The 60,827-nt window shown below is 37.5% G+C and overlaps 1 protein-coding gene across 2 annotated transcripts; it reads right to left on the bottom strand.

The window, feature by feature from the left end:
• Window positions 1–3,973: 3,973 nt before the first annotated feature.
• Window positions 3,974–31,825, bottom strand: LOC139134949 (uncharacterized). 2 transcript variants are annotated; one of them, XM_070702057.1, is made up of 5 exons: window positions 31,613–31,825; window positions 10,812–11,083; window positions 10,133–10,233; window positions 9,584–9,914; window positions 3,974–9,297 (listed from the first exon to the last, which is right to left on the bottom strand). In XM_070702057.1, exons 2-5 carry the CDS (start codon window positions 11,047–11,049, stop codon window positions 8,801–8,803), a joined length of 1,167 nt encoding a protein of 388 aa, XP_070558158.1. In that variant the 5' UTR covers window positions 11,050–11,083; window positions 31,613–31,825; the 3' UTR covers window positions 3,974–8,800. The 2 variants fall into 2 exon arrangements, with proteins under 2 accessions (XP_070558158.1, XP_070558157.1); XM_070702056.1 differs by having other exon boundaries at window positions 10,812–11,086; window positions 31,613–31,824.
• Between the last annotated feature and the right edge of the window lie 29,002 nt (window positions 31,826–60,827).

Raw genomic sequence — 60,827 nt, 5'->3', positions numbered from 1 at the left:
AGTGTTGATTTGCCATGGCGGGAAGTAGCCCTAATCTACGTGTTCTGCGCTATGGGGTAGCAAGACTAATGAGAGTACTGAGTTGTCTTCATCAGTCCTTCATTTTTTTTGGTGAAACATGTGCACTGATTGAATGATTGTAGGTGTTACCAATCGAGTTGTTCCACTGAAAGTTCAGTTTGTTCAAGTTCGGAAGCTAGGATGTCTACTGTTCGTTCAGGCTGTATTTGTGTACGCTCATTTGAATCGGAGATCGGACTGTTGTAGGTTTTGTGAAGTTTGGCATCATCGTAACGCTTATATTTCCGTTTCTTATGTATGTGATTAGGCTACGCTCACAAATAACGGTGAGAGGCAGAGGAATTCGGGTTGGATTCGAAAATTTTGGGAGATTTTAGAGGGGTACTTGGAGATTTTGATCAGCATATAGGGTACCTGAAAATGTTTTGGTTCCCTTTTACTATTTACGATTCCAAGGAAATTTGAAATTAATTTAATGAAAATTTAATAACATTTAAATGTCATCCGATTGTCCAAAGTTAGTAATAATTTAACAAGATTTAGAATCGTTTGGTCGCATTTCATTACTTTTATCTCAAAAATATCTTGTATTCTCCATTGCCTTGTTGTTGCATGATTGTTCTAATGTATCGTAATGTTTCGCGTTTAACAAGGCCCTTGAATGTTGCCGTTTGGTTTCGTGAACCGCAATCTATCTGTTGGTTTGTGTGTGTTTTGCAGTCGAGAATGTCCTCTTTGTTCCACCGATGACCTTTATAGATAATGAGGTCTAACGATATGATTTCTTGAGAAGAGCTTTCGAAAATTTGAAAGTATGATGCATTTTTTCATGTTTGATATGAATTCATTAAGCTCGTGTTGAGTTCCAATGAGAATCATACATCGTTTCTGAATCTCAGTCAGAGCGATATTTGTTCAGTGTGTTGCTGAATTATTCTCATTTTGTCTTGTGAAATGTAATGTCGGGAATTTCTGGTAAAACTGGAGATCTCGTACCGCACCCAAATACATGACGGTAAAATTCACTGTTGACTTGAAAGTGTTGTTTTTCAAGATTATTTTCAGCATAGCTATCATGTATTTTGTTGTTGGTTGTTTGATTATGCAATCATTTGATGATCTTTCCTGATTTAATGCTCTGTCGACTGATTCCATTGGTTCATTGTGCGTTGTATTAGTGTACATTGAAACAATGTCTAGTGTTACCAATGTCGCATTGGCCGGAACTTTTATTGTCTCAATTTTCCGTGTAAAATCAGTCGTATCTTTGATGTATGTTGTTTATTTCTTCACGATTTATTTGAGAAAATAGTCAATGAATTTTGATCTGTGAAAGGTTGGACTGCATCATCCACTTATAATTGGGCGGCCAACGAACTTTCCTCTTTGGCGTCATTTTGTTCACTTGTATTTCTAGCATAAGGTACCAACTTGTAAGTGGTGCTAGTGTTTTACTCTTAACTAGAATAATCGCCATGGCTAATTAACACTTTATATAAAATAGCCAAACATAATATACACTGACAATATACACAATATCATACACAAAATGTAAACAACGAAGATATGAACGGTGTGTTGAGTTGCTTTTCCTTCATCATATGACAATAAATACGATAAATGAAATATGGTGCCTTCCGTCTACATATTCCACATAACTGAACTGAAAATACAGATGTAACACAGATGTAGTAACCAATGATGTTTCCATCAAACAAGATTTCTAGAGAAATTGAAACAAAAATGACATCAATATCACAAAGGGTCATTCAACACACAGCTATTTATAACAAGATTGGAACTAATTTGGGATAATTGGATGGTGAAGTAATGTCGGTTTAATTTGCAAATTTAAGCTCATCTGCTTTTCTTTTTAGTTGTTTTTAGGAGTAACTTGTTATATTTCAACACTCAACTATAGAGCACAAAACACGCTTTAGAAAATTTGCAAAATATGAAGACCCAATTATCCTAAATTAGTTCCAATTGGTTTTTTGTATTCTTGTTGTTCAGCTATATGGGAATTAGACAGGAAAATGTTCCAGTTTTCGTATCCTTAATAAACAAAAAATCAATTGCAAAACAAATTCAGATATTTATCCCCAAAACTTTAGCATTGTTCGTTATTAGTACACAATATTTTGAATATTATAAATTAGTCAAAACGTTTACGATTTAATTGAAAATATTCAATAAGAATATTTTGAATACACGTTTGGAGTTCATGATTCTATTCTACATGCAAATACCTATCATTTGATATATCACTTGATAGTTGAAAAGTAAGTTTAGAGTACTTTACAATTGATTTTTGTAATTTTATATTGTATTCATGAAAATTAGGTACCCGTTTGCATTATGCAAATTAAATCATTACAGCCCTATTTGTCAGCTGCAATCGTCATTTTTCATGAGGCAGAGATAATAGGCTTTCAAATAACGTTTGATGTGGTTGTGTGATGCGGTTCTATGTGTTAAAATTATTATAATATCGTTATTAAAAAGGGGAAAGTATATTGTTCTCCATTAGTACGAAAATGTTTTAGTAAAATCATTTTAATATCTCTTTGGACATCCATTTTGTATTCTCCGTGCAAATACCTTTCATTTGATATATCACTCGATAGTTTAAAGTATGTTTATAGTAGTTAATAAATTTCTAATTTTATATCGCATTTATGCAAATAGGGTACCCATGTAAATTATGCAAATTAAGGGCCACATCCGTACCTGACAGCTCCACATTGTCAATTTTCTTGAAGTAGAGATAGTAAGCTTTTAAATAACGTATGATGATGCTGTAAGATTTGGCTTTTTGTATTAAATTTTTTTAAATATTGTTATTGAAAAGGGGAAAATATTTTTCAATATAAATATGACAATATTTCAGTAAAATGAATTTAAATATATTTTTGGATGCCTTTTTAGTATTCTACATGCAAATACCTTTCATTTGATATATCACTCGATAGTTTAAAAGTATTTTTCGAGTAGTGAATAATAAATATCTAATATTAATCGCATTTATGCAAATTGGGTACCCGTGGGACTTATGCAAATTAGGGGCTACGGCCGTACTTGACAACTAAATGTTGTCTATTTTCTTCAAGTAGAGAGAGTAAGCTTTCAAATGATGTATAATGTGGCTGTATGTGTTCAAATTTTTAAGATATTGTTATTCAAAAGGGTTAAATATTTTTTTCAGTTTTAATATGAAAATATTTCAGTAAAACCATTTTAAATATCTTTTTGGATATCAATTTTGTATTCTACATGCAAATACCTTTCATTTGATATATCACTAGATAGTTTAAAAGTATGTTTAGAGTAGTTAATAATGAATTTCCTAATTTTATATCACATTTATGCAAATTGGGTACCCATGTGAATTATGCAAATTAGGGGGTTATGGCCCTACTTGGCAGCTCCACATCGTCAATTTTCTTGAAGTAGAGATAATAAGCTTTCAAATGATGTATGATGTGGCCGTATGTAAGGTGGGTACATTAAGTGTGAAAAATGGTGTGGTCTGCCGCTCGCCTATTTGAATCGTCTGCATACAGTCTGAAATCAAAATTGTCAGACGACTTGGGGATATCATTTATGTAAATGAGAAAAAGAGTTGGCCCTAAAATCGAACCTTGGGGAACACCGCAATTTATATTCATATTATGAGACTGTACACCGTTGATGCTAACAAACTGACTCCTGGAAGACAAATAACTTTGAATCCATTGACGAGGTAAACCTCTGACACCGTAATACTCTAATTTGGAGAGCAAATATTGTGATTTATAGTGTCAAAGGCTTTTGAGAAGTCTATAAATAAACCTAAGGTGGGATTTCCTTTGTCAATTTCATCAAGGAGATACTGGGATAGGCTGATTAGTGAAAGTTTAGTACTATAACGTGTACGGAAACCATACTGGTGATCATATATTATGTTATGTTTATCAAGAAAATACAGAATCTGTTTATTAACGATTTTTTCTAAAACTTTACTAAAAACTGGAAGAATTGAAATAGGTCTGTAATTTCCCAAATCTTCCACATGACCCTTTTTGTAAATAGGCAAAACCTTAGCTATTTTTAACTCGTCAGCAAACTGTCCCCGCGAGAAAGACAAATTTATGATATGACATAACGGCAATGAAATTTCGTTCATGGCATCTTTGACAAATCTAACATTAAATGTTGAATACATGTGAATAACAATACAAAATATATTTCGAACGCTTTCACCGACCATAATCTCCAAGTTTTTCTTGTCTATATATTTCCTATCGAGTGTCATTTATATGATTATCAAACTACTTTTTCATTGTGAGAATATATATGTTCCTGTTCCCTAACAATCTATCTTTTTGACAACGAAAGGGAAAAACAAAAAATCGAAAAATATATAAAATTGTACCACAGGTTACTCTTATCAGCTATCAGGATTGACTCTGATCTTTTTCTAGTTTAAAAAATATTTATAGTGATATATATACAGGTATTGTAGAGTCTTCTTCAGTAAAGAGATGTACAGTGGGAATAAACATAATCAGAACATGTATAAAAAACATGAGCAGTGGATAAAATGAAATTCTCATCTAAAATCCTTCTTATGCTATCATAAATATGGGTTATGTCAACACACAATATTCCTAAATTATAAAGTTTTGAATATTTATGTTACAGTAGTTGAATAAATGATGTTACGTCCTTCCCGTGAACTGAAAGTTTTAAGTCAAATATAAAGGCTGCTAAAATGCATTATTTTCTACTCTGTCAAATTGTATTTTTCACTTCTCAGCAACTATACATAAATTCATCTTTTATCTATCAAACTTTCTGGGTTATTCGTCACAAGAACGTAAATTTGGAAATTATGCGATAAAATATTCGAAAACGTCAATATCAGATATTCATCCTAGGGTTGTTTTATCTGAACACTTAAGGCGGTAAACGCAACTATCCATATTAAGGAAGTATGCACCTCGAAAGTGAAAGACTGAAAGTTTTGCTTAAACTTTCCTCAAGGAACTTTTCGACAATTCTCTTTCAAATCGAGAATAAAAATCAGGAATCACCGTACACATTTTGGTACTTGAGAAACACATTACTCAAGATTTACCAATATTTGAAATTATAAATGGCCGCCATCATCGGTGTTAACTCTATGGAAAAAAATAAATTTTCGATTTTCGAAAAACTAAGACGGTCAAAATTTGTTTGAGAGTCCAAAAATCTATTAGATTCTACCTTAAGGTAAATTAAGGACAATGAAGGACTGTATAAGAGATATATTCATACCAGCTGGGACGTCACCCGGGTTAACAAGGTCCCGACCAGCTACACAGGACACAGTAGCTCAAAAACCGTGTGTCCCTCGTATTATCCTTCAGGATGTTACTAAGACTCATACGTGCAATCAGAGGGCAATTTTTATCACAGAAATGGAGAAAGCTACCAGACAATTAAACCATGCAAATTGCTACTGACGGACTGTTTAAAGTCATCTCCAGCTTGTGATTATACAGGTTCTATCACAAAGTGTGGTATTAAAAACTGCAAAACTTGTAGTATGCTCATCACTACAGAACAGTTCAGTAGTAGTTTGACAGGGAAGACCTATTCTACCAAATGTCTGGAACCTCTGAATTGCACAACCAAAAACGTAATCTATGGAATTGAGTGTTCATTGTGTGGGCTCATTTATGTTGGTGAAACAGGAAACAGCTTACGATCTAGAATGAACGGACATCGCAGTGGAGTGAATCGATCTTTGGATGTGCAACTTTATAAGCATTTTAACCAGGACGATCACTCCACTTTGTCTATGCGTGTCCGTATTCTTGAAAAAATATACCATCCAACCAACAGCCCCACACTTAGTTCACCATTCCGTAGACAGAGAGAATACCACTGGATTAGACAGTTAGGTACCGCAATGCCTTATGGTTGTAATGACAACATCAAAGATATAGGGCATCCTTAAGTCCTGGTTGTTCAGAAGTGAATGTGATGGTCCTATTGAGTCTTCTGTCCGTAGAAGACGTAGTCATGGACATAGGCGTTACCATCGGCCTAAATTGGATACATCTACCTCCAACTGCCATGACAAATTTTATGAACTGCTTCTTTCATTACAGAAGCCTTTAGGTCTCCATCACATTCGTACTTCATTATTTGCTCTTTCCATCAAGGACTTGAGAAGGTTGCATGCCTATGCATTGGGATTGTCTTTGACAGATCCGAACAAACAACCGTACAGACTGGTCAGTATTATTGCTGATATTGCACTATACAGACTATACAAGCCTGTTCGTGCTGAACCTATGACTGATGATCATCGTCATTTCATACATCTTCCATTTACTAACAAAGGAATTGATGCAATTAATATCAGCAATATACTTCACAACAAAAAGGTTACATCAACTATACCTGTATACTTTAAGAACCAGTCTGTACCTATTCTGTCATATCAATACACCAAGACAATCTCCAATAAAATATTCAATTACAATAAGGCATTGCAGCACTTAAAAATTGATGAATTCCTTCAAACACCAGCATCCTGTGACTGCTCTACATCTCCCTTCAAATATACTCCAGTTGGCCATGTCATCACTGGTGATCTGAACTTGGTTGAACATCATCACCTTCGTAAGATATTATCTTGTGGACCCAAGTTCAGAGAACCTCGCAGGATCAACTGGAACCATAATTTTAAGATCATTATGGACTCTGTTGAAGAATATGCCAGGAAATGGGCTAAAAGGGAGGATGTAGAGTTGGACACACTGTCAGAATGGGTCAAATCTGTGAGGAAAATAGTGCGTGGCCGTATTGGTCGACTAAGATCACATGTTTGCAGAAGACCCTATTCTGTATTTAAAGATCCTGATGCTGTTAAGTGTTTGAATGATATCCATGACAAATATGTTGTCGTTCCTGCTGATAAAGCTGCTTATAACATTGTATTTGTCTGTAAGAAGTATCATTTTGAATGTCTTATAGACGAACTTGGTGTAACTAAGACCTCCATCAGCTCCACTACAGACAATCGATGTTCAGCAAATCTGAAATTTTGGCAAACCATAAGTCATTCATGGATAATTTTAATATCACAACAAAGGATGACCATAATAAGTTGCCTAGCTTATACTGGATACCAAAGCTCCACAAAACACCTTACAAAGCTAGGTTTATCGCAGGATCTTCAAAATGTTCAACAACAGAGTTATCGAAGATACTGACTTCTGTTCTTTGTACCGTTAAACGGGGACTTCAAGCATACTGTGATGTTGTCTTTTCTCGGAGTGGTATAAATCAAATGTGGATATTAAAAAATTCGAAGGAACTCTTGGAAAATTTGAAATCAAGATCTGTTTCAAAAATAACATCTATTAAAACTTTCGATTTTTTCACATTGTATACCACAATACCACATAATAAATTGAAAGAACGCTTAAAAAACATCATCAACCAAACATTTTTCTACAAAAACGGTTCACGCCGTTACAAATATGTATTATTAGGGTATAATTCTACATATTTTGTTAAAAATGTTACTAACGCTAAATTGTTTAATACCGAGAAAGACATTATCAATATGCTTGATTTCCTCATCGACAACATATTTGTAGAATTTGGAGGACACATTTTCCAACAGTGTATAGGAATTCCTATAGGCACTAACTGTGCTCCCTTGCTTGCAGACTTATTTCTGTTCTCATACGAGGCAGAATTTATCCAGAACTTAATCAAACAGAAAAAGGTCTCTGTAGCTCGAACTTTCAATCTAACATATAGATACATAGACGATGTTATTTCAATGAATAACTCTGAATTCAGTAAATATCTCGCTATGATTTATCCTCCAGAATTGGAGATTAAAGAAACTACAGAAACGGCCTTTCTGCTTCATATCTGGACATTTTACTTGAATTTGACTCTAATGGTCACCTTTCTACTAGGCTATATGACAAGAGAGATGATTTCAACTTTAGTATCATCAATTTTCCACACCTCATAAGTAATATTCCACTCTCACCAGCTTATGGGGTATACATTTCCCAGCTTATTCGATATGCTAGAGCATGCAGTTCATATGGTGATTTTGTAGAGAGACATGGCCATCTCTCTTACAAACTGTTAAATCAAGGTTACACCAGAGCAAGACTTGTCTCCACATTCAAACGCTTTTTTTGGCAGGTACCGCAAGCTGGTTAGATAAATACAATATCTCTCTTCGACAAATGATCACTGATGGCATCGGTGACATTGGGCCTTATTGACCACTACCTATCTGACTTATAGATTGATATATGGCGGGTGCCACATGTGGGGCAGGATGCGCTTACTATTTTCGAAACACCTGACATCACTTCTTGGTCTTTGGCCAGAGGTCCATATATCTTTCTTTCATGAATATGACTTTGTTTGTGAACCGTCCATTTACTGTCTGTTCTGTGCTGTTTTGGGTCTATGTTTACAACTACTGTCTCACGAATTCTGACCTACTGTCATTGGATTATGGATTGGTATGATTGCGATTATTTTAAGACCTAGATGATACTCATTTATCGACCCACTTGAATTTAATTTCAAAGTTTTGGCAATTATAAAATATTCCTTTGATCATCTCTGTCGCAAACTTTGCTCACATGTTGTGATATTACACTAACAGGTACAGATAAGTGTTAATACTAACATAACTTCTAATTTGAAAGCAAGAAGCTATTCAAGGTGCTTTGAAGGCATGACAAAAGTTCACATGACGACATATTCAAATGACAGTACATCGCGATAGCCATCCGCTCCTCGATTCTTTGGTTTCTTTCTTTGTTGATTTTGAAATGGGTTTCTGTACATTGATAGTTTCCTCCTGTACTTGTGGTGTGTGTGTTGTAGCGTGTGAGCTCTTCACTGGGTGAGGACGTTCCGTGTCTCTCTTCACTGGGTGAGGACGTTCCGTGTCTCTTTGCACTTGTTTAGAACGTTCTGTGTCTTTTGACTTCCGATCTGATCTAGGAACTACTAAATTATCCTTGTAAGACTTCGATGCACCCAACACTTTCAGGAGAAATTTACGTACATGGAAATCACGTTGAGGATCTTCACCGTCTTTGGAAGTAAAACCTTCATGGTCGTAGTTTGCAATTGGAAGGACATTGCTACGATCAATACCAAGTGCCGTGGAAATCTCTTCTTGCTTACGCTCTATGTTCTTTGGGTCCATTTTGTCGATGTGAGTCATAACCGCATAAAATGGTATCGCACGACCTGCCAAGAGATTACCACTTTGATGTAAAGGTAGGAACAATAAAGAATGCAAGGTTTTCTCTTCGTCACACACATTGTATGTTATAATAAACACTATTCATGTCTTTTATGCACAAATCTACCTACACATAGAAAGACCATGAGTAATATTATCAATTAAGATGCAGAAAAACAAACTCACCGCATGAAAAGGAGATCATACGGAAAGTACACTCATACTCTCTCTCTCTCACTTTTACAAAATCACTGACAAATATTGCCAGTTATCAAAGGTAATCAAACGTACCGGATTCACTTGCAACTTGCATGGCGACGACGTGTAGTTTTTCAGTTTTAACCTGCCCATCTTGAATTGCAAGAACAGCGTGTATATTTTGGCCAGTTTGGAAAAACCGTTTGAGTTTCGTTCCTATTGTCTTATTTGGTTCTTGTTTGCCTTCGAGAATGTCTTTTATGGTTTGTTTCAGCTTGTCATCTTCAAGGCTCTTGACAGCAGTACCCGGCACATCCCACAGGCTGAACGCAGCATTTTCTATTTCAATTCGATAGGGAGAATACACTTTTGTACCTGTAACTGCACCACTACATGTCGACGCACTTGGCTGTTTTCCAAAAGCCTAAATAAATAGAAAATGTCCCTAACATTAGTTTTCCAGCAAAGAATAGTATGACGTCTAGGGCAATGCTCTACAAGAAGATTTTCAATAGCTCTTTCAGGTTGTTAGCCTAACAATGATAATTTTACAGCACAGACACGGATGAAGCAATAATCTGCCTTCATACTGTTTCTTCGATACATTCATTCTGCAAGTAAAAAACAACAAATATCACTTACTTTCAATACAGTGTTAATAAAGGATGACTTGCCATGACATGGAGCACCAAGACATGCGATGTTTTGCCCACAAATTTCAGATTTTAGGGCAGCAGTCGTTTCTGAGAAGCATAAGAAAGGTGTATTCCTTGATTATTATTTTAGTGTTTCTGAAAACCTATCCACAAAATTCTACTTTTGAATTATAGGGTACAAACATTTGTTAAAAGTCAACCTTTAAAATGTTCTATATTTAGGTTTCGCTGTCACAAGAGTCGATAAAACATTAAAAGGGTTATATTTACAAATACAATGAAAGCAGCTACCAGTGGTGTTAATAGAACTTCTGTCTATACATGTACAGCTTCTTACCATGACATGGAGAATGGGCGTTGTTCAAGGTATCTTTTTGTAAATTATTGTCAAAGTCTTCTCCTCAAAACGTTGCTTTCGATATTGTTAAAAATTAGTAATGGTAAAATAAAAAATAGCAGAACCCATGAAGTAATGCTACTTCTTGTTATCGAACCTAACATGTCATAAAGGCAGTAGGGAATATAAACAGATCCTTACAACAATATTGCTGAGGAATCCTGAGGGTTTAAATCACACAGTAATCTCTGACTCAGCTTTAGTTAAATTGTTATCCTGAAAGACTCCCTAGAGGTTGGATTTGGAGGAGAAAATATTATATTATTACCGTCAGACAGGGGTTTGCCCTTGACATAAAATACGAGCTCCTTATTGTCGTATTTTGAAAGCTCTGTTGATTGTATTGGCATAGAAATGTTTCCGTCTGTTCGAGGTTCGTACACTAAAATATCGTCGTCTTGATGCTGATGAAATTCACGTCGTATTTTCTTTATCAAGTCGTGGATACTTGACTTCTCACTCAACTCAAAGGATTCCCTGTTTGTGGTATTGACTCGACCAACCATTACTTGATTGGAACAGAAACAGTCCCATGCAAATCTGCTATAATAATGAGAGAACGATAAAGATATAATTTATTGCTTTGAGAAGTTTTGAAAAGTAATATTTGCTTAACAAATATCGTTGCTTAACAAATATGTTGTGCTTGTTATTTCGCATTGACAGACAAAACAATAATACTCCCATAAAGTTATAAGTTGCGGCCATTATTCTTCGTTGGGGTAAGTTGGTAATTACCCATCAATTTAGCTAGCCATGCATATACAATATACTAAGGGAACTTCCTAAGCTAAACTCTGTTTTCCTCTGGAGCAGCAAGATTCTGATCCAAACAAACACAGCGGGTAACAAATTTTACAGCCATAAATGGTGATATGATAACCAGGATGAACCATAATGTACTCCATGTCTGCTTCATGTTTCTGTAATTAGCTGGTCGGGGGAACTTTGGTATTGATATTGTATGTTTGGCTCGATTCATTGTGTAGTATGTTGATTATCATTCTGATTGCCGGCTGGTTTTTCAAGTACAAGTATTCCAAAAAAGTTTTGATGTCAATATTTCACTGGCAGCTATCAAAGTTTCTTCACCCACAAAAAAATTAAGCAACAGTTGTGCAGTTCATGTCAAACTTTTTGATTGTGGCCTTCCAGGATGTTTTGGGCAAAGGTACTGAGAGTGAGATGGGCGATGACATGCTGAAGTGCTGTCGTCTGTGGTGCATTTATTCTCTGAGCTATATTTACCATAGTTTCAACTTCATGTAGCTTTGTACGATTATTTTCCTTGTTAAAATATCAACAGATTTTGTCATCTTGTCTCGAATTTTGATGGAGCTTTCAAGACAGACTGTAAAGTTGACTTTTTATGAGTCGCTGAGTGTTTTGAATTAGACTCCTGTGAACCACACAGTAAAGACCGACTTTTGAAAGATCAATGTACATGGGGTGATCTCAAACTTTTGTACAAAATACCATGTTCTGTAATGATGTTACTTCATACAGATTTTTCAAACCTTGTTATGTGTAATATTTATCAAAAAGAAGACAAAGCATGACATGCTCTCTTAAAATCGTGTTTTAGTCCTTGTAGTTTTCATTCCCTAATCCAGTCCCCTTTGAACGAACCTAAATGAAAATGATTCATCCCGGTTATTAGATCACCATTGCTGGCTGTAAAATTCATTACCCGCTGTGTTAGTTTCGACCTCATCTTGCCGCTCCAGATAGGAAAACAGAGTTTGGCTCAGGAGGTTCTCTTGGTATACATTGCTATATATAGCTAGCTAAATTGGTGGGTAAATACCAACTTGCCCCAACGAAGAATGATGGCCTCAACAATATTTCATATTTGCATATTTTGATCATAGTAGTTTCTTCTCTCACTGTCAATATCATGCCCCCTTCACAACATCAGGGATGGTAATGGGCCCCCGATCAGTATGGTGCTACTGTTTGTATATTTGGCAATGTACACAAAGCCCATCCCTTTCGTTCAATAACATAAGTGCCTAAGCTTGAGGACCATATTTCATTTTTGCATCATAATATCCAAGTGTTCTCCACTAACACAGTGAATATCATATCTCCCTTCATGGCATTAGTTATAGTTATATGCCCTGCCTTCAGTATGGCACAAGTGCTTATATATTATGCATTATTACATATGTACCACAGTTTACTTGCATCTAAGCGCGCGCGTACTACTGGTATTTGCACTGCAGTGCAATACGAAAAACATTATGCTATTCCTTTATGTTAATGAGTATTTACCAATTTTGACCCGGCACTATTTTTGTTTGTAAACACAAAAAATGTCGTCTACAAGATTTCATTTCACTTTGGTCCGATGCTAGTTATTGTAAAATGCATGACATTACCGATTAAAAACTACGACAAAGAAAATTGCACGCACTTATTATAGTGTGAGGATGATTTTTAGTATCCGGAAGAGCAGTTGTTTGTCAGCGAAGCAAAAACATTGAAAACAGGACAATGCAGCCAACCAACAATGCACTTTTTAAAAAGGTCCTTACTATGATGAGACATATTGTGCATGACAAATAATGTGAACTGGCTAATTTTAAGTCAAGAGGGTAATTAATTAGCTGTTCATAATTTGCCCTCCCACAGAAAATTTTTCGACTTACCCTCCCACACTCAAACTTCATTTTTACCCACTCCCCACTTATTTTGCCTGTTTCCCCTCCCCACTGTGAATTTTGAAGCTCCCTCGCCCTGTGGCGAAAAAAAACTTGCCAATTTCCCCTGCCCTGGAAACAATTCCCCTCAAAAAGTTTTTCGCCAAGCCCTGTCCCCAGGACAATCAACCGATATCCGCCCTGCCCTACAAAAAAAAGCTAAAATTTGCTCCCCTACCACCTAAAAACATGTCCCCTGCCTAGCAAAATTAAATTTCCCTGCCCTCAAAAATTGCTCCTGGAATAGCTTTTTCGATGAATAGCTCCGTTGGCTGCACCTGAACAGGTGACGTCCGTTTCTAGCTCCATGAATGCACGGTGGCCGCCGTACCACGGCGGCCATCATAGTCCAACATCGGGAGCAGCGGAGCCAATTAAAGAGTTAACATTTTCAGAGGCGTTTTTGCCAGTAGTTTCCTCACCGGACATTCCCTGTTTACAATAGAATGTCATTTTTGCATGCAGTTTATTCTGTGCTTGTGTGTCCTTCATGCTATTGATAACAGTGAGCGCTTGTGTGACACGGTAGGGCCTAAACACTGAAATTTGATCGTTTGACAAGTTACGTTTGCCGTATCTTACTCTTAAATTTCGGCTGTCCTTTCACGAGCGAACTGCCGCCGAATACACCGCAGCACTCGTGCAAATACCGCTAGTACGGCGCGCATGCACTCACCGGCCATGGAGTTCTGTCATATTATAGACAAAGTCCCCCTTCGTCTACGCACATAAGTCCCTTAAAGGTATACTGTCACCTGTTCCAAGTTTGCCACAGTTACCATGAAAAGATAAAATCTAACCAATCACAGATTCTAAGCGAGTGGCCGCTTTTAAAAAACAGCGCCCTCACATGGGCATTTTGGATACCAAGGAATGCCCCTTTGATCATATATGGGCATATTTAGATTGCAGGTGACTGTATAACTTTAAGCCAGAGGACAACATTTCATTTTCGAGTCTTGTGAGAAGAGTTCTCTACTGACACTGTTAATATCCTATCCCCCTTCATGGCATCAGTGATAGTTATAGGCCAGCCTTCAGTATGGTACTAGTTCTTGTATATATTGCATCGTACACAAAGCCCACCCTACATCCAATAGCATATTCAGCGTGAGGACAATTTTTCATTTTTGCATATTGTTATCAAGTGTTCTCATCTAACACATTAAATATCATGTCCCCCTTCATGGCATGAGTGATAGCTATAGGCTCTGCTTTCAGTATGGCGCAAGTGCTTGTATATTATGCTTTATACACAAAGCCCTCCCCTTTCTTCCGTGCACATAAGTGCCTTAAGCCTGACGACAAAAATTCATTTTTTGATTCTTGTTATTATATTGTTATCTACTGACAATGTGAACATCCTATCCCCTTCAAGACATCAGTGATTGTTATATGCCCCACCTTCAATATGATACTAGTGCTTTTATTATGCATTGTTCACAAAGTCCCCCCCCCTGTTCAATAACATAAGTCCCTTAAGCCTTGGGGCAATAGTCATTTTTGCATCTTATTATCAAAGTGTTCTCTACTAAGACATTGAATATAATGTCCCCCTTCATGGTATCAGTAATAGCCATAGGTGTGCCTTCAGTATGGAGCAAGTGCTTGTATATTATGCATTATACACAAATCCCTCCCCCTCGGTGCAACAACACAAGTCCCTTAAGCCTGTGGACAATATTTCATTAAAGAATCTTGTAATCAAAGTGTTTTCTACTGACACTGTGAATTTCCTATCTACCTTCATGGCATCATTATAGTTATAGACACCCTGCAGAGTGGTGCTGTTGCTGGTGAATATTATATTGTTTATAAAGCCCCTGCCCTTCCTCGTTCAAGAATATAAGTTCCTTAAGCGTTAGGAATATATTTCAAGTTTGCATATTTTTCTCAAAGTGTTTTCTTCTATCACCGCGTATATCATGTGCCCCTTCATGGCATCAGTGATAGTGATAGGCCCCCGATAAGTGTGATGCTTGTGCTTGTATATTGCTCTGTACACAAAGCCTAATGCCTAGCGTACCTTAAGCGTGAGGACAATTGTTCATTTTTGCATATTGTTATCGATGCGTTGTCTATACTAACAAGGTGAATATCATATTCCCCTTCATGGTATCAGTGATAGTTATAGCTCCCCCATCAGCATGGTGGCGGTGCCTGTATGTGTTGAATTCTAAATAAAGTCCCCCTTCGTCCAAAAACATAAATCCCTTAAGTGTGATAAGAATATTTCATTTTTTTATATTTTTATCAAAGTGGTTTTTTCCTATCACTGGCAATGTCATGCCCCATACCGCCAGTAATAGTTATGGATCGCCGATCAGTATGATGCATGTATGTACAAGCTGTACACAAAGCCCTCCCCTTCGTCCAATAACATAAGTCCCTTAAGCGTGAGAACGATATTTCATTTTTTCATATTTTATTACAGTGTTTTCTTCTATCACTGTCAATATCATATCCCGCTTCACGGCATCAGGGACAGTAATCCCCCCCCCAATCAGTATGATGCTGGTGTTTGTATATATTGCCCGTACACAAAGCCCTCCCCTTCGTCAAATCACATAAGTACCTTAAGCGTGAGGACAAGTTTTCATTTTGCATATTGTTATCAAAGTGTTCTCCACTAACACAGTGAATATCATATCCCCGCATGGCATCAGCGATAGTTATAGCCCCCCCCCCCCCTAATAAGGATGGTACCATGTCATGAAGTGGTAGCGTCCGCCCCTACTTCTACATGTACAAACACTGACACACTTAGTCTGGTTCCCTGCCCTCTTTCTACGAAAAGGGTCAGGTATGCGCAATTCTATTCACGGCACTGATTGGACGACACTATGGAACATGTCGATTGGCTAAGGGGAGCACCTGCGTCTGCTGCAGTGTTATATGTTATTTCAAATTTCAAAAACAAACAAAAAACTAACTCGATTCTGTCATTCGGATGAAGTACGCTCTTTCACAAATATATCAGCTCGTACGACGTTTTGCATATTGATTTTTGAAAACTTGTGTAATGTTCATGTAACTGCTCCTCCTACTTTGTTGCTGAGTTACTGTCAAGGGCGCAGTCATTTCGAACATTCCAGCCTGAAATCACGCGCCACGCGCATCCGCCATTTTGCCCAAAATCTGGGCAAAATGGCTGCCGCATACCTGACCCTTTTCGTGAGTGTAGCGCAGCCAGCGGTAGAAAGGGGGCAGGGAACCAGAGTATGAGACAGGTGTAGTTTTTCGGCAAAACTTCTTTATTACAGTCTGTGGCTCAGCTCATTCTAACTTTCGAAAGCCTCATTGGGTCATTTATATCCTTCACTAATGCTTACCCATGCTAATGTTCGTCTGATTGGTTAATTACTGTCACATGATTTGTCACATGATTTCTAAACGCACTGTTATTGGCTAGTGTATGAAAACTGATGGTATCGTCACAGCTTGGGTATGGATTATAACAGCTTGGGTATGAATATAGCAGCTTGATTCTCTAGCAAACACATTTTGTAGCATGGTAAACATTGAATAAACTATCAGAAAGATTACATTGAAAGAAAGATTGTATTCAATTAAGGTTTATAAAAAGACGAAAGAATGTTCTTGATAAAAATACTAGTTGTCAGCTTCATTACATACTAATGCTTGTATATATTGCATTGTGCATAAAGCCCCTCTTCTTCGTCTACTAACATACATGCCTAATATAATATTTCATGTTTGCATAGTGTTATCAAAGTTTTATCAACTTACAATAAGAATGTCGTAACCCTTCGTGTTCCCCTATTCCCCCTTCACTTTAGTTTTTCCCATTGTTTGTCTGTGTAAGTCAAGTAATAGCTTCTAGAATTCTATACAGATCCCTGGTTTGATGTTTTTAAATTTGGTTAGAAGGGCTTTTATAAACAGATATACATATCTGATGCCACAAGTTTGTGTTTTGAAGTTCCCCCATTTGTCTATGGTACTTCAATGCGGCAGTGTGGGACTACCATTATCATATAGATGTGGCAGCATCATTAACTGTGGAAGCTCTGGAGAATGCCCATTATTACATTTTACCTTAGCCTTCGATTGTGCTACCATAGACCATATAGAGACCAAATATTGTCTACATTAATGCTATGCAATACAATATTATAAAAGGACACGTTTATTTGTTTTGCAGATTGTATCGCTAATTACAATGTACTTGGTTACATGGTATTGTGTAATAGTGCGTGATCAACGGTTGCAATAGACATCAAATCAGGTCCAATAATCGTTATCATTCAAGGTAACTATGTAATTTACCAGGTCCAAGGAACATATAGATGATGACAAAGGCAATGGGGTCATCTTGAACCACGAAATAGTGGTGGTACCAGGTGTCCGGAATGGGTAAGCGTACCCTGCCAGCTAGCCGCACCCGTCAAGATTGACCCAAAGCGACAAATCCATTGTTATTTGGTGAATTCACCAAATTACTTTTGTGAGTCAAAATTTGGTATGCTGCCACTCATCATTTGAGAAACAGACAGGTCATATTTGATACAACATCTCCGTATCTACCAGCTGCCAACCATTACATACTTCAATGAACGTTGCATCAAAGTTTGTTCAAATGCACTCGACTGTGAATATCACAAGCTGAGGTTCGAACACTCATTCTGGCTTACCATATGTAACTAAATGTGAGGAAAGTGCCATTAGCGCTATTTCAGGGGCCCAAGCTTATGGGCTGGGTCTTTATTAGGCTGCGTTCACAAAAAAAATGGTTAGGGGGGCTTGAACAATTCAGGAGAGGGGAATTCGAAAATTTTTGGGGTAGTAGAGGGGAGGACTTGAAAATTTTGCTCTACCTGTAGGGGGGACTTGAAAAGTTTTTGGTTCCCTTTTATGTTTCACAAGTTTTTGAGGTAATTCGATGAAAAATGAACACCATTTTCATATCATCCAATTGTTTCAATGTTAGTGACAATTTAAAAAATCTAGAACCATTTTGCTATATTTCATTACTTTTATCTCGAAATCTCAACGTGTGATTTGTTGTAAAAAAACAACTTGAGCCTAGTAACAGGGCAGAAGCTGCAACTGTTGATGATTTTTGCAATATTTCTATGCAATATATCAACTACAGTTTCTTGCTGTCTCCCTACAGCATGCTCAAACACAAGTTTTGTGTCTATGTTTAAAACTATTGTCTTACGAATTCTGACCTAGCGTTATTGGATTATGGATTGGTATGATTGCGATTACACAATATTCAGTTTGTCGACAAAGCCTGTATAAATATGTATTAGGTGATAATTTAATTAGAGTCCGGACTGACAGTCAGTTGTCAGTGATACAAATGCATGGTACACATACACAGGCTGTGATAGCAAGCTGAATACTGGACAGTTCAACATGCTGTAGGGAGTAGAACAAGAACACAGTTGTATAAACTGAAAAAAATATTGCCAAAATTATCAAAGTTAATACAGCTACTCCTTACGGGCAGTGTCACTATCAGGTACAGCCCTGCTACTGCAGTATCACTGTCACTGCATACCTGAGCAGTGACAGAGATAGCTCTGACCCTGATGTACATGGTAGTTGAAGAAGAGTTTGGGTCAAATGACGCTCATGACAGTGAAACATACTTGTACACAAGATCAGGCCAGAGAGTAACACATGGAAGGCATTGGGAGACTTGAAATATTATCTGGCATATGACTATAATCAAACATCAAAGAAAAAAGATGGGGTCAACATACTTAATTTTCTAAATTTTTACATTTTTGTCATAAAATAATACAAAAGTAACTTTGAATAGTAAAGAGTAAATGAAAAAATGCGTGACAAAATTTACCATTATTACACCCAAATTTCAGAGATTAAAACATTTATCTGATGGAATATTTTGACCTTCCAGTATTGTCAATTTTAGTATCATCTAATTCATTTTGTCTTGTACTTTTGAAACAAAATTTTGGTAGGTCACTGTGCTCAGTTTTTTTACAATATGGCAATTAGCCAGGATTCACAATTTGCCTACTCTCTCATGATCGTCATTTTGTGTGTGCTCTTCGGCAGGAGCAATTAACCTGGCCAGAGATGGATTAACTCAAGTTGAAGCGATGTATTCGTTGCTTCGCTTCGATAAAGTTTGTATGATGTGCGATGTGTGGTGGTGGACATGTGTGCGTGAGTGCTTCACGAACTCTACAACGTGTGGAGCGGTCTCAGTCAGTAACAACTTAGCCGGCTATTGAACCACTCTTTTTTGGGAGTGGAGATTTAGCCGAGCGGTTCTCTCTGTGGCCTCTCCGCTTGGCGACTGATGCCGTATGGTGTGGGTTCGAACCCGATTGAAAACTGGCCGTATTGGCTTAGACCGATAAATCAAAAAAGTTCACAAATGCGTTTAAACATGAATCAATTTAAGAACTTGCCTTAGGAATATTACTTTACAAACTGCTAATAACAGGTAGTGTTGAACACTTGCAAGTGTAACGGCGCAATACGTGTTTATTTTTCTGCAGGTACATCCTTTACAAATATGCGGGCTTGTGATAGTTTCGGGGGACTTGACAAATTTTGATCAAAAAGAGGGGGTATTTGAAAACTTTAAAGAGGGGTTTTTGAAAACTTTTTAGGGTATTGAGGGGGATCTGAAAAAAGTAGATTTCAATCGCGATTCCTCCAGCCCCCCCAATCGTTATTTGTGAACGCAGCCTTATGGGCCAAAGCCTTGAGGCTTGGCCCCTACTGGTTTTACTGGAGTTCAATATTTTTCTTCTTCCTCATCATCTTCTTGGGATCGGTTATGTGGTTCGGCCGCCATCTTGGATTTTTAGAAAATCAGAATTTAATATTTAAAATTCTTCTTCTCCAGAACGAACACACCAATTGAACTGAAATTTAATATGCATCATCTTAAGTATGATCTCTTTCAAGTTTGCGAAAGGCATATGGATCTGTCACGTGGTTTGACCGCCATCATTGATTTTGCAAAAATCGCAATATAATCTTTAAAAACCTTCTACTCCAGAACCAAAACACCGATTGAACTGAAATTTTACTTGTTGTTTCATCATAAATGTGATCTCTTCCAGGTTTTCAAGGGGCATTTGGATCGGTCACGTGGTTTAGCCGCCATATTGTATTTTTAAAAAGTCAGAATTTAATCTTTAAAATTCTCTTCTCCAGAACAAAATCACCGATTGAACTGAAATGCAATATGCATCATCTTAAGTATGATCTCTTTCAAGCTTGAAAAAGGCATTTGGATCGGTAACGTGGTTTGGCCGCAATATTGGATTTTGCTAAAATCTCAATTTAATCTTTAAAAATCTTCTTCTCAAGAACCAAAACATCGATTGAACTGAAATTTTACTTGTATTATCCTTAGTGTGAGCACTTTCAACCTTGCAAAAGGCATGCGGATCGGTTATGTGGTTCGGCCCCCATCTTGGATTATGCGAAAATCAGGATTTAATATCTAAAATTCTTCTTCTCCAGAACGAACACACCAATTGAACTGAAATTTAATATGTGTTATCCTGAGTATGATCTCTTTCAAGTTTGCTAAAGGCATTGGGATCGGTCTCGTGGTACATTTCCAGAGTGAGTTATGGTATACATCAATTTTAATTGAAATGTTAGTTCGCCTCTCTCTATCAAGCACACTTTTCAAAATCATTTTAAATGAGAATTGATATACGCGAGCTTTATCAATAAAAGGTAATTTTCACATGTGTTAACAACTAGTCCGAAGAAATCTCTACACATGAGACCAAACTGTTAAAATCAGATGTAGAGTACGGCGACGTCTTTACATACGCGGTATTCTCTTACTGGCGCCGTCGTGAGAGGCGACAGCAAGATGTAAGTAAAGACGTCGCTGTACTCTATAGCTGTTTTAGTCAGATCGATGAGACATATGGAAGCTCAAAATTGCACATAGTATCATCAGTGCAAGTACTTTCAACCATGGCAACCGCTCAAGCCCCGTCAACGCTGCTTGCAGCTTTATTTATTATTATTATTATTATTATTATTATTATTATTATTATTATTATTATTATTGTACTTGGGCCTCTGCCCAAGTACATTTGTTTTCATTCCGTGGGAAAAAACTCTGTAAGGTATAACCATTTCTGGCTGAGACCAGGGAGGGCAAAATGTCTTGGCTTCATCTTTCTTGGCATAATAAATGGCGTAATCATGTTAACTGAATGGAAGTGCTGCTCTCAGCCAGTCTTGAATAAGTGAGATGTGAATATTAATGCTTCTCTATCTGAGTTTTTGCCACAAAATCTTCTGAATATAATCAAAATGTGCATCGAAATGCAACAATTAATGCACCCTCCGTTTCCTAGGCGATGGCACGACCCTTGCTACACCCACCGGACGAGCCAAAGTGGGAGGGGTAATTTCAGTTTGGTCGAACAAGAGGGCTCGAGACCAGAATTTAACATTTAAACTTGAAACATGTTTAATCGCTGACAAGATGTGGACTAGTGTTAATCAAAGTAAAATTGTGAAAAGGAAAGGTTTTATATCCCGGACACAATGAAAAACATTACGACTGGAAACTGTACCCCCAGTTGAGAATAGTAATGCCCACAGCGATGGAGAACACTTATCCTTGAGCTGAGAAAACCAGACCATCATTTCGAAATAGAGCTGCAGATTCGAGAAGCTCGTTCAAAATAGCTAGGTACACCCCATAAAGGGGTGGTTTCGAGTTTTGAGGGCAAATTTCGCCTCCTTCATATAGAAATCGTACGTTTGTTTTTCCAGGAGAACACACCATTTGACACAAAATTTGCATGTAAAGGGGTCGCCAGCAAGCACGTGGTCAAATGTGGCATAAGAAACAATATGAAATGTTGTGTAAAGCCAGTCCAAAATAAACTGATTTGAACTTATGTGTTTTGTAATTTATACCACTGCAGTAACATTACCTTATTTTGACAACATCACACAATGTAATACGTTTTCAAACTGAATACTCCGACGTATTCTGTGTCTCCTTTGCTAAAAAATACGGTATGCCGATTACCATGTAAGGAGATGATGACGTCAAGACAGATTTGTAGTGCGTTTGGTCCTGGATGGTGCACGTAGTTTTGTCAAGGTAGCTTGTGTATTTATTTCCTAAATGGGAGAGATTAGGGTCGATCTAAACGAAGGCCGAAGAATGTTATGATACTCTAAGCGAGCTGAACTCTAACGCGAATGGTTGGATAATTTGGAGGATGTCTAGAATGATCTCGTCTCATTAAGATTATTTGGCGGTCAGCATTGAATTTCAACTGCGTCACAAGTTTGCGAAATGAGTATTCCGTCGAACGGTCAACGAACGATATTTTAGAAATCTGGAGACATGGCACATCGTATTTTTATTTTAGTATTTTATATTTTACAAAAGATTTAAGAAGCAATGATTTTGTCGAAAATTCTGAAAAAAATATAGGAAGATTTGATCGCGAACACATTTTCACTTGGGGTCAACTAGCCCTGCTTACGATGCTGTGTGTTCCGCTACAGCTAATCGCCCCGCTCACCACAGCCCTGTACGTAGGGTCGGTGACTTCAAATCCATTTTGGGACTTGACGTAAAAAGCCAAATTACTGCCGAAATTCAGCGTTCTTGGGCCCAAGTCGTATCCCAGCCTACCTCAGCTACTCGATCGCTTCCAAAAATGACAGTCTTTTATTCACTTCTCGTAAATAACCGTCGATGTCGGCACTTGGGGTCAACTAGCCCTGCGTACGATGCTGTGTGTAGGGGAACACCATTTGATTTCTGGGGGGGGGTATGGAGGATTTTGAGAAAAAAAAATTTGTCGCCAGGTGAGATAGAAGAAAAAAAAAATTGATCCTGCCATGACCTGAGAAAAAAAATTGTCATAACAGACAGAAGTGAAAAAAAAATTGTCACAATGCACCAGAAATTAGCAAAATTTGGAAACCCTATTCTCATGTATTCTTTGCGCGGCGCGCCGCCATAGGCGGCGCAAATGTTTTTACCACAAGCAATTCTTATGTTTTTCCCAGCACTTATGATATAAGCATGCACTACATAGGTCTACTTACACCTCAGTGCACTCAATGTTTTCCTTCCCTTTTCTGACCCAAGAAATCATATTTCATGATTTCTGTTGCAATATCTCAATGACATAGGCACTATCTAAAGGGGACTTTTGACTTCTGTAAATTGTGAAAATTTTAAAACACAAGACAGGAGTCAATAAACTAGTGTTAAAATCAATATATTATTCTCTCAATATAAATATATTAGGAAGATGTACAAGTTGACAATGAAAAATTGAGGAACAACAAATGTAATGAAATACAAGGGAGAGGGTCACTAAAAAAATTGAAAACTTCAGGGGGCGTTACTCAAAATGTGGAGAGGAAGAAGGGGGACGGGGTTACTCAATTTTTTTTGGCGAAATAAATTGAAACACATCTCAGATTGCACCATTGCACACATCCATTTCTCAAAATTTTCAATGCGAGAGGGGGGCACCCCCTCTGGTGCTCTCCCCCCTTGGGTCTTCTAACAGTGTTACTGGTAAAAGACAAATTTAAAATACCTATCGGATTGCACTACACTGCACCGTAGCGCACATCAATTTCTCAAAATTTTCACAGGATCTAGGACAAAACTGAACTGTTGTGAATTCATCCTTTATTATCACAGAAACATGTTTTCATTTACCTCAGTTCAATGACCATTTTGACAGTTAAACATACCATATTCATGCTTTTCATTAGAAGCTGGCAGCTGGAGAAATGACACAAGAAGGTCACAGATTTTCCGTTCCTGTATATTTATTTATCTTCAGTCTCTGGCAAACAGAACTGTTTTTCACAAATTGTATTGTCATTGTTTGGTTGTTGAATATTGTGACACAAACACTGATCATGCATAAAATGTAAAAAAATATTGCAGTGTTTTCAATGTCATTTTCAAACAGTTTTACCAAATGCAAAATAACCTGAAATTCCTCTCAGATTGCACCATTAAACACATCAATTTCCCAAAATTTCCAATACGAGAGGGGGAAACCCCACCCCCTCTCGTGCTCTCCCCCTTGGGGTGTTCTAACAGTTTCACTTAGTAAAAAAAAAATTAAAAAACACCTCTCAGATCGCACCAGACTGCACCATTGCATACACCAATATCTTAAACTTTCCATGCAAGATAGGGGAAAGCCCCTGTGACACTTTCCCCCTAAGCCTCTCACGTGTTCTCCCCCTGTACTTTCAAATTCTGCCCGGTCAGATATCCTAGTGAAAACCCTGTCATAATACCCATCCAAATTAAACAATATACTGTATGGTTAGATACTGCGTGAGCTTTTATATCTTTATTTTATTGTGACTTGCAATTTCATTTTGATGGCTTCACCTTGTTTGAACCATCATGAGATAACTGATGATAGTCTACCAGAGTACATCCGGATTTCAAAGGTCTTTACTGTTGCTGTATTTTGTAAATTTTACAAAATCATGTATTTGTATTTAACTTTTCTAAGTGGGGAATCAGTCAAAATTTCAGAGTTAGAGAGGGGAGTTACTCAAATTCATCATGGTTGACGGGGGGGGGGTGGGGGGGGGGTGGGGGGTGTCACTTGAAATTTCTGAGTTTCAGGCCGTAAATAATGACGGCTCCCTTATATACAACGTATCACAAACTTGATGACAAAGAAAAAAAATTTGCATTGCTACTCCATTTGAGAAAAAAAATTGATGCAGCTCTGACAGTAGAAAAAAAAAATTGCTGTCACTGTGACAGGAAAAAAAAATTTGCTCCCATACCCATTTCCTCCATACCCCCCCAAAAAAATCAAATGGTTCTCCCCTTAGCTGTAGCACATATCATCGTACGCAGGGCTAGGGGTCAACATGGCGTCGCAGCCATGTTGCCTCAAAACTTATTTCTGTCTGCACTCAAAACTCAAAAATGTCGGATATGAACCTGAAAAATCGATGTAATTTTGTCAAACTTCGGCGAAATTTCAGCCTATAGACAAAATTTCATCTAGGTAAGGTAAATTTACTGAAATTTGATCGACAAATAATCCTGAGCTTGAACGTGACAGCTCGCCTTCTCCGGGAAGTCAAGCATCCAGCTGCCCATACACAGTTGCCCATATAGCCAGGTTTATGAGATTGTTTTCAAGCGACGGCGGCAGACCGTACGGGGCTCTGGATATGAACCTACCGCCGGTGTAGCTGTAACAACTGTTGCGTTGTTTTTAGTGCCCACGGACGAAGTCCTGGGGGAGTTATAGGTTTGGTCATGTCAGTCCGTCCGTCCGTCCGTCCGTTCACGCAGATATCTCAGACATGCCCTGGTCAATTTCTTTCAAACTGTGCACAAGAATAGTACCCAACCCCATACAGATGCACGTCGATTTGTTTCACAAGGCGATGAATTTGGCCGTGTTAGAGGACTTTTTAGTTTACACCTCCATAGACTCCCATGTATAAGGCAGTTTTCCATAGACTCCCATGTATAAGGCCAAGAAAAATAAAAATTTAGTTTCTCATCGTATTCATATTGCCTAAAGGATGCAGTGACACAGTTTTTTGTCCCCACGGATAAAGTCCAGGGGGCTTATAGATTGGGTCATATCCGTCCGTGAGTCCATCAGTGAGTCCATTGGTTCACGCAGATATCTCAGACATTTTGACAAAATGTCATGTTCCTTGGTGACCTTTGACCTCAAATTACATTATTGTCCATAACTCAGTAACCACAAGTGCTAAACCTTTCATATTTGGTATGATGGGACACCTTATGACGCCACATATTGTACCACATTAATTATGCGCATATCTAATTTTGAGCGAGCCAATAGAGCTAGAGGTCTGATTTTTGGTATATAGGGATAAGTTAACAATATAATTTGTTTGACAAAACGTCACGTGACCTCAATGACCTTTGACCTCCAATATACATATTTGTCCATAACTCAGTAACCACAAGTGCTAAACCTTTCATATTTGGTATGATGGGACACCTTATGACGCCACATATTGTACCACATTAATTATGCGCATATCTAATTTTGAGCGAGCCAATAGAGCTAGAGGTCTGATTTTTGGTATATAGGGATAAGTTAACAATATAATTTGTTTGACAAAACGTCACGTGACCTCAATGACCTTTGACCTCCAATATACATATTTGTCCACACCTCAGTAACCACAAGTGCTACACCCTTCATATTTGGTATGATAGGACACCTTATGACACCACATATTGTACCTCATTAATTATGCGCATATCTTATTTTGAGCGAGCCAATAGAGCTAGAGGTCTGATTTTTGGTATATAGGAATAACTTAGCAATACAATTATTATGACAAAATGTGACGTGACCTCAATGACCTTTGACCTCAAATATATATATATTTGTCCACAACTCAGTAACCACAAGTGCTACATCCTTCATATTTGGTACGATAAGACACCTTATGACACCACATATTGTACCTCATTAATTATGCGCATATCTAATTTTGAGCGAGCCAATAGAGCTAGAGGTCTGATTTTTGGTATATAGGAATAACTTAGCAATACAATTATTTTGACAAAATGTCACGTGACCTCAATGACCTTTGACCTCAAATATATATATCACAACTCAGTAACCACAAGTGCTACATCCTTCATATTTGGTATGATAAGACACCTTATGACACCACATATTGTACCTCATTAATTATGCGCATATCTAATTTTGAGCGAGCCAATAGAGCTAGAGGTCTGATTTTTGGTATATAGGAATAACTTAGCAATACAATTATTTTGACAAAATGTCACGTGACCTCAATGACCTTTGACCTCAAATATATATATTTGTCCACAACTCAGTAACCACAAGTGCTACACCCTTCATATTTGGTATGATGGGACACCTTATGACACCACATATTGTACCTCATTAATTATGCGCATATCTAATTCTGAGCAAGCCAATAGAGCTAGATGTCCGATTTTTGGTATATTGGGATAACTATAGGGTAGAAATCTAAATATGCCCATCTAAATATTAGACATCTGCCATCAAGAACAAAAGAAATTTGCTGTAATTTGAATATTTGAGGAGTTTAAGCAATTTCCACTATAAATAGAGAACCCCTGCCTCAACTCCACAAAAGTTGCTAGACATATTTTGCCGTTGTCATGCCATTGCTTCGTTTAATAACCAGTTAATCAAATGCCTAATTGACAGGAGGAAATTAAAGACCATATTTGAATAGTAGTATATATTGTCCTCAAAATTACTCTATCACGGCCCAAGTACTCATTGCCTTCAGCAATACTGCCTTGTTATTATTATTATAACAAGTTTAGGGGCTATAAGTATTATATAGAAATCTAATAACAGTTCATTGAAGCTGTGGGAATTCTGAAAAAGAGATGTTCGAATGCAGGCCCATCATGGCAGTCGTGGGCGCGCACAAAACAAGGCACAGCGACTGTGGAGAGTCTATGCCAGTGTATTTGCTGCAAATATACCTTCACGCATGCGCACTCGTTTGCCAGTGTAGTCTGCCAATATGAGCATGCGCAATTGAGTTTACCTGCGCGTGAATGTGTAGTCTGTACACTACGTCTCGTGCTATAATCTTGTCGTTGAGCTTTGCATGTTGACAGAAACTGGAATTACTGCAGAGAATACTTTTCAGGACATCACAAGTGAGTCCCTTAGGTAACAAGTAGGACGTTTAGGAAATCCTTTCAGAAAGTTCACGCCGCCTGTGGCTATTTTGTGGAGTATAAGCTTATACGTACCTGGAGCGACGGTATACAGTATTTCTACTGTACATATTGCCAGATAATATGCGATGGAATTTTGCGTTTCACGTCGTTCAATCATTCAGATGGAAATGCCGGCCTTCTCCAAACTTTGAAAAAAATCAGGGTGACAGACTTTGGAATGCTAACTCTTGTATAACAATGACGTTGAAGACATTTGTATTCGAGCTCGGCAACATTTTTTGATTTGAGAACTTTCATCATGGCGGATTCACTGAAACAGTGAGTATTCAACAACTTTTTCCTATGTCCACGTAGCACTTGTGCAAAAATAAGCGAGTCCACAGGCCTTTGGCGAATCAATAAATGCGTTTTTCACCAAGCTGAAAGGTTGAAAGATGCGTCCGTCACTTTGGGACGAGCTAGATAAATGCAGTCAAACCCAGCTGGGCATAGAAATTTGCCATACTTTGTTCTGGAGACGACCGGCCGTGCGGTGGAACTTTGCAACAAAGTTTCCATATCTGAACTGACGTACTTGAATGACAGGCACAGGAAACGATGGCCAATAAAAACGCATTCTCGTTGCATTTTGATAATAATGTATCAATCTAAATGACACGGAAATTATGCCTCCTCCCAACAGAAGGGCCATGGTCTATTTTTAGCCCTGCTACAGTATGTCTCAGTGCTGAAAAGGCCATATTGTTGTCATGTTGTCATTGCGACTTTTAAAATTTGCATACAACTGTGAGAGTGAAACGGGTTGTTTATAGGTCACAAAACTTTTGAGTCCCACTGTCGTCCATTACACCTGTTTCCTTGGGCATTAAAGGTGTGCAAGTATACACATCAAAAGACTAGAAAATTCACTTCATGGGCAGAACCTTGTATAATAGCCCTTTCTTGTCTGGTTAACGAAAAAAGATACCCCTTATCTAAAATATGCATGGGCTACCAGCCAGTGTCACCGGGCTACCAACTTCAGAATATGGTTGCCCAAGTGGACTACCAGGGAAAAAGTGAAACATTTAACTTGTAATATTCCCCCTTGTCTTGGCCTGCTGGGTTTTAAAAAAATGTTTAAAGGTATACAGGGATCATGTTCAAATTTAGCCATTTCTACCATGGAAAGGGGAGATCTAGCTAATCATCAGAATCATAGAGTTTATGGGGTCACGCCAGGTCACACAAAAAATAATGCACCACTACATGGCCATAATTTTACTTTAGTTAAACAATCAGAAATATATAATTTGTCTTCATTATTCTTCCTGGAATGAGGCAAAGAAATAAATAATTAAATAAATTATTATAAAATGAACATTATTATACGTCGTTAATTATAAATCCATAAAATAAATAAGTACCAGTGAATTATGTTTTAAATAAAACAAAAAAAACTGTGCGCTACTGTTACTGCTTGTGATAAATATAATGGTACATTGGGTGATAAGGAGGATTGGGTTTGGATACTAGTAGAATTAATTTCAGGACGTAAAATTAATTTGAAGGCATAAACTTAATTCGATAAATGCATAATAAGTTAGTAATATACTATATAACACTTATTTGGGATGATTGCATGAAACACAATTAAAAATGCTTGAAAAATTATTTCTGGTCTATGTAAAATTAATTCTAACACACTAAAATTAACGGAAAACATAATTTTGACCAAAATGGCCCCAATATACATTATCTTTATTATTCTTTCTAGAATGAAGGCAAAGAAATTACAATTATTATTGTTATTATTATAGAAGAAATGTTAAAAGTTGTAACTTAGAAATTCATAAAATAAATACAAAACAGTGAATTCTGTTTTCACATAGACCCTCTCGATGGTCTATGGTTTTAAATAAAAAAACTGGTTACCGAAATGGTTAATATGGCAACATAAAACATAAATGAACATGGAGTTCATGCTGTTATAAATACACTTAGGAGAGCATTTGCATAGTAACTGGGATTACTTTTAATGGACTTAGGAAAAAAAATTGAAATTTTAATACGGAAATAGTTACTATGGAAACACAGGGCAATAAAAATGGATATCATATTTTGTCTTTCTAACCCGAAATAACCCTTTTGTATAATATTTCTGTTGATTACTGGATTTTTACACTGGATATTTGGTCTTTCTAACCCAAAATATCCCTTTGATATAACACATTCTGTTGATTCCTGGATTTTAGATGGAATCTTTGAAAAACTGGTAATTTTTACTCCTGAATGGTTGCCATGGAAACATCTCACATTAAAATGAGTGTGATTTTTTTTGGTGTGCTAACCAGAAAAACCCTTATTATCAATTTTTACATCAATCAATAGTTCTTTAATAGGAATTAGGGAAAAAGTAACATTTTCAATCCCAGAATAGTTACCATGGCAGCTCAAAACATTAAAATAAGTCTGGTTTTTGTGTTCTCTGACCCGAACTCCCCCCCGCTAGATAATTTTAATATCAATCAAAGTAACTTTTCATTGGATATTAGAAAAACTGAAATTTTCAACCCCTAAAATGGTTACCATGGAAACATGGGGCAGTGAAATCGATATCATATTTGGTCTTTTCGACCCAAAATACCCTTATGGTGAAATTTTCACGGAAATTGAACATATTATTATTCGCGTTATTATTTCTATATAATACTTATATTAATTATTATTATTATTATTATTATTATTATTAACGAAGTTCTGTCTTCTTCCTCACAATTGGAGCGCTGTGTTGTGCATAATCATTCAAAGCAGAGAAGAGCAATGCTGACGAAGAGAACATAAAACAGGTACATTTGATGTTTTATTTTGTTTTCAAAATCTATTGAAGTGTTCAACCCTGACTTTTAACTCTTATCTGTTAAATCCAATGTATTCAAAAATGCAGTAATGCAGTTTACATTAGCTAAAACCTCAATTCATTGGCATAAAACGGTGAACGCAATTTTCACCTCCCCCCGAACAAAACTAGCCTACCCAACATACAGTATTCTACAACACGTTGCTGACAGCCTGCATTACGCTGAACAAAACTCGTTGGTTTCACTACGTGACACTATGAAAGAACCATTATACCTCCATGGTGACACAAGTATTTTAACTGGCACAACAATAATAGTTCATGACAAACGCAGATTGTAAAGCACCGAGAACCTATCGACAACGAGGGCAACGGATCAAAAGTACCGCAGCAATTATCAGACAACAGCAATACTATTCTAGAATACGATATCTTTCGGTTTCGCATGTCTGACCAAAACGTCAATGGCGCAACTTTTGGAGATAATGTTCATTTCACGACAAAAATTTTCAATACTGCGGGAAATTAACATAATGTAAGAAACTGGTGATGCACAACCAGCTGCAATCATTAGAGCCCACGGGCTACAATGCCGAACCCGTGTGAAAGCGCAGAAATTTGCCTAACAGATCTCCTTGGCACAGAAACAGTCGCACATGCAACGAATTTTCCGTTATCTCGTAGAAATTCCACAATGGTCTTCCTTCCTGGTCAAAAATCGATGCCACCTAACTATCCTGTATGGAGACAAATCTACACCGCCCTTTTCTCGAAAGATAAGAAAGGTTTTTCAGATAAAACCGTTCATAGCTTACCGGGTTCAAGCTGTGATTTATCTACCAACGAATGTTCTGTCTGCTTATGAGCTGATATATTATTCGTCTGTTCTGAGCACTCGATAGGTAGCCACGCATCTGTATCCTCGCAATCTTCTCTAGGGCCCGAGGACGGCAGAGCCTCGTCACCAGCACTGAAAACAGATGACGCCATTGTGCAGTTGTTTACGTGTCGACAACCACAGCGAAGTGAAAGCTGTAATGTCGCCAATAGCATTTATATGCATAACCTGAAGGAGACCTTTTTTGTACATTACTAGCTTAAGGTAGAACGCGCGTCGGGCACAGATAGTCGGACTCTCAAATTTCTACATTTCTTTTCTGATTTACCACTTGCAGGAGCTCACTTTAAAGCTCTTTGAGAAAGAAACTTTTTACGGGCTTAGTTTTTCGAAAATCTTAAATTTCATTCCTCCCATAGAGTTTACACAGGAATGGGGCCATTTTGAATGTCAAACATTGCAAAATGTTGGGTAATTTGTTTCGCTATTCCAAACTTTGCACGGTGACCCCCAATTTTTCTTGTTGATTTAGTACGAGCATGGTCGAAAGTTTCGTTCAGGAAAGTTTGGGCAAAAGTTTAAGTCTTTCACTTTCGAGGCGCATACTACCTTAAAGGTGAATACATGTACTTCATTCAGGTCAATAGTTTGTTTCGGGTGAGGTATTTATTACTCTTTCCCTTTTAACCTAGTTTGCCAGCCTTTCTATGAAAAAACTATGCGCCAGTGATTGGTGGTTCTTGTAACGCCTTACTACACATTAAGGATGCGTTCACAAATAACGATTTGGGTGGAGGAATCGCGATTGAAATCTTTTTTTGTTTTTCCGATCCTCCCTCAATAACCCCCAAAAAATCAAATCCTCCCTCTATGATCAAAATTTTTAAAGTCCCCTACTATTACAAGCCCGTATATCAGTCAAGGATGTGCACACAGACAGAAATGAACCCGTATCGTCCCGTTCTGCTCGCACATGTTCAACACTACCTGTTATTAGCAGTTTGTAAAGTCATATTCCTAAGGCAAGTTCTTAAATTGATTCGTTTTTAAACGCATCAGTGAACTTTTTGGATTTATCAGTCTAAGCCAACTTGAGTTAATCCAACTCTGGCCAGGTCAATTGCTCCTGCCGAAGAGCACACAAAATGACGATCATGAGAGAGTGTAGGCAAATCGTGAATTCTGGCTAATTGTCATATTGTAAAAAAACTGAGCACAGTGACCTACCAAAATTTTGTTTCAAAAGTACAAGACATATATGAATTATATGCTACTCAAAATTGACAATACTGGAAGGTTAAAATATTCCATCAAATAAATGTTTTAATCTCTTAAATTTTGGGTGTAATAATGGCAAATTTGGTTAAAAAATAAATAATTTAATTTAGTCACATATTTTTTTATTTAGTCTTTACTGTTCAAAGTTTTACTTTTGTATTATTTTATGATGAGAATGTGAAAATTTAGAAAATCAAGCATGGTGACCCTATCTTTTTCTTTGATATTTGATTATTCTCATATGCCATAATTCAAAATCCCCATAACTTTTAAAGTCTCCTGGTCTCCCTGGCCTGATCTTGTGTACAAGTATGTTTCACTGTCATGAGCGTCATTTGACCAAACTCTTCTTCAACTACCATGTACATCAGAGTCAGAGCTATCTCTATCACTGCTCAGGTATGTAGTGTCAGTGACACAGCAGTAGCAGGGCAGTACCTGATAGTGACACTGCCTGTAGGGAATGCTGTAGTAACTTTGGTAAATGTTCTTGTTCTACTCCCTGCAGCATGTTGAACTGTCGAGTATTCAGTTTGCTAACAGCCTGTATATGTCAGTATGTGTACCATGCATTTGTATCACTGACAACTGACTGTCAAGTCTGGACTCTAATTAAATTATCACCTCATACATATTTATATATACAGGCTTTGTCGACAAACTGAATATTGTGTGTTTGAGCATGCTGTAGGGAAACAGCAAGAAACTGTAGTTGATATATTGCACAGAAATATTGCAAAAATCATCAACATTTGCAGCTTCAGGCTTGTTACCAGGCTCAAGGTTGTTTTTACGACGAATCATACATGTTTAGATTTTTTCAAGATAAAAGACATGAATTGTGACAAATTTTACTAGATTTTGTTAACCTATTACAAACATTACAACAATTGGATGACATAAAAATGGTATTCATTTTTCATTGAATTACCTGCAAAAACTTGGAATTGGAAAATGTAAAACGTAAAAGGGAACAAAATATTTTCATGTCCCCCTTACAGGCATAGCAAAATTTTCAAGTCTCCCCTCTACTCCCCCCAAAATTTTCGAATCCCCCCTGATTCCTCCACCCCCTAACCATTTTTGTGAACGTAGCCTAAACAGATAGTATGACTTCTGTATACTATTTTGTTGTCAGAACAATTTTTAGAACCGGTCACTGGCATATGACGTAACTTATTTGACGAAATTGATCTTCATATTTCCAGAAAGCAATGTCAAAAGTTCCAGGAACGTGTCACGTTAAAAGATACTTCAATATAATATCGAATTTATACGATTTGGTTATTCATAAAGTACAGGGATTTATGTCCGAGTGAAGCGGAGGTATAATTGTTTGAGACGCGTAAAGTACGATGTACATGTATTTTTTGAATAACCTTATTGTTAAACACTTTTTACTCCAATGTCACCAGAAAACGTCGAAATTTTAGCGTTTTAGGGGATGCCGGTCGCAGACTCTGCCGCGATCAGAGTGGACGGACGGACAGCACAGAGGGACAGACAGACGGACACGGACAGACATCGCTGCGACATTAGCTTATGTGTAATTTTAGAGGAAGTCAGCTAGGTTTATTTTCTCGTAAATCGCACTCTGCAGTCTTGATTCACAGACCCTGTAAAGGGTCATCTATTGATGTATGTGCAAATTATATCGCCAGGCCGTTGCCGGAAGTGCACTGATGGCCGCTATCGATATGAACGAAAGTGCACACTTTCCTGTAACGTTTCAGGGCGCCAATTAATAATATGTAAGTTTTGGAGAATATAGTGCCTTTTTGGACAGCTTTCAGACGCTCTAATGGGCGAAGGAAGTGTCTTGAATGTTATTGCACAACATATTCAACATAGGCCCATAAACATGCAGATGGAATATGAAATTACAAATATTGTTTAAGCCCACTACTTTAATGACATTTACTATTTACAACCAATTTCAGTAATAGAGCGCGAAGGGGACTCGTGCTTGTTGTTTATTTGTGTCTGTTTGTTTGTATGTGTTTGTTTATTTGTTATGTTTAATAAAATAACAGCGAAAAGCTGTTTTGTTAATATTTGTCAATAAAGAGCAGTTTATTTATTTATTTGTTTTTTTTTGTTTATTTATTTATTTATTTATTTGTTTGTTGATACGTATTTCCGATAGTTAGGGTTAGGATTAGGCTTGGGTTAGGGTTAGGGTTAGGCTTAGGCTTAGGCTTAGGCTTAAGTTAGGGTTAGGGTTATGTAGGGTTAGACTTATTCACTCCCTCTATATATAGAGGGAGTGAGTAAGTCTAACCCTAACCCTAACTTAAGCCTAACCCTAACCCTAACCCTAACTTAAGCCTAACCCTAACCCTAACTATCAGAAATACGTAACAACAAACAAATAAATAAATAAATAAATAAATAAATAAATAAATAAATAAATAAATAAATAAACAAAGAAATAAATAAACTGCTCTTTATTGACAAATATTAACAAAACAGCTTTTCGCTGTTATTTTATTAAAAATAACAAATAAACAAACACAAACACATACACACAAACAAACAGACACAAATAAACGACAAGCACGAGTCCCCTGTGATAAAACTGATCACACTAATTACAACCATTGTCAGTAATAGAGCGCGAAGCCACTGCAGTGAACTGCAATAAAACTGCTCACACTAATTAGTTTCAGCTGTAGCCACCTGGCAAAGTCGACAACATTGTATGTCCCATGCAGACAGTTTGTCTGGGGAAGTTGAAATAAAAAAGATTTGTACATGGACCAGTATGGTAATGTTACATTGTATCTTAATCTTGACACAGGGTGCCAATCGTAAACTCTCATTTACAACCCGAGCCTCAGACAGAGCTAGTATTACCTTTGTACAAGCAGACTTTTTGTCTGTATCAAGTAGCCTTGTTCAACACCAAAGTGGCCACGGCTACAGCTGAAACTAATTAGTGTAATAGTCCGTGGGCTAGAGGGGGTCTACGTGCACCCCCCCCCCCCCCCCCACAGGATAACAAACCTGTATTTTTCAGAACCTTGGGATCCCCAGAATACGAAATGGAATTTTAACAGAAAAAATATAGGGATGGAATAGCTGTTATGGTCATGTTTTGAAGGGTACCGCAAAATCACCATTTTGCAACCCAATTGCATTTTCGTCAAATCTGTCTTCTTGTAAGTCATCTGCTGAGCTTATTTTTTAACATCACCTCATTTATTTGGTATCATTAGAAAGGCAATTTATTCCTGTTAAGATAACATATTGCAACATGCAATATATTCTTCAGTTTTTGTGAAATATGACCAAAACTTACCCCATACCCCAAAGTTTAACATTGCAAATTACAGTAAATCTCAAATTCTACCAATTTTTTAGCTAGGCAGAATAAAAATGCGATTCTTTGTATGAAATTGGTTTTTATTTGGTACAGGGACATGTCAGAAATATGAAATAGACTTTTAACAGGAAAATATTGGGTCTCTACAGCTGTAACAGTCATATTTTGAAGGGTACCGCAATATTACAGTGTTGCAGATTTGCATGCATTTTTGTTAAAGCTGTCTTTATATCAGTCACCTGTTGAGCTTGTCTTTGAATATTATCTAACTTGTTAGGTATCAGAAGAAAGATAATTTACTAGTCTTTACAATGACATATTGTAACATGCACTATCTTGTATAGTATTCATGAAATATGACCAAAACTTACCCCATACCCCAAAATTTACATTGACAATTGCAGTCATAGCTAAAATCAAATTCTACCAATTTTTTAGCTAGACACAAAAAATCTGCCCATTTTTGCTATTAAATCTGTTTTATTTGGTACAGGGATATGTCAGAAATATGAAATAGACTTTTAACAGAAAAAATATTGGGACTCTACAGCTGTAACAGTCATATTTTGAAGGGTACCGCAATATCACAGTGTTGCAGATTTGCATGCATTTTTGTTAAACCTGTCTTCCTATAAGTCATCTGCTGAGCTTGTTTTTGAACATAACTACACTTGTTAGGTATCATTAGAAAGATAATTTACTAGTCTTTAAAATGACATATTGTACATGCACTATCTTGTATAGTATTCATAAAATATGACCAAAACTTACCCCATACCCCAAAGTTTACATTGAAAATTGCAGTCATAGCTAAAATCAAATTCTACCAATTTTTTAGCTAGACACAAAAAATCTGGCCATTTTTGCTATTAAATCTGTTTTATTTGGTACAGGGACATGTCAGAAATATGAAATAGACTTTTAACAGAAAAAATATTGGAATTCTGTAGTTGTAACAGTCAGATTTTGAAAGCTACGGCAAAATCTCCGTATTCCTGAATTGCATGCGCTGCATTTTTGTTGAAACTCTCTTCTTATAAGTCATCTGCTGAGGTTTTTATTGAATATAATGTAAGTTGTTAGGTACCATTGAAAAGATAATTTACTAGTCTTTAAAATGACGTATTGTAACATGCAATATCTTGTATAGTTTGTATGAAGAATGACCAAAACTTACCCCATACCCCAAAGTTTACATCTAAAATTGCAGTCATAGCTAAAATCAAATTCTACCAATTTTTTACGCAGACATAAAAAAATTGGGCAATGTTTTGTATTAAATCTGTTTTATTTGGTACGGGGACATGTTAAGAATATGAAATAGACTTTTAACAGAAAAAATATTGGGATTCTATAGCTGTAACAGTCATATTTTTAAGGGTACAGCAAAATCTCAGTATTACTGACCCGCATGCGTTTTTGTTAAATCTGTCTTCCTATAAGTCGTCTGCTGAGCTTGTTGTTGATTATAACCTGGTTTGATTGGTATCATTAGAAAGGTAATTAAGTAGTGCTTTAAATGACATATTGTAATATGCAATATCTTGTATAGTTTTCATGAAATATGACAAAAACTTTCCCCATACCCCAAAGTGTATATCCAAAGATACTGTCATAGCTAACGTCAAATTCTACTGAGTTTTTACATATATACAATAAAAACAGCAATGTTTTGTATTACATATGTTTTACTTGATAATGAAACATGTTAGAAATATAAAATAATATTTTAACAGAAAGAAATATCGGGATGTTATAGCTCTAACGGTCATTTTTTGAAGTATACTACAAAATCACAATATAGTTGACTCGCATGAGTTTTTGTTAAACCTGTCTTCTTGTAAGTTGTCTTCTGAGCTTGTTTTAGAATACAACATGGTATGTTAGGTATAATTAAAAAGGTAATTTACTCGCCTTTAAAATGAAATATAGTAACATGCAATATCCTGTATAATTTTCATGACATATGACCAAAACTTACCCCATACCCCATGGTTTATATAGAAAGTACTGTCATAGCTAACGTGATCAAATTCCGCAAATTTTTAGCTAGACATGATAAAAAGGGCACTGTTTTGGTATTAAATCTGTTGTATTTGGTACTTGGTTATGTCAAAAATGTGAAATAGACTTTTAACAAAAAAAATATTTGGATTGTATAGTTGTAACAGCCATATTTTGAAGGGTAACGCAAAATTGCAGTACCGCAGACTGGCACCTTTTTTGTTAAATTATTCTTCTTGTAAGTCATCTGCCGAGCTTATTTTGTAACATAACCTGGCTTGTGGGGTATCATTAGTAGGGCAATTTATTCGTCTTCAAGATGACATATTGTAATATGCAATGGCCTTCACAGTTTTCCTGAAATATGGTCAAACTTTACCCCATACCCCAAAAGTTCAAATCGCAAATTATCTTAAATTCTACCATTTTTTGCTACACATAATACAAAAGGTAATTCTTGTATGAAATCTGATTTGTTTGTTACAAAAGTATGTCACAAGTATGAAATAAACTTTTAACGGGAAGATGATACTATTTAGTAGCCATTTGGATCATTTTTGGAGGGGGAAACCCATATATAGGAAATGTATGTGTTTCGGCAAATTTGCCATGATACCTGGGTACCCTTCCAAATATGACCCAAAGGGCTACAAATCATATTATATTCCTGTTTAAAGTTAATTTCATATTTGTGACATACTTTTTTTAACAAAATCACAGATTTCATAGGTTGCATACAGGCATTTCCCTTTGTATACAAAGTTAATAAATTGTAAAAAAATGATAGAGTTTCAGATTCGCTGTAATTTGCTTTGTAATTTTCAACGTAAACTTTGGGGTGTGGGGTAAGTTTTGATCATATTTCATGAATACTGTACAAGATATTGCATGTTACAATATGTTATCTTAAAGAAGAATAAATTACCTTTTCAATAGTACCTAACAAGTTAGATTATATTCAAAAACAAGCTCAGCAGATGACTTATAGGAAGACAGGTTTAACAAAAATGCATGCAAATCTGCAACACTGTGATATTGCGGTACCCTTCAAAATATGACTGTTACAGTTGTAGAGACCCAATATTTTTTCTATTAAAAGTCTATTTCATATTTCTGACATGTCCCTGTATCAAATAAAACAGATTTAATGGCAAAAATGGGCAGATTTTTTGTGTCTAGCTAAAAAATTGGTAGAATTTGATTTTAGCTATGACTGCAATTTTAGATGTAAACTTTGGGGTATGGGGTAAGTTTTGGTCATATTTCATGAATACTATACAAGATATTGCATGTTGCAATATGTTATCATAAAGAAGAATAAATCTACTTTTCAATGGTACCTAACAAGTTAGATTATTGTCAAAAATCAAGCTCAGCAGATGTCTTAAAAGAAGACAGGTTTAACAAAAATGCATGCAAATCTGCAACACTGTGATATTGCGGTACCCTTCAAAATATGACTGTTACAGCTGTAGAGTCAAAATATTTTTTCTGTTAAAAGTTTATTTCATATTTCTGACATGTCGTTGTACTAAATAAAACACAATTAATAGCAAAAATGGGCAGATTTTTGTGTCTAGGTAAAAAATTGGTAGAATTTGATTTTAGCTATGACTGCAATTGTCAATGTAAACTTTGGGGTATGGGGTAAGTTTTGGTCATATTTCATGAATACTATACAAGATAGTGCATGTTACAATATGTCATTTTAAAGACTAGTAAATTATCTTTCTAATGATACCTAACAAATTAGATTATATTCAAAAACAAGCTCAGCAGATGACTGATATGAAGACAGGTTTAACAAAAATGCATGCAAATCTGCAACACTATGATATTGCGGTACCCTTCATAATATGACTGTTACAGCTGTAGAGACCCAATATTTTTCCTGTTAAAAGTCTATTTCATATTTCTGACATGTCCCTGTACCAAATAAAATCAATTTTATATTAAGAATTGCATTTTTTATTCTGCCTAGCTAAAAAATTGGTAGAAATTGAGATTTACTGTAATTTGCAACATTATGTTAAACTTTGGGGTATGGGGTAAGTTTTGGTCATATTTCACAAAAACTGTAGAATATATTGCATATTGCAATATGTCATCTTAAAGAAGAATAAATTGCCTTTCTAATGATACCAAATAAATGAGGTTATGTTAAAAAATAAGCTCAGCAGATGACTTACAAGAAGACAGATTTGACGAAAATGCAATTGGGTTGCAAAATGGTGATTTTGCGGTACCCTTCAAAACATGACCATAACAGCTATTCCATCCCTATATTTTTTCTGTTAAAATTCCATTTCGTATTCTAGGGATCCCAAGGCTTCTGAAAAATACAGGTTTGTTATCCTGGGGGGGGGGTGCACGTAGACCCCCTCTAGCCCACGGACTATAAGCAGTTTTATTGCAGTTCACTGCAGTGGCTTCGCGCTCTATTACTGAGAATGGTTGTAGTTCCAGCTGTAGCCAGCTTGCAAAGTCGACAACATTGTATGTCCCATGCAGACAGTTTGTCTGGGGAAGTTGAAATGAAGAAAGATTTGTACATGGACCAGTGCATGGTAATGTTACATTGTATCTCAATCTTGAACACAGGGTGCCAATCGTAAACTCTCATTTACAACTCGAGCCTCAGACAGAGCTAGTTTGCCTTTGTACAAGCAGACTTTTGGTCTTTATCAAGTAGCCTTGTTCAACACCAAAGTGGCCACGGCTACAGCTGAAACTAATTAGTGTAAGCAGTTTTATTGCAGTTCACTGCAGTGGCTTCGCGCTCTATTACTGACAATGGTTGTATTAACTCCTCTGTGGAAAGGGCAAGTGTAAGAATATAGGGCACTGCCAATAAAGTTACGTGTAGAAGATGGAAGCACACCACTTTTCGAGATAGGGACACTGATGCTTTATTTAAGGAAGTGCGCTTGAGAAATTGAACCTGGATGATCCTGTCTCTCCATAGCACTAGTTTTGCCTGTTTATTGACTTTTGCAGTGTTGAGAACTCGACCGCCATCCTTACTCGTCAAGTAAAGATAGCTGTCGACTTTGTGCTCGAGTCCTTAAACTGATATTTTTCAGGTGCAAGGAGTACAGTTGACCATCGATATGGGGTTACAACGATTCTCACATTATCTGGGAGCAGGATTATGGTGAAATTTGCACACTGTAAGGCGAGATTCGCTGATAATGCGGCCTGTTGGTTGGTGGGATCACTCATGATGGAGGAATAAATGTCGGATTGAGACAAAGCACACCAGACTTGTCTTCACACTAAAATCGGAGGACATGCCAACATCCTGGTAATTTATTTACAAGAATGCACCTCATGAGGGCGCTATACACATTTATCGGTACCATCTACTACAATGAGTTTTTACAGCTGTTGGAATGAGATTACAAAGAATGGATATTCTAACACCCCCACTTAATCTCATTTCCGCTTGTGAAAAAGTTTACATGACATGAAAATATGCATATTTTCAATAGAAAATCTTGTATTCTCCATTGATGCCATGTTACATTTACGGACATCAGAATACAATTATCCAAAACATAGTTTCTGAACTTTTCCAGCTTAAACTTAGTTGCTGGCTTTGTCAGTATATCAGCCACCATGTTATTTGTAGGACAATACTCCAAGACTATTTTGCCATTAGCTAATTCATGGCGAATGAAATGGTAACGTATGTCAATATGTTTTGACCTTTGATGGTTTACTGGGTTTTTGGCTAAAGCATTGTGCCCTGGTTGTCCTCAAAAATCAAACAGGCACTTTATGTGTGATACCAAATTCATTGAATAATTAAATAAGATAAAGACATTCTTGAATAGTTGCTGCAAGTGCCATATACTCTGCTTCACAGGAGGACAGGGCAATAGTTGGTTGCTTTTTAGACTTCCAAGAAATAAGAGGACCTGTATTAGTTAGACTAAAACAGTATCCACTAACACTACGTCTATCATCTGTACATGATGCCCAATCTGCATCACTGTAACCCATTAATGTAAGACCATCATTACATTTCTTGAAACACAATTGATAATCAAGAGTACCCTTTAAGTATCTAAACACATGTTTAACTGCCATCCAGTGAGCTTTGAATGGTTTCGACAAATACTGAGACAGCTTGGTTACAATCCAACACAAATCTGGTCTTGTACATGTCATTGCATATATCAGACTGCCTACAGCCTCACGATATATTCTAGCATTAGCTAGTGTTTCATCATTACACACAAGCTTTTGTTCTGAGGGAGTAGACCTTGGTTTACATTCAACCATTTCGAATCTTTCAAGTATTTTACACAGATACTTCTTTTGGTTCATTTTAACAACACCATCACTTTGTTCAAAATGAATCCCCACAAAATAGGAAAGTTTTCCAAGATCTTTCATTCTAAATTTAGCTTTCAGCATTTGTTTGACATTACACAATAAAGTATCATTGCTTGCGCCAATAATAAGATCATCTACCCAGATAAGTATTACAACCATACCATCATCAACCTGTTTTGTATACAAACATGGGTCAACGGAACTCTGTATGTAATCATTTTCAGATAATAAACTGTGTAACATATTATTCCAATTTCTCCCTGATTGTTTCAAACCGTACAAAGACTTGTTCAATTTACACACAAGTTTACTTTCACCTGTATTTGGAATTTCAAAACCTTCAGGTTGCTCCATGTATATTTCACAATCAATTGGAGCATTAAGGTATGCAGTTTTAACATCCATTTGATGTAAAATCAAATCATACTGTGCAGCTACTTGCAAAAACATACGCAATGAAGTCATTCTTGCAGTTGGAGCAAAAGTTTCATTATAATCTACACCCTTCATCTGACTATACCCTTTTGCAACATATCTCGCTTTGTAAGTTTGGGAACCATCAGAACTTTCTTTAATAGTATACACCCAACGACCCCCCACTGCTTTTCTACCCTCTGGTAAAGCAGTCAGGGTAAATGTGTCATTTTCTTTCAGAGAATTCATTTCATCTTGCATAGCAATTTTCCATTGTTCAGAGTCTGGCGCTCTGATTGCTTCTGAATAACTCTGAGGAAAATCAGAAATCCGGTAACAATAATCAACACTAGACATTACCTGATCATCTTCAAAATCAGTAACATAATCACCTAGATATGCAGGGGGTTTTCTTACTCTGCTAGGATACCTTAAATTTCTGTCAGACGACTGTGGATCCGCAATCGCTTGGCCACCAGTTTCTGACATTTCAGCCCCATCTGAATTCAACTCAACTTCATCACTACGTGGTTTCAGAACGAAATCATCATCAGTATTCAAAATCTCAGTTTGAATTTTCTCATCTTGTTTCTTACAAGTAGTACCTTTCGTGACGAATTTCACAACTCTGTGTTTCATGACTTTGCCCGTTTCTGGATAGTACACCAAATATGCAGGACTACCCTTGTCATATCCTACAAAGATACCCTTAGTACATCGTGGATCTAATTTCTTCTTTTCATAACTATATGCATAGCATTCAGAACCAAATACTCTCATGTTAGCTAAGTTTGGTTTTCGACCAGTAAAGGCAAAGAATGGCGTCTGATCAATACGCTTATTGTAACACCTGTTACGTATGTATGCAGCTGCCATTACTGCATATGGCCACATATCTTTGTCAAGATTGGCCTGAATAAGTAAACATCTGCCCATTTCAAATAATGTTCTCCAGTGTCGCTCAGCAGTGCCATTTTGATGAGGAGAATAAGGTGCTGAAGTTTCATGCCTTATTCTATTCTTCCTGAGAAGTGACTTGTATGCCCTTGAAAGGAACTCTGATCCATTGTCTGATCTCATAGTTTTTACATTTCCCCATGGAGCAGAATCTGCTAAAAATTGCTCTGTGGCAGCTAAAGTATCACTCTTAAATTTCAGAAAATACACAAACATCAAACCTGAGTAATCATCTGTGAAAATAGCTGCGTACCTGAAATTTTCATTAGATACTGGATCAATAGGCCCTGCCAGATCAGTGTGAACCAACTCTAATGGGACGGTTGAGCGAGCACGGGGACCTCTATTTCGACTTTTTGTCATTTTACCAAGTGCACAAATACTACAATCATCAGGTTTAGAAATATTGCCAATGACTTTCATACCATCAACAAGTTTTCAACTTTTAAGATATCGTCATGGTTACAATGACCAAGTATTTCATGCCAACTCTGTAAATCGTTTGCATAGTTAACATTATCAGAAGTAACACTATCAGCACATGTTGAAGATAGTACAGTCTTCCATGTTTCTCAATATCAAACTTCGTACCATCCCTGTGAAGTAATTTTGCAGAGTTAGGTTGAAATATTACACTTGCACCTTTTTCTGTTGCTGCCTGTACTGAAAATATGTTCTGGGGATATGATGGAATATACAAGGCATTTTTCAGTAATGCATGGATGCTTCTGCCATGAACATCAACCAACGGAATACTTACATCACCTCTCTTGAGTGCTACATTATTAGATTTCATACCATTTGCTAGCTCAATATAGTGCTTTTCTCTGGTTTGAATGATGCATCATAATTTATAAATTTGGACTCATCAGTAATTATATGTGCAGTGGCACCACAATCTACCAACAACATATCATTTTTCATCTTACTCATATCTCCAGTGTACATATTAGCATGAAATGCAAAAGAATGTTCATCACTTGACCCTGTTACTTGTTTAACTGAGTCCTTGCTTCTACTGTTCCTGTCTTTTCCCTTTTTACGACACGTCTTGTCCGTGTGGGAAGAGTTTCGGCAAAAACTGCACCACTTACTCGGCTTCTTCTCACACTTCCGAGCCACATGGCCCTGCTGACCACATCTAAAACATGTGATATCTTTTGTAGTTTTAGACGACATTTGATATGCAGACTTGTTAGCGGCTTTCATGATTGAATCATCGGGTGAAGTGGAAGATCTAGCCCGTTCAGTGTCCTCAAAACTTCTCAAAGCTATCTTGAATCCTGAGAATGTCTGAGTCTTTTCACTTTGGGTAACAACTACAACAAATGGCTTGTAGCTGTCGGGCAACCCTTCAATACCATAGCAATCAATAGGCTGTCTGTAACAGTTTCACCCGCATCTCTGAGTGCTGCTGCAGTAGTCTCGGCTCGAATGACATAATCTGTGGCAGTTTCATTTGGTTGCATGACCAAGGATGTGAGTTCTGTATATAATGAAATAACTCTAGGCTTGCCTGCCCCAGCATAATGTTCTTTCAATATCTTGAACGCTTTACGGCCGTCATTCTCAGCATCTCTCATGACTAAAGACAGACTTTTATCATCCAAGAATTGAATTAATTCAGCATAAACTTCTTCATTTTTAGATGCATCTACCTCCGTTCCGTCTGGTGTCATGACAATGTCTTTGAGTTTTTGCAGTTTCAAATATCCTAGAAACTTTACCTTCCATTGCTCAAATTTTCGCTCATCTCCATCGAAAAATAATCTTCCATAACGCCCATAAACAGCTGTACTGGGCCCATAACCTGTTGGGTTGGTGGGATCACTCATGATGGAGGAATAAAATGTCGGATTGAGACAAAGCACACCAGACTTGTCTTCACACTAAAATCGGAGGACATGCCAACATCCTGGTAATTTATTTACAAGAATGCACCTCATGAGGGCGCTATACACATTTATCGGTACCATCTACTACAATGAGTTTTCACAGCTGTTGGAATGAGATTACAAAGAATGGATATTCTAACACCTTGGCCCCCCCGTGTGCTTGTGCGTGCACTGCAGATATGCAGTGCTGTACGTTTTACGTGGGCGAGATGTAGGATGGGATTGTAGCTGTTACATTTGTGGAGGTTACAGTAGCCTTGGTAGGGCATCGTGTAAGCCGCACGACGAGGCCCAAGCCGCACGACCCAGTCCACCAAGCCTAAAATTTTTGCAGCTTTGGTGTAAATAAGTGCAGAAAAACAGAGTTCTGAGAGTTCCTGCATTGGCTCTTGACAGGGCCTAACCTAGATCCTATTCGTCGCTTACGGCCTCCGTGCGGAGTGGGGTTGGAAGCACCGAGTCCGTAAGCGACGAATTGAATCTAGGCTAGACAGGGCCATACTTTCTGAACTTTGAATATGGCATTTTCACCTGTCCAACCTTTCAAAACAACAAGCCATATGACAAGAAGTTTATCTACATTGACTCGGATGTCTTTGTATTTGTTCCAACAATGTTAAGTAAGGATGCTACAGATGCTTTAGTTTGGAAATACTTTGAACTCTGATCATAAACTGTTCAAACTCACTGATTGTACTTGATGATTGCGCCCTTCAAAGGATTTGAAACATTGTAGTGATAAACTTGTGAAACCGAAATTCACAGTGGTAGGAGTGTCTCGATACTAACGCAGCACTTTACAAGTGTAAGCAAGCCATTTATATGAAACAGTGAAATGTTAACTGTATTTTACATTATCAAGTATGATAGATACCGGGGCAATACTCAAAGAGTATGGAATGAAATTCGACAACACGGAAGAGGCCAAGTTACAGAGTGCACATGGTGTTTATGCCCTGTGCTGGTCATAAAGAACCGGCCCTAGAAGTTGGCATAAAGAAAAGTAGAGAAATAAGAAGCTGCTTACAGACCTTGGGAATTAAACCACAAAGGACAGAAAACTTGTAACTCACCAGAGAGACATTTCAAAAAGGGCGAATTCTATTTTGCGAAACTAAACAAAACAAAATGAAACGAAGGAAAAGAAGACAAAACAAAAAAAATAATCAAAACGTTTTTCTATGGTTTCATTCAGTTTCATTCATCTGTGCCAATGGTATAGGAAGCACATGTGACTCTTATGCTGTGGCCAGTAAATTAAGACATTCGTAACAGTACGGCAGCCTCAGAAACCGCTTAACTACCTCATAGTGATCAGGCGAGATTCAAAATACGATAAAACTTGAGAAGTGCATTTCAGCAATAGTAAAAGCCAACCTAGTTAAATGCAAAAGAAATAATAAAATAAGATCAGCTCCCACTCGAGATTCTGGGATTTCAGTGTCATATGACAGTGTTTGACATTAGCTGCAATGAGTGTAGTGGTAGATTGAACATTCAGTGATTTAGAGGAAATACATGACGGAACAGCTTGGATCATGGTCATAAATAGTATCACTGAGCAGTAGAAACCAGTGGAGATTGACATGGAGACGTATATAGCCAATCTGTTCTTTGGATTGTAATCATATTCTCGAGGTTTTGAACTGTTTATACTGCTACCTTGCAGCTGTCTGTTCGTTTTACATATTTAACGAATGTTAAGATATCAACTCCTGGAAGGGGATGGAGGATTTTCCACTTTTCGGGTTTTTTCTGTTCCCGCAAGACATTATGACAATATATTACTGGCCCCGTTAAGGTTTTTTCATAGCCCCTATAATCAAGACATACACACATACGAACTAGAATTATTAAACAAAAACAAATACATCCGAAACATTTATCATAGATTTGTCTACATTTATCACTTGTAATTTATCACTTTTGCTTTTTAAATCTGTCATCTATTTGTCAGATTGATTTGTCAATAAACAGAATTTCAGCATACCTCGGGGAGGAGCGAAATTGTAGAAAAAAATGTATTTGATTCATTTGTCAGGCTTTATGGCACACATATAAAATAAATGACAAAAGTAAATTTGTTTACTCTTGATACCAAAATAATTCTCCACTATACTCTTCTTAATTATTCCTGACTCATTCATAACATACGTATAGCCATTTCAAAACTTAGTTGCTGGGAGTATGTCACCCTGAGGAGATCCTCATGGGTATTCTGTGTAAGTCGGTACAAGAGTTGAAATTGGCATGATTACTATTGTGTGTGTAGTATGCTTTCCTTGAAAAGTACCTGAATTATCAAACAAGAGTATCAGGTTTTGAGTTTTTTCTGAGTTACCGTTTGCTGCGCTGATAATTAAAGGTTAAAGCTAAGGTTTTTTCTTTAGTGTGACTGTGTTACGTTTCAAAGGCGGTCTGTATGGAGGGATAGTTACTAGTGAATGGACATCTTAAGTATTGAAAATTTAACTCAATCGATGGATCTGAAATTCTATCCTTCTTGAGTATAAAGTTGAAGTGTGTTAACCTTTAACGACGATAGATTTTAGAGAATGGGTAAGAACTGAACATTTCCCGTCCTCCTCAAAAGTTGAGATCTTTGAGAAAACGGACGCCATGGTAGATCCAGAACTTTTCTGTGTGAATGCGATTTGCTGGAAAAGAATACAACGAAGAGTGCAGTGTTAAAAATTGAGAGATCAGGAGTAACCCAACGCTTATAAGAGAACTGTGAATGAAGCTATTTCGGGCAAGTAGTGATCTGATAGAGTTGATAGAGGAAACTGATCTGATTGTTTGTGAGGATCTGCATCAAAGGGTGATCTAGAATTTTTCATCATGTGTGACGTCATCGCCTCTTCAAAGTGGTACAGAGAGGTCGAAGGAACATCGCTGGCACCGAACAACGATCGATCGAGGTTACCTGAACTGTTAGTAATTTCTCGCAACTAATGCAATTACAGGGCTCGAAATTAACTTTTTCCCCTGGTAGTCCCATTGGGCTACCATTTTCTGAAGTTGGTAGCCCGGTGACCATGGCTGGTAGCCCATGCATATTTTAGTTTAGGGATATTGTTTTTCATCAACCGGACAAAAAATGCAATTTTTTCGAGACTAGACATACTGTAGTAGGGCCATGAGCTTTCTGTAGGGAGAGGCACATTGGCCGTGACTGATACCGTTGATTATGACCAAAATGCAATGAAAATGCATTTTCATTGGCCATCACTTTCAGTGCCTGGCTTTCAAGTACATAACGTCAGTTCAGATATAGAAAGTTTGTTGCAAAGTTCCACCGTCACGGTGGTCTAGCCTTTCTCTGTCCACCTGGGTTTGACTGCATTCAGCTCGTCCCAAAGTGACGGGCTAGAAATGGCACACCAAGTACTGACTGAATTTTATGTCCTGGTCTTTGGTAGTCCGTGTGGGCTACCATTTCATGGATTGTGGTAGCCCTATGGAAAAGTTGGTAGTCTATGGACGCGGGACTACCGGTAATTTCGAGCCCTGAATTACTGTAGAGGATTTCTGTGAGGTCGAGAACTTTTTTGTTTGAATAATTTGAACAGGACAATGCGATTTGATTGTTCATGTCACAGAGTTTACAAGTTCTGAGTTTAGTATACAGGGCATACACTTTGTACTGTTATCAGTGAGTAAACCTATTGTACGAAGGGAAAATAATGATTTTTTATGATTTTCAAAATCAGAGAGTAAATGTTATCTTGGTGTATTTACATGTTAGAGAGGGTTCAGTTGTCAAAGTTTATGGCGCCCTCCAGAGGTCAGATACATGAAAGTTTGTTGATTGAGTATTGGGCTCAAGCTTTTGTTTGAAATTGATGTTTGTTGATTAAAATTATTATTTTGTCACAATACATGTAAGATCTAACATGTGCGTGTCATTGTTGCTCCTCAAAGTTTAGCCTAGATTGTCAATACCAATGCTTTGTCTGTAACTCAAAGAATTTTGTTCCGTTTCTAGCGTTCAACTGTAGCTGGGTTTGACCAAGAACAGGTGACGTATGGACAGCACAATAAAATTACCCACAATTCTCTTTGATTTGTATCCTTGAAGGTTACTTTTCTGATATTTTTTCAATTCTGTATGCAAGCAATAATGTGCAGCATCAGAATAATTGATAAATAATATCAAGTAAAAGTACGTTTAGAAATTTCAGTGAAAGTTTCCAAATAACCATTAAACAACCATGGAAGTCACGTTCTGTAGGTACTACAAATGCCATACTTTTAGGCAGCAAGTTATGACGAACTAAAGGGGTCGTTCTCTGAGAAGTTAGAATGCAAATTTCTTTTGTCACTTCCATTGGAAAAATCAATATCTTTTTGTTTCAAAAAACAGGTGCAACTAGTCTCCCTACTTTCCATCACATTATTTTGTATGGCTGAAGACACAATCAGTGGAAAATTTAGTCTGGTTCCCTGACCCATTTCCCCGTAGAGGGCGTGGGGAAATATAGGGTCAGGTACGGCTAATGTAAACATGGACGCTATTGGGTTAAAATAAAACAAGCTGTGATTGGATGAAAGTAACACCTGTAACTTTTTCTCATCTTTCTTGGGTTTCGCACTTTCAGGCTCACTTGACACCAACTTCTTGTTTGTACCACAAAGCCGTGGAGGTAGAAAGAAAGACTTTCTACCTCCATGATTTAGCCACTGTGACTTAGCACACCTCTTAATACTTTTAGAACGTCGACATGATGCCTGGCATTTTTCACGAAATTCGGACACCATTCTATCCATCGAAGTCAATCGTCGTTCACAGTTCCAACAAAGTTTGCTTTCAATTAGCTGTGATATCGCAGCAGTACTTGTGGCGTGTATCGAACGTGCTCAGGTCATTGGGGTCACGCCACAATCCGCGATGACCTCAATGACCCTAGCGCGTTCGATACACGCAACAAGTACTGCTGCGATATCACAGCCAGCCTTCGATCACCTCTATTTACCCGTACTTCTGGATTAATCCTTTCAGTTTATGTTTCCCGTCTTGTGTGCCAATGTTTTTGGTTCGGATACCAGTGTTCGAACATACTTCTGATCCAGTCGAATTTTGACCGGCGTTTTCATGGTAGCAGCCATATTTGTTGTAGCATGTTCTGTCAGGTGACTAACCTCCGCCATCTTGAACAAAATTCTGTTCAAAATGGCTACCCGGTACCTGACCCTATATTTCCCCACGCCCTCTACCGGGAAATGGGTCAGGGAACCAGACTATGGAAAATTTTACAAAAATGCTATCATCTCTCTCAATCCTGCATAATTTTCCAAATAATTTAAAATGAGAATTGTGACTGAAGAATGGTGTCTTTTAAAGAACGTTTTCAGAGTTTTTACAACTAGTCTATGAATTTGTCTACACATGGGAGACACGCTAGATTTCACTCAGGAATATCTAAGGCTACAAATCATAATGATTAATGGGAAATCCACAGTACTGTGATATGGTTCGGCACAGCTGTGATATCGCAGCGGTACTTGTGGCGTATATCGAAGGCGTTCGGGTCAAGGGTCACCGCCACAGTTCCGTGACCCTTGACCCAAGCGCCTTCGATATACGCCACAAGTATCGCTGCGATATCATAGCTAGGTTAGGCATGACATGTATTGCTATTCTTGTGTGTGACTCTCAATCATAGATACAGTCACTGTTGGTTCAATCGCAGTTTGTTTGGTAGAGTAGTTGTTTTCTTTTATTTTTTTTTTACATTTTTCTGTACATTCTTATTTAAGCCACTGATATTCATTCAGCACATCATGACAAAACATAGATAGTCCACGCCATTTTTAATAAATAAAATAAATAAAAATAATAAAAATTAAAAAAATTAAAAATAGTAAATAAAATGAAAATTAAAAATAGATTAGTGACCCTCACTCCACTTCACTACAAATACCAATACTAGCTTTGAGGATTTCACAAAATCATGCAGGAACATAAGTGAACTGTTTCGTTTCGTTTCGTTTCGTTGAATAGATATTAAGCTTTCAAAAAGGAAGTCATCCCACATAAAGCCTAAGGAATCAAATTAATGGCTACATTGCCCAAACATACGTTATGCAGTGTGGTGTGCCACAACCTGTTGCGGAGTTTCACTTGTTGGTCCCTTAACAACGGACGTGAGTATTCCTCCAGAGATCAGATCTTTCCTCATTTCATGTCTATCATACAGTCAGACGCGTGCCACAACAGATGAAAGTGGCGCTGCCAAACAGTAAATTCTTTGATACCCTTGACAATCCGTATTGCATCGAGACGTATGATGCTTTGAGGGGCTCTAAAAAAAGTTTGTCTTTCACTTTCGAAGCGCATACTACCTTAATCTAAACATCTAGCAACATATTTATATAACGATTGCAATTTCAAAGGAGAATAAAGACAGAAAAAACTCATAATCTTCCTAACACCATAGTTAATCCCAATTCCGGGCAATTTTGAGATGGTTTAATAACTGCCAAACTTGTAAAAGTGGGAGGAAAAACATCTTCAGCCCGAATTTAGAATTTGGAAAATGCCCAAAGTGGAGATATGCAAGTGGCCAAACGACTACGTAAACACTTGCGTTATCTGCATCAAAGGCACAGTTGCAAGCGAAGCGGGTCAAAAAACCGCGTTACGTTGCACCAGGAAAGAAACAGGATAGCACAACCGTTAAAAGAAAGTAAAGATGCAGTAGCACCTTTGAGAGACAGTGTCGGAGGTGTCGGTGACCATACCAGAGTCCGTAGCCTAGCCGTCAGGGCCACTCGAAGCCGCCGAGAAAAGATGGTACAAATAATTGTTATGTAATTATTGGTAATATAGGTGTCAGCCTAACTGCTATCGGTTTACATTATTCATATCGTGGGCATGTTAAATACACGACTCATAGGCCCTAGGGGACCCCAGAACTTCGCAAAACTACGTCAGGGACCAAGGAGCATGTAATGTATTATATTGAATAATTATTTTTGTTAATCTTTTCTTTTTCCCTTGATACGTATAACAGACACAAAGATTATTGGAAACACACCCTATGATTGATTAATATTGGCTTTATTGACGATTGCCTATACCGTAGGTTTGAAACCCAGGAAAACCATCTCAAAATAGGAGTCTGACATGAGCGACAGCAGTTACTCTAGAGCTGTTGCGACAAAAGATTTCTTGATCAGAAAAAATAGTTTCAAAAGAACTTATCGAAAGACATTGCCGCAGCCACTGATGTGACGGCCGTTGGAGTAGTACTCATGTCATGGAGTAAACAGGAGGTTAATTACTCGGTCAAAGAAAGGCATGACCGAGCCTTACATGAAGGAAATCTAAAGAAGACACACTGAAAAATATCGTGAGCAAAGGCAAATGATTTATGATATGAAAAAGACGGCACCATGCAGATTGCGAGAGGGAATTAAAGTATGACAGCTGGCGATCTTGAACTTTATCAATGCCAGCAGGCTGCTGCTGGCAAAAGGTAACTTCGCAAATTGTTAGACCTTCCAACAATCAGGAGAAACAGGAACTCATTTGCATGACCGGTGGTTTTGCTGTCGGTGGAATTTTGAAGATGAATTTTTTTACATACTACATGTTAACACTGCGTAGACATGTTTGGTGAAAAGAATATTTCAAAGTTTCTGAAAAAGCATAGTGATATTTTTGGTTTTTGTTTTGAACTAGATTAGATACCCATACAGATGTACATATGCACTTGACAGAGTTAGTCTGGTTCCCTGACCCATTTCTACCGCTGGCTGCGCTGCTAACGAAATAGGGTCAGGTATGGGCTAATGTTTCAGTCAGAATTTTGACTGCATATTAATGAGCACAGTCACCTGACAAGATCATGTGATCAGCACATCTGTACAGTGGCAAGCTCGGAAATTAGATGACGAAACATCGAACGTTGAAGTTGTTTGCACGGCTTCACTTTTAAGTCTCCGACTCTGTTCTTCTATGATGGTATTAATGGTGAAATGACGATAATCGTCTATGATTTTTTTCTCAGACGTGACCTGGTGACCATGGTGACCTTTGGCATGTAGCCTACGGTATGACTCGAAAATAAATTAATTTTCGTTTTTCATTCAATGTCGACAAATGATGCTTGATTCGGGAAACTAGGGAGGTAAAATTACCAAGTGGGTATACGAAATCTAAATTCAAAGATTGCTCCAAGTTTGAAATAAATTCAACACGCAATCACTGCATTCGTACTATTGACCAATGATAGCCATGCTTACAGTAGCCCAACCTAACCCCATTTTCGTTAGAAGCGCAGCCAGCCACGCGTGGCAGCCAGCGGTAAAATGGGTAAAGGACCAAACAATTAACTGAGTGTAAAAGAGCCGACAGAGGGCGCTTTATTTGCGAAATCATTCAAAGTTGACAGGGGTGGACCAGATGGACACAGGTGCCACCAACGAAACTGTTCGTCCAAAAAGGTGTTCGTGCGCAGTTTTTCAGCAAGGCGGGCAAATTTCAAAACAAATTAGCGGGTGGGAGAAAAAAAGCGATATTTAGTGTGGGCGGGAAAGACATTTCATTATTTCAGTGGGCGGGAAATTTTTTTGGACTGTGGGTACCGGAAAATACGTAGAGAGAGGGTAAAGCAGGGTTGATAGATCTTGAGGGGAGATTAAGCGCCTAACTTTAGAGGGGAGCAATGTTCCCAGGTAAACTGCTAGCTTCGCGCATTGTTTTGCGTTGATCTGGGTTGCCTAGTGAGCATCTAGTGGGCAGTAGGGAATATCAGTAATGGAGAGAGGCAATGGGGAGCTTGAATTGTTATGGGGAGTAAGGATTGGGCAGACCATAGATACTGGAGGACAGTGGGCATCAAAATTCAGTGGGTGGATAGTTTCCGTGTATGCTAGAGGGAGGGCAGTTACAACCAGTTCTTATTTCCCTTCCAAATTTTAGGTCGAGGTCAAAAATAAGTAAAACCTGTATATGAACCTTCAAAACATGTTTTGTGATGATTTTACGAAATTGATGAAATTTACCAGTTGGCGGAATCTGAAAAGTAAAGCAAACCAATTTAGCCTTTATGATGACAATTTTCATCAAGCGTCATTTTGAAGCGAATAGTGTTTGTACTTAGAGGCAAGGAACAAAGTGTAACTCCATTGTCAGCAAAGAAGGGCCCTTCAAACAGGTATTTAACCCCCGCGCCTGTCCTCTGTCTGGGAGTTGAATTATCTGGATAGAATTTTTCTTGCCAAAATGCTGTAAAATTCCCTTGATAACATTACTCTGTACGTTGGTTCTTTGCACTTTGGTCTGAACCAATCAAGAGGCAACTAGTTTAAGCATTGGCAGCCAAAAATTACTATATCTGGGTAGGTTATGTTTATACACCTGCAAAACATCCCTTTACTTTAAATTGTCAGAAAACATCGCCGATCTCCTCTCTCCCCTTCCTCCCTCCCTCCCTCCCTCCCCCTCCCTCCCCCCTCTCTCTCTCTCTCTCTGTCTCTCTCTCTCTCTCTCTCTCTCTCATTTACTTGGAAGAAACTGATCAAATAAAATCCCGAACAAATATAAGTTTACATCACATATGGAAAAGCATTTTATTTTGGAGAAACTATGTGATTTTATCAAAACTCTTCAAAGTTGCTCGTCAAAGTGCTTTGATATTAGGGCCCCACTGAACATATTATCATATTTTAGGGATATTTCTGCTATTTGATAGGAAAATGAATATTTACTCTGGAAATTACCTCGGGCTCTTCAGAATGTCTTCATTTTTATTACAGAATGAAGTGAGTACGATTTAATGAAATATTACAAACTGGCTTTGGTATGTTTCAATTCATTCTTTCAGGTCATATACACTATGCACGCTATATTATAAACTATGAACCAATCATCATCAGTGAGGCCATGACGCAGGACACATTTTCCCTCGTAAATGACATGGTACGAGACAGCTCACGGGACCACTGAAGCCTTAGCCGAACTAGTCTACTAGTTTCTCGACAGAGTATTTTTGCCAAGAATACTCAATCCAGAGACTATAGACTATAGCCGAACATACAATCATTTGTTTCATTGAATTGCAGCATTCTTTCTAGTAGCCTGCCTTTGAGTAAAAGTTTTCACGAACGGCCTTTTTCTCACAGACGGTCAATGACGTTAACTTTTACGACAATATTTCCTGACGATCGTCGCGCCCCTTCTCCCGGTATCAAAGGGTTCGCCGATTTGTTTTAGGAAGTTTTGAGTCGCTGTGCTTGACTCTCTCACACCCTCCTCCTGTTTCATTACGTAGATTCTAATGTGGTATACACTGACATCTGGCTAGGGCTAGCTTCAAGCCAAACGTTGTTTCCTCTGTGTTTCCATGATCGGGCACCGTCCGCACACAGTATAACCTACAGAGAGTCTTGTTTTAATAGCACCTCGTAAACCTCTCACTAAATGCATAGAGAAACATAGATAGTCTATGTTCCTCTGTGCTAAATGCAACCAATTTGAATGGTAAAGTAATGTTTCCGCTGAAAGCTTTTGAACATAGTTACAAGTTATAGTTGTAAGTGTTCGAATGTCACACGCAAGCAAAAATAGTGACATGATACATTGACCAAAAAAACCGTAATGTGTGATGATGATCTGGCACACGCCTGTCGTGTTTGCTGCCAATAAATTATCGCGGACGCCCTCTACCGTCGTACTCAAGACAGTTATCTGACGAGGTGATTTCACAGAGGTATGCATAACTCCCGTTCTCCTGGTGATCAAAAGAAGATGTAGAAATGTGTTTTGTCTCCGTATTTTGGATTTTGCGTTTGCTGTCCTCGTTTATCTACGGAGGCCAGGACCAACCTGATACTCTGGACGGAGAAAGAAAGACGCTAACCGATTTCTTCATATGATTATGATTAGCTTTGGAAAGTTTGTCTATTATCATAGACTCTATATTTTCTGGGATCTATTGTCGAATTTAGGGAAGGTTAAAGCTCATAACTACGTATTATTTTGTCTGCCTACCGGATATTTTGTTCGTGTTTCCCATTTACTGTCGTGGTGTAACGTTACTTCCACAATCTTCGATAAATAAATTCTCACGTCGCCGTGGGTTTTCCTCGCCCCTGATTATGATCTCAGCTTTTACAGTGGTTGTGTGCTACGCGTTGCATGAGACACAACGATATCGTTGTATTTCATGGGAATGCATTGCAACACTGATCGGACTGTCGATTGTCGGAATGACACTGGTGCAAGTGGTATAAATATGAATGTAACGCTATATGATATTGGATAGTTGAGATATGCTGCTCTGTATTTTTGCTTAAAATGAACTTCATATTTGATTCGTACACAATTTAATAGTTCATATTTTCACTGCATCGCGTTATTGTTTCCGACTACCTGGCTGGAAACCTATACAATAGTCCCACAGTTAGCATTCCATAGATCCAAATTCGGGCGATAATGGGTTTTGAGTCGAAAATTTCCCATCGTTTCCCTAGATATCAAATTATTATCATGACTTAGTGAATGTCGTTTTTGTAATTACCACCCCTGACCGTTGCATCAGCAAGTAAACGTCAACAAGGCAAATGTCCGTGTCCTTTGAAATCTTATACACACAGTAAGCTAGACTCTTATGATCGAATATTCTTTGCGGAAGAGAAAAGTTTACCACAATACATTGACCCAGAAACCTTGACGTTTTGTTCCTCTGAACGGATGGCTTATCCTTGCCGAGGACACTTTCGGTTGTATTATTGCAAAAGCTCTCCAACGTTGTTTTTGAGATATGTTGATATCTAGTTTTAGGCCGGTCACAGTTGCTTATATATACTTATGGGGAAGAATCGAGTTCGATAACCTGGACAGGGCTTTTCAGGTTGACTTTTGTCGAATTTTTTTTAAACTAGCATTTCCACAGCATACATGCAGGCTTCTATACTCTACCCACGGAAAAGCTAATAGATTCGACATGATGTGTTTATCCAGAAAGAGCTTGTCAGTTTGCAATTTTAACAAACCATCAATTTTTAACAAACCATAATATCATTACCTGTGAAAACAGCAGGCACAGCTTGTCTTTCTACCACTCTTGATGTATGATTTAGAAGTAAATAGCAATTTCTCTACATTTGGCTCCGGGCCATTTCTTTGACTTATTCTATGAGATGCAACAAAAGGATGCGCTAGGGAATATATACTTGAAGATAGCATTAGATATCATACTGTCTTTACTGAAGAACGGATGTATTATTCTTTGCATGTTAATGTCATTATTTTTTTCTCAGAACCATGGTTTGGGGAGTTCATTTCGGCCTGATCACTTCTATATTGACATTTTCAAACCCCAGAATATCAATTGGTTTACCCCAATGTTTTCAAGTGTCAACATGACCCCATGCTAGCGCAAGCACTGAAAGTATGAACTTGACCCGATTGTATCTCCAAACAATATACGTCCATGATTCCTAAATTATTCCTCACCTTGAGATGTGAATACATATAGGCGTATTGAAAGACCAAGGAAACAGTTTTGTGTTGTCGGATATTTCTCCGCCTCGAAACGCCACAAAATCTGGCAGTACCATGTAAAATTATGATTAAAAAATTAGAGGTTTAATCACTATCAGGCACTTTAGAATCACGATTTCTTAATAGGAACGAACAGATCAGATGTTGAAATGATTATTTAAAATAATAATTACCGATTAGATTATTTGTTCATTTCGAAACATTTAAATGACTTTGTTGAAAAGTGTGACATCATTCCAACAATTTTGTCAGACCATAGAGCTGTGTTTATTGCTTTTAATTTTACAAACATGAAAAGGGGAAAAGGGGTCTGGCGCTTAAACACGTCTGTTTTAAAGGAAGAAGCATATATAGGTCAAGTTAAGGAGATCATTAACAATGTGCGTAGTGAATATGAGGAGTTGTCTGCAAGCTTAAAGCTTGAAATTATAAAGATGAGAGTAAAAGAGTTCACTATCAGTTACTGCAAAGATAGAGCAAAATCTCAAAGAAATGAAATGACGGGTTTAGAAGAAAAATTGAAAGTATTAGATGAGTTGATTGATGAAACTCTCAATGAAGAAGTGCTTAATGAGTATTCACATGTGAAAGCTCGGTTAGAGTACTTGTATAAAGAAAAAGCTCGTGGGGCACAGATCCGTGCGCGGGCAAAGTGGGTCAAAGAGGGTGAAAGAGCATCCAAGTTCTTTCTGAATTTAGAACGCAAGAGAAGATGTAGTAATGCTATAAAGACAAGGAAATTTCTGGTAATAGTGAGATTCTAGAAAGTATTGTTGATTATTATCGAGATTTGTTCGCCTCTCGTAAGCCACTTACTGATAACATTATACAGTATCTTGAGCAAATTAAGGTTGACAATGTGTTATCAGATGAGGATAAACAATTCTTGGATGCCCAATCTCGATAAACGAGTGCAAAACTGCAGTCTTCAAAATGAAAAAAGAAAAGCGCCTGGGTTAGATGGTCTACCGACTGAATTTTACCAAACGTTGTGGGAGTCTATTGGGGATATCGTCTACCAGTCAATCAGTGAGTGTCTTGAGAAAGGAATGCTTAGTCATAGTCAACGCATTGCTGCTCTTAGACTCTTGTACAAAAAGAATGAAAGAACAAATCTCGATAACTGGCGTCCAATCAGCCTGTTAAATACAGATTATAAAATTCTTGCTTTTACACTTGCTAACAGAATGAAGAGAGTACTTCATAAAATCATTCATTCTGATCAAACTGCGTATATTCCTGGAAGGTACATCCGACAAAATATACGCTTGGTGTATGACATCATTCATTATACTGATATCGAGGATTTACCTGGTGCCATCTTATTTCTCGACTTTAGAAAAGCCTTTGATACAGTAGAACATGCCTTTTTGTTTAAAGCACTTGAGAAATTTAATTTTGGTAATAACTTTATCAGTCATGTTAAGACGATTTATAATGGTAATCGATCTGCAGTGATTAACAATGGGTATGTTTCAAAACCTTTTCAGCCTTCCAGAGGAATTAGACAAGGCTGTCCTTTGTCAGCGTTATTGTTCCTACTGGTAGTCGAGATTCTTGCAACTGCAATCCGTAGTAACGATAATATCAATGGTATTACTATCAAAAATATCAATTAATAGATCAACACAGATTAAAATTTCCCAAGTAGCTGATGACACAACCCTATTCTTAGCAAATGAAAATAGTGTCCATGAAGCACTTCGTACAGTGAAGAGCTTTGGCGAAGTCGCCGGTACACAATTGAATACACATAAGACAGATGGTATATGGATAGGTAAATGGAAGACCAGAAGTGATATTATTGCTGGAATAAGCTGGTCTGATAAACCCATCAAGTCTTTAGGAATGTATTTCCACACCAGTATCCAACTTTGTAAAGAGTTGATTTGGCAGGAGACACTCCAAAAAGTGTCTAACACTCTTAAGGTATGGAGTAATCGAAATCTTACTTTGTATGGGAAGGTTGCAATTTTAAAAACTTTTGCAGTGTCGAAATGTATTTATCCACTTTCTATGTTAGATTTTTCACCTCATCAACTGAGGCAAGTAGATGCGTTGTTCTTTAATTTTTTATGGGACTCGAAAACGCACAGAATTGCACGAAACACAATCATTGGAGATTATAAGAAAGGTGGAATCAGAATGGTTGATATTTTAGAGCAAAATAAGGCACTTAAAGCGTCATGGTCAATGCGCTTGTGTAAGTATATGCATACAGATGAAGGTGAGAAACCTAGTTGGACGCTTATTCCAAATTTTTATTTAGAAAAAAACTATATTGACTACATTTGTTTTTATAGCAATTTTACAGAACCAAAAGATTGTCCTGAAACCACTGCTGTCCCTTCCTTTTACAGGAAAATGATTTTATTTATGCACGAGTGCCTTGAAAGACAGGTGAAAGCACCAAGTACGGCAGAGTCCTTACTTATGGAAGTGCTATGGTCTAATCAATTCATTC

This window comes from Ptychodera flava, chromosome 6, assembly GCF_041260155.1.
Source record: "Ptychodera flava strain L36383 chromosome 6, AS_Pfla_20210202, whole genome shotgun sequence".
Lineage (NCBI taxonomy): Eukaryota > Metazoa > Hemichordata > Enteropneusta > Ptychoderidae > Ptychodera > Ptychodera flava.
This window is presented reverse-complemented; position numbering and strand designations above follow the sequence as displayed.

Coding starts and splice junctions, on each gene's coding strand:
- LOC139134949 (XM_070702057.1), bottom strand. CDS start 11,049: ATGGTTGGTCGAGTCAATACCACAAACAGGGAATCCTTTGAGTTGAGT. Junction 9,915..10,132: donor TTATTAACACTGTATTGAAA/GTAAGTGATATT, acceptor CTATTTATTTAG/GCTTTTGGAAAACAGCCAAG. Junction 9,298..9,583: donor GCAAGTTGCAAGTGAATCCG/GTACGTTTGATT, acceptor ATCTCTTGGCAG/GTCGTGCGATACCATTTTAT.